This window comes from Natator depressus, chromosome 9 (assembly GCF_965152275.1).
Source record: "Natator depressus isolate rNatDep1 chromosome 9, rNatDep2.hap1, whole genome shotgun sequence".
NCBI lineage: Eukaryota > Metazoa > Chordata > Testudines > Cheloniidae > Natator > Natator depressus.
Window position 1 is genome coordinate 99326325 of NC_134242.1, and position 72089 is coordinate 99398413.

The 72089-nt window shown below is 49.3% G+C and overlaps 1 protein-coding gene across 1 annotated transcript; it reads right to left on the reverse strand.

Moving 5' to 3' along the window:
- Positions 1-19694: 19694 nt before the first annotated feature.
- On the reverse strand, positions 19695-47521 carry SLC6A14 (solute carrier family 6 member 14). The gene is made up of 14 exons (XM_074962786.1): positions 47448-47521; positions 46069-46237; positions 39484-39615; positions 36343-36504; positions 34974-35112; positions 33477-33609; positions 31262-31402; positions 29635-29863; positions 28619-28744; positions 27946-28064; positions 26625-26724; positions 26013-26122; positions 24810-24977; positions 19695-20556 (listed from the first exon to the last, which is right to left on the reverse strand). The coding sequence occupies exons 1-14, from the start codon at positions 47493-47495 to the stop codon at positions 20407-20409; spliced, it is 1926 nt and encodes a 641-aa protein (XP_074818887.1). The 5' UTR covers positions 47496-47521; the 3' UTR covers positions 19695-20406.
- Positions 47522-72089: the final 24568 nt, after the last annotated feature.

Sequence of the window (72089 nt, forward strand, 5' to 3'; positions counted from 1 at the left end):
ATTTTCAAATTTGATAAACATTTGGGCAGCCCTATCAAACAGACCATAAAGATGTCTTCCGAGCAGTTGCAATCAGTTAGGTGGGTAAGATGCATTTGGAGAACAACATGTTTACTTTCCCAATTAAGCCTTTATGTGATCAAAAGGACTATCAGGCAAATACAGCTGCCAAGCTACGCTCACTGCACCAAACAAGAGTGCGGAGGGGAACAGAGGGGGGATGGTTTTCTACTGTGTATATCATTGCATGTGTAAGGGGACTGTTGCCCCCTTACTAACATTCAGTGGGGGTGTTTTAGTTGCTAGCTCCCAGTGCTACAAAGGGGGAAGGGTGATGGGGAGTCAGCACCCTGAGACTGACAGTCCCCAGGAACAATGGGGAGAGGCCAATGCTCTAGGTCAGCCTGAATGACAGGGCGGGCAGGCTAATCAGGGAGTCAGGAGCCCAGGGAGGTCCTGTCCTCCGTGTGAGCTGGATTTGCCTGGGTCAGACAGAGTGGGGCCGAGCTGAGGAGCAGAGCTGGGCCAGATCCAGAGGGACCAGAAAAGCAGCCCAGAGAGAGCAGACCTGTCCTGGGAGCAGAGCTGCAGCCCCAGAGCCAGAGGGGCCAGAGCAGCAGCCCAGGGAGCAGGTCCGTGCTGGGAGCAGAGTCACAGAAGCAGCCTGCAGAGCAGACCTGTCCTGGGAGCAGAGCTGCAGCCCCAGAGCGAGCAGACCTGTCCTGGGAGCAGAGCTGCAGCCCCAGAGCCAGAGGGGCCAGAGCAGCAGCCCAGGGAGCAGGTCAGGGCTGGGAGCAGAGTCACAGAAGCAGCCTGCAGAGCAGACCTGTCCTGGGAGCAGAGCTGCAGCCCCAGAGCCAGAGGCCCAGCCCAGAGAGAGCAGACCTGTCCTGGGAGCAGAGCTGCAGGACCCAGAGCCAGAGGGGCCAGAGCAGCAGCCCAGGAAGCAGGTCAGGGCTGGGAGCAGAGTCACAGAAGCAGCCTGCAGAGCAGACCTGTCCTGGGAGCAGAGCTGCAGCCCCAAAGCCAGAGGCCCAGCCCAGAGAGAGCAGACCTGTCCTGGGAGCAGAGCTGCAGGACCCAGAGCCAGAGGGGCCAGAGCAGCAGCCCAGGAAGCAGGTCAGGGCTGGGAGCAGAGTCACAGAAGCAGCCTGCAGAGCAGACCTGTCCTGGGAGCAGAGCTGCAGCCCCAAAGCCAGAGGCCCAGCCCAGAGAGAGCAGACCTGTCCTGGGAGCAGAGCTGCAGGACCCAGAGCCAGAGGGGCCAGAGCAGCAGCCCAGGAAGCAGGTCAGGGCTGGGAGCAGAGTCACAGAAGCAGCCTGCAGAGCAGACCTGTCCTGGGAGCAGAGCTGCAGCCCCAAAGCCAGAGGCCCAGCCCAGAGAGAGCAGACCTGTCCTGGGAGCAGAGCTGCAGGACCCAGAGCCAGAGGGGCCAGAGCAGCAGCCCAGGGAGCGGGAGGCAGAGCAGCAGAGACCAAGTGGTGGGGCTGGCGCAGTCCGGAGCTGGGTGCGGTGAGCAGCTGGGGAGACCGAGGGGGACCCTGGGCAGCGGGCCCAGCACAGGGAGACGCCTCAGCCAAGGGGCTCTGCAGGCCAGGCTTGGATCATAACCCCGACAGGGCGGGGGTGACACTGGGCAGAAGGGTCCTGCCACTGAGAGCCTGAGAGCGTGTGGCCACCGCCAGAGCGAGTGTCCAACCCACAGCATCCCTGCAGCACGGCCAGGGCTGGAGCAGGGGCCTGGGACTTACAAGGAACAGACTGTGAACAGCCCTGACGTTCCAGAGACGCTGTTTGTGATGTTCCCTGCCACAGAGCGGGGTGATGTGTTCCCTTTAACCTTTCCCATTTTCCCTTATTCTTTTTAAAATTAATTGTTGATTAAATAACTTGCATTTGCTTTAACTTGTATGTAATGGTCAGTGGGTCAGAGAAGTGCCCAGTGCAGAGAGAGTACCCCGGAGTGGGGACACCCTAGCCCCTGTCCTAGGTGACCGCAGCAGGGTTGGGGGTCGAGCCCCCCAGGAATCCTGGGCCCAGCCTTGCTGGGATTACGAGGACTCTGCCAGACAGGAGAGAGGAAGGGGAGTCCTCAAGGGCAGGGAGGCCACTGGGTAAAGGAAGTGGGAGCGAGGACTCAGATCCTTTTGCTAGGCCACTTCAGCGGGGTAGTGCAGAAGCCAGGAAAGTTCCCCACAAGAGCGGGACTATTCCCCCGCTTACACATAGGTGACTGGGTGTATTACGGTGTATAGGCTGGGTTTGCTGCACTGCCCATCATGTCGCGTTTGTTTGTAATTTCCCATCTGTCTGTACCTATCAGCTGTCTCTTGTCTGCTTGGATGGTAAGCTTTTGGGGGAAGAGCCTTTGTGCTGTGTTTATACAGCACCTAACACAGGGGGGTCCTGGTCCGTGACTGGGGCCCTTAGATGCTGCAGTGATATAAATAAATAATGATCGTAATAACGTGTGAGGCAGGGAGGTTGTGTTTGACTGAAGCATCAAGTCTTCGCCACACCTGGTTAAAGGTGATCAGACACAGGGCAGTGGTTAGCCCAGGGCATTACCTCCCGAGTACCTACGTAAACCAGCATTTACTCCTCTGACAATAACAATGAGTCCAGTCTAGCAAAATGCGTCCCTGGGCTGCCCAAGTCGTGTAAACACACATATGAAGCCACCGCAAAGGCTGGTTAAATCTAGGGAAAAGCTTGGTCTGTCTGCCGGAAAGTGAAAGACTCAACTTCCTGGACTGGACCCATCTGCCTCTGTTCATCCACCCCAAAGCAATGCAGTGTGCCTTGGAGTAGGTGAGGGGATTTCCCCAGCTATGTCTGCTAAGAGAACAAACATTACAACCCCCCTGGGCAGCCCCCATGCTTTGCCAGCCTCCTGAAGTATTGCTGAGGAGGGCTTTAACTTTTCTTTGCATCTGCATTGTCATCACTGTTTATAAAACAAGTTTCCAAGGGAAGCTAAATTAGGAGCTGAGAAAAATAATAAAGAACAACGTAATCAGATGTAAGAGGGAGATCATTTCATTACCTGAACCAAGGCTCATTATTCACCATTTCTCTGGGAAGAGCTGATAAACTCAAACTAATGAGTCTTAGACCAAAGAACCAAAGAGGGACTATCTACTTCAATACTGTAGCATACCAAGCAGGGAGCAGATTTTGTGGGTAGTGTAGCTTCCCGTACAAAGTGAAACAGCAGTGAAAAAAGCCAAACCAATATTATCTTCTGTTACTAGAGAAATACAGTGAAATTATAGAAGTATCTTACAGATACAGTAGTTGCCCTTACAGAGTCCCCATTCACCAACAGGTAGTAGACATGGGGGTGAGTTGCTATCAGGGCACTTCACCTTTCTGTTTTAAAGTTGTGTAGTGACAAAACCACAAGGAGGGGGATGATTTCATACTTTTTTGGGGAGTCCAGAGCATTTGGTAAGATTACATTTGTATAAATATCCAAAATATAATAGATACACTCACTGTCATATTTTCTATATAACCCTTCTGCCAGGTGTCGGCAGTAGCAATAAGGAGCAGTTTCAAATATTGAGGGGGACCCTCTTCAAACCCACAAACACCTCTAGCCTGAGCCCCACCCAGCATTTCTAGGATGACTAAATACCTTCCCTACGCACCCTGTAGAGACAATACTTCCCCACTCTCAATCATTGTACAAAACACGGCTAACTTCACTGGAGGAATGGTTACTCAATATCAGCTTGGGAAAACACAGCAACAGTCTAAGAGAATGACAAGTAAATCACTCCTCCATGGTAACTTGTACAGTCATTGGTTAACTCTGTTCCCCATCCACCAGTGCAACCATCCAAGAAGCAAAATGCCCTTTACAGTGTCATTTCCCCTTCCCCATTCCCAGCCCCTTCCCCTTAACTCCACTCATGGTTAGGTGTCAATGATAGCATAGGCCCTGAGATCACTCAGGCAGGCCTATCTCCAGTTTCATAGATAGTGCAGCTTGGTCCTGGCCTGAGGCTTCACCACCTTTCATAGCTATATGGTTGAAGCTTTATTTGGATGCTGGCTAGAAAGGACTCTGGCGTTGTCTCCCATCAAAGAGTCTTCCCAGTGATGCAGGGCCCTTATTAAATGGAAACCAATACCATATAGGACCCTTGTACAAAATCTTTGCCACAAGCTAGGAGCTCTTTTTTCTAACCAATTCTGAGTTTTGTGCACAGTTATGGTGACTCCCAAAGCGTCAATGGAGGAATTCTGGGTGGGAGGCTTATGCAAATGAAGCTCTCTCTGTAGCTGTACTTCTCCCTTTTCACCAATAGATGGAGGCAGAGCACGCCTTTCCCTCTGGAGCTTCTGTCCCTCTGGAGTTCTGGGTAAATAGCTTATGCAGATGAACCAGCTCTGTGGCCATCCTTACCCCTGTTCAGCAACAGATGGGAGCAGAGAGCTCCTGTCCTTCTAGAGCTTCTGGCTCCAGGGCTTACCCCTACACTGTTCCCATTCTCATTTTCACTGAAGACAGCAGTGTACAATCCCCAACATCACTTAATTAGCCCCCAGAATGTTTGCAGAAGTTGCAGAATGTCAGGCCCCTTTCAGCTGCACTGGTGTGCACCGAAGAAATACAAAGAGTGCTTAAGGCTTTACTCTACTGATCCACTCACCCTTATTTTTTTCCTTCTCCAAAGCATTTGCTCATGCAGGATATTCTCCGGTGACAGATTCCCAGGAATCCCTCAGAAAGTTCACACCGTATTTCCCCACTGGATTAGAATGAAATGAGAAACCCTAGAATCATAGAATGCCAGGGTTGGAAGGGACCTCAGGAGGTCATCTAGTCCAACCCCCTGCTCAAAGCAGGACCAATCCCCAACTAAATCATCCCAGCCAGGATGTCAAGCAAGCCTTTAAAACCTCTAAGGAAGGAGATTCCCCCACCTCCCTAGGTAACACATTCCAGTGTTTCAACACCCTCCTAGTGAAAAAGTTTTTCCTAATATCCAACCTAAACCTCTCCCACGACAACTTGAGACCATTGCTCCTCGTTCTGTCATCTGCTACCACTGAGAACCGTCTAGATCCATCCTCTTTGGAACCCCCTTTCAGGTAGTTGAAAGCAGCTATCAAATCCCCCCTCATTCTTCTCTTCCGCAGACTAAACAATCCCAGTTCCCTCAGCCTCTCCTCATAAGTCATGTGCTCCAGCCCCCTGATCATTTTTGTTGCCCTCTGCTGGACTCTTTCCAATTTTTCCACATCCTTCTTGTAGTGTGGGGCCCAAAACTGGACACAGTACTCCAGATGAGGCCTCACCAATGTCGAATAGAGGGGAACGATCACATCCCTCGATCTGCTGGCAATGCTCCGACTTACACAGCCCTAAATGCTCTTAGCCTTCTTGGCAACAAGGACACACTGTTGACTCATATCCAGCTTCTCGTTCACTGTAACCCCTAGGTCCTTTTCTGCAGAACAGCTGTCTAGCCACTCGGTCCCTAGTCTGTAGCGGTGCATGGGATTCTTCCGTCCTAAGAATAGAGTAGAGGAAAAACTTAGTGGATTCCACAGCCCAGCAAAGGTTTCAGTAGCATTAGCAGGAGGTAGCACTGCCAAATGCATAGTCTGCATGAAATTCTCTGCTCGTGCAAATGGAGGCAGTTTCACTGGCTTCCGTGGCGTTTTGCACACCGGCTCTGGCATGGCAGTCTTCTTTGCACTGACCCACTGGCGAAATCCCATTGTTCTCAATGGAAGGGCTGAAAAACAGAGCCCAAAATGTCTGAATTCTCAAAGTGGAATTTAACATTAGAAATGTCTTGATTGATTAAAAAAAGGGAAACTGAATGAGCAGATGGTGGTTTAGCCCAGATGGAAATGATGGTATATTCTACTAAACTAAACTCGTAAATTAATTTAGAAAATAAAGACAATATAAGGGAGACAAAAAATCTTAACCTCCAGGATAGCGAGAGTGGAACTCAGCAGCTGGAACTGTGGAGACAGCCTGGACGTAGACTGACTTCCAAGCACGAGAGCTGGGAACCAAGAAGTTCAGTTCAAGCCACCGTCTTCATGTGAGTAGTTCTATTGTCGTCAGGGGCTCTGTTTGCATGATTAAAGTTGGGCAGAGTTCAACCCTGTTTCCTGGCTCCTTTCTTGACAGGGACCAGGATTCTGTCCTGGTAGAATTCCAATACCAGGGGGAGTGAAGGCAAATGTTTGACGTCTAGGATGAAAAAAGGAGAAATAAAGGTACAGCCATTTCACTAAAAATAGGCTTTCCAAGTGAAAACGTTACAGTGAGTTGAGAACGTAGACTGTTTGCAGATGTAACCCTTCTGCCAGCTGGAGCCGGCAGCAACCAGGGCGGGTTCAATATCTAGGGGTTCCTTTTCAACAACACAACACAGAACCGGCTCAAGCCCCCGTCCAGTCACCTGGAAAAATTACACCCCATCCCTGGGAACCTCTGAGAGGCAATACTTCCCTACTCACAAGCGCAGAGTCTGAGTGTAGAACAGAAACTTTTAATGAAAGGAGGGAAGTCGCCCAACATTAATTAGGGAAAATGCCACAAGCGGGATTCATAATCATAGAACTGTGATCAGGACACCCACCCCCGAGGGCGTGGGGCAGAGCCTTCTGCCCCCTGTTCTTGAGTTCTACAACCGAAAATTCCTTTTCTGTGCCCCTCTGCTCCCTCTCCACACCCCACTCACAGGGGTTATCCTGGGTCAGAGAGGATCCAGGGTTCAGAGGCGCGTCTGTGTGAGTTCCCCTCCCACCCGGGGAAGAAGACCACTTGCTTGCTTTGCCATCTGAGTGCTTGTTTTGGCTGGGTGCCCCGCCAGCTGCTGCCCCTCACCACCCGGCCGTCTTGCCAGACGCTGCTCCTCCCTGCCCGGCCGCGCTGCCAGCCGCTGCTCCTCCCTGCCCTTCCGCGCTGCCAGCCGCTGCTCCTCCCTGCCCGGCCACGCTGCCAGCCGCTGCTCCTCGCTGCCCGGCCGCGCTGCCAGCCGCTGCTCCTCCCTGCCCTTCCGCGCTGCCAGCCGCTGCTCCTCGCTGCCCGGCCGCGCTGCCAGCCGCTGCTCCTCCCTGCCCGGCCGTGCTGCCAGCCGCTGCTCCTCGCTGCCCGGCCGCTGCTCCTCCCTGCCCTTCTGCGCTGCCAGCCGCTGCTCCTCCCTGCCCGGCCGCGCTGCCAGCCGCTGCTCCTCCCTGCCCGGCCGTGCTGCCAGCCGCTGCTCCTCGCTGCCCGGCCGCGCTGCCAGCCGCTGCTCCTCCTTGCCCTTCCGCGCTGCCAGCCGCTGCTCCTCCCTGCCCGGCCACGCTGCCAGCCGCTGCTCCTCGCTGCCCAGCCGCGCTGCCAGCCGCTGCTCCTCCCTGCCCTTCCGCGCTGCCAGCCGCTGCTCCTCGCTGCCCGGCCGCGCTGCCAGCCGCTGCTCCTCGCTGCCCGGCCGCGCTGCCAGCCGCTGCTCCTCCCTGCCCGGCCGCGCTGCCAGCCGCTGCTCCTCCCTGCCCGGCCGCGCTGCCAGCCGCTGCTCCTCCCTGCCCTTCCGCGCTGCCAACCGCTGCTCCTCCCTGCCCGGCCGCGCTGCCAGCCGCTGCTCCTCGCTGCCCGGCCGCGCTGCCAGCCGCTGCTCCTCCCTGCCCTTCCGCGCTGCCAGCCGCTGCTCCTCGCTGCCCGGCCGCGCTGCCAGCCGCTGCTCCTCGCTGCCCGGCCGCGCTGCCAGCCGCTGCTCCTCCCTGCCCTTCCGCGCTGCCAGCCGCTGCTCCTCCCTGCCCGGCCGCGCTGCCAGCCGCTGCTCCTCGCTGCCCGGCCGCGCTGCCAGCCGCTGCTCCTCGCTGCCCGGCCACGCTGCCAACCGCTGCTCCTCGCTGCCCTTCCGCGCTGCCAGCCGCTGCTCCTCGCTTGTCTTGTCTTATACTGTGTCAAACTAGCACACTGGAGACTCTAGACAAGGGTTTAGAACATGCTTTGGCTTTAGGGTACAGACCTGTCCCCTGGGGGAAAGTGGAAGGATGTATTCTGCTCCCCGCCAGCTGATGGCATTTGCCCGTCTTGCTAGATGGGTCACTATTGGCCAGTCACCACCCAGCTTCATTAGGAGCAGGGACTGGCCAAGATGGCCTGCACCCTGACCTGCTTGCGGGCTGATTAGCTAATGTCTCCTCCACCTGCTACCTAGAAACCTCTACTTCTCCCCACCGTATCACAAGTCACCTAGCGTCATAGGGTTGTGGCCACTATCTTAGTACAACTGCTACATCACCCCCTAGCTCTGACCCCAGAGTGCTGGCAATAGCTGTTACTTCTTCCCACACTTGGACAAAACTCAAACAGGAGCTGCAGGCTTTGACCCACAGGAAATCCTGCTAATTGGGAGTTTGTCCCATCCGTCCAGTAGTCCCATGATACCAGGACCTAGAACCTTGGTGACGGGCCAGGACTATGGCTCTGGGGCTAATGGTAGGTCCTAGCAGCATCCTGCCCAGCACAGAAACTCCTGGGGGCCAACCTACTGCTCTCAGACAGCTGCACTTAGCCGCTGCCATTCTAGGCACATGCCCTATCTTAACCACTGTATGAAGGAAAGAAAGAAAGAAAGATGTCACTTCCAACTTGTTGACAGAAACAAATAAAAGATTCCACCAATAAAACTGAATATTCATGGAAATTCTCCATAGTGAATAAAATACCCATTTCCTGAGCGGCTCTGAATAGGGGAGAGTTTCTATGACTGATGCCAGGAGCCCAGTTGGACTAGTTTAGTCACCGTTGCCACATCTAATATCGACACCTTCCTTTTCAGCTGATCCTGTGACCTTCCCAGTGTCATGTCTCCACCCTCGTTTTTCCAGTTCACGTGCTCTTGAGTCTGATCCATACCCCAATAATCACCGCAAGGCCCTTCTGCATGATTTTTTAATTTGTTTAATCATTTCACACTCTAGTCGTTCACTTTAGTCAGGTGCATTACAACAGATTCCTCTAATTAGTTTAGTCTTCGTAATAACTCCGTAATATTCTACATAGTTACTAATTTCTCCCCAAACAACTCCTTCTTTGCCAATATTGCTATATCTTCCCCTTCTATATTTCTGTCTTCCCTACATAATCCATAGCTGTGACTATTTGTCCCTGACTAGCCTTTTCATTTCTTTATGTTTGTTGTTAAAGCCTTTGAATGAAATTTGACTAAAGAAGAACACTGTAGACTAAAATTCACAAGCAAGGTAGTTAAAAGAGCTGTAGTTAGCTGCAGAGCTCTGGGTGGCTGGCGAGCTTGTCTCTCTCAGCAACAGAAGTTGGTCCAATAAAAGATATTACCTCCCCCACCTTGTCTCTCTAATGAGCAAGGTAGTAATTCACCCACGTCTAATCATGCTAGTCGTTTAACAGATGGAGGAAATCTTTCTTTTTCATGTTCTTAATGTTTTATTTCTACCTTTTTAATAAGCACCAGATACAAGTTAGCTTGCAGGGCTTTGAATATTCATGAGTGCAATAAGATATCAGCTTTTTCTGCGCACTGCAAATGGGTGTGCATAGTATGGTGCATACTATGGCACATGCCATATTCAAAGTTGAATTCCAACTCCCATTGTAAATGTTTTCCCAGTCTTCCAGCAAGCAATATCATATGGGGCTCAAGTGTTGTCCAGACGTGAATTGTTTTTGCAAATGTTGAGCAATATTAGTTCAGCCATTTGCCCGTGGGTGTGCGCAGACACATATATATTCGTTGGGCATGTGTAATTTGAACTGCTGGACTGATTTTTGTTCAAACTTGGCTTACTTTGTAGATCTCATTCACACAATTTGAGTTAAACGCTGGCATTGGTGTCGTACATCTGAAATCTACACGACACGTGGAACTGATGAGAATCAGACATTTCCCTGGGAACAGAATTGCGCTATCCTGTTAAGTGCTTTTATGAGCAAAAGAATGTCTCCACTTTGCCCACCCAGCAGAATCCTTGCCCTGCTCACCCAGAATTCTGAGTATCCCAGAGGCTGAACGCAGGGGGAACCTGGACTAATATTTTAAAAAATAATCTATAAATATGTCTGTGGTTTTAGCTTGGTGTAACCAGCATGGGAGAGGCCTGAGAAATCTGGGAGTTTGAAGGGGAATCTCAGGAGAAATCATGAGCTAAGGAAAGGTATAATATAAAAAAATACCAGTGCCCCAAAATAGACTGCATGTTTGGGCTCAAACCTATGCTGTCTGCTGCTGTCCAAATGCAGGCGGTCAAAAATATGACTGATTGAAATTCCCAGGTTTGGTTATGCTCCTTTTCCCCGCCACTTCCCAGACCATCTGGTGGCTTGCTGCGGATCCGATCCCAGGAGTGAATGTCAACAGAGCAAAGAAACAGACAAGGAAATCAATTATCAGGTCCCTTCTCCCTGCTAGGCCTGATTGCTTTTCGCCATGCACAGCCTCCAGTGCAGAAAGACAGCAGCATCTGCCTATCACCTTTTATTAGCCAGCAACCTTTAGCAGCCATTGTTGCATGGCAATATCATATATAGTGCACCCTTTCCCTTTCTGAAGCATTGATCTTTTGGGCCGTGCTTTAAGCTTCCTGTACTCGTATTTCCCCTGGAATGTTTAATACCCTTTTTAAAAAAATGCCCATGTTTACTTCCCCCTGCCTTTTGTCTCATTACTTAGAGATCATAGAATCATAGAAGAGTAGGGTTGGAAGAGACCTCAGGAGGTCATCTAGTCCAACGCCCTGCTCAAAGCAGGACCAACCCCAACTAAATCATCCCAGTCAGGGCTTTGTCAAGCCGGGCCTTCAAAACCTCGAAGGATGGAGATTCCACCATCTCCCTAGGTAACCCATTCCAGGGCTTCACCACCCTCCTTGTGAAATAGTGTTTTCTAATATCCAACCTAGACCTTCCCCACTGCAGCTTGGGACCATTGCTCCTTGTTCTGTCATCTGCCACCACTGAGAACAGCCGAGCTCCATCCTCATTTGAACCCCCCTTGAGGTAGTTGAAGGCTGCTATCAAATCTCCCTCACTCTTCTCTTCTGCAGACTAAGTAAGCCCAGTTCCCTCAGCCTCTCCTCATAAGTCATGTGCCGCAGCCCCCTGATCATTTTTGTTGCCCTCCACTGAACTCTCCCCAATATGTCCACATCTTTTCTGTAGTCGGGGGCCCAAAACGGGACACAATAGTCCAGATGTGGCCTCACCAGAGCTGAATAGAGGGGATTAATCACTTCCCTCGATCTGCTGGCAATGCTCCTACTAATACAGCCCAATATGACGTTAGCTTTCGTGGCAACAAGGGCACACTGTTGACTCATATCCAGCTTCTTGTCCACTGTAACCCCTAGGTCCTTTTCTGCAGAACTGCTGTCTAGCCACTCGGTCCCTAATCTGTAGCGGTGCATGGGATTCTTCCGTCCCAAGTGCAGGACTCTGCACTTGTCCATGTTGAACCTCATCAGATTTCTTTTGGCCCAATCCTCCAATTTGTCTAGGTCACTCTGGACACTATCTCTACCCTCCTTCATATCTACCTCTCCCCCCAGCTTAGTGTCATCCGCGAACTTGCTGAGGGTGCAATCCAGCCCCTCATCCAGATCATTACTGAAGATGTGGAACAAAACAGGCCACAGGACAGACCCCTGGGGCATCCGCTTGATACCAGCTGCCAACTAGACATTGAGCCATTGATCACTACCCCCTGAGCCCGACGATCTAGCCAGTTTTCTATCCACCTTATAGTCCGTTCATGCAATCCATATTTCTTTAACTTGCTGGCAAGAATACTGTGGGAGACTGTATCAAAAGCTTTGCTAAAGTCAAGATATATCACATCCACCGCTTTCCCCATACCACAGAGCCAGTTATCTCATCATAGAAGGCAATCATGTTGGTCAGGCATGACTTGCCCTTGGTGAATCCATGTTGACTGTTCCTGATCACCTTCCTCTCCTCCAAGTGCTTCAAAATGGATTCCTTAAGGACCCACTCCATGATTTTTCCAGGGACTGAGGTGAGGCTGACTGGTCTGTAGTTCCCCAGATTCTTCTTCTTCCCTCTTTTAAAGATGGGCACTATATTTGCCTTTTTGCAATTACCTGGGACCTCCCCCAATTGCCATGAGTTTTCAGAGATAATGGCCAATGGCTCTGCAATTACATCAGCCAACTCCCTCAGCACCCTCGGATGTGTTAAATCCAGCCCCAAGGACTCGTGCATGTCCAGCTTTTCTAAATAGTCCTTAACCTGTTCTTTCACCACTGAGGGCTGCTCACCTCCAGGGCAGCAGTCTGGGAGCTAATCTTGCCTGTGAAGACCAAGACAAAAAAAGCATTGAGTACTTCAGCTTTTTCCACAACATCTGTCACTAGGTTGCCTCCCCCAATAAGTAGGGGTCCCACACTTTCACTGACCTTCTACTTGTTGCTAACATACTTGTAGAAACCTTTCTTGTTACCCTTCACATTTCTTGCTAGCTACAACTCCAATTATGCTTTGGCCTTCCTGATTACACCCCTGCATGCTCGAGCAATATTTTTTTACTCCTCCCTTGTCATCTGTCCAACTTTCCGCTTGGATTCCCCTCTTTCAATTTCTTGTTTTCTCTTTACCTTCCCTTCCCGGTGCTGTTATTTTATTTTGGTAGAGAGTCCCACTATATAAATCCATGATATGCCCACACCTTGAGTACTGTGTGCAGTCCCGGTTGCCCCGTCTCAAAAAAAGATGTATTAGAAATGGAAAAAATACAGAGAAGGGCCACAGAAATGATGAGGGGTCTGGAACAGCTTCCACATGAGGCGAGATTAGAAAGACTGGGCCTGTTCAGCTTGGAAAAGAGACGACGAAGGGGGATTGAGAGAGGTCTATACAATCATGCCGGGTGTGGAGAATGTGAATCAGGAAGTGTTATTTACTCCTTCTCATAACACATGAAGCAGGGGTCACCCACTGAAAGTAATTGGCAGCAGGTTTAAAACAAACAGAAGGAAGTCCTTCACACAACACAGTCAACCTGTGGACCTCATTGCCAGCCGAAGCTGTGAAGGCCAAAAGTATAACTGGGTTCAAAAAAGAATTAGATAAGTTCCTAGAGGACAGGTTCATCAATGGCTATTAGCCAGGGGTCAGGGCTCTGGGTGTCCCTAAACCTCTGACTGCCAGAAGCTGGGAGTGGAAGACAGGGGATGGATCACTTGAAAATTGCCCTGATCCATTCACTCCCTTTGCAGCGCCTGGCACCGGCCACTGTTGGAAGACAGGATACTGGGCTAGATGGACCATTGGTCTGACCCAGTCTGGCTGTTCTTAATCCACAGGGGGGGAAGTGAAAACCTCACAAGCTGGCAGTCCCTGACGCTACGTCTATCCTGCAATCATTGGTTCAAATGGTGCTCAAGTGGCTTTATAGATTCATATACACTAAGGTCAGAAGGGACCATTATGATCATCTAGTCTGACCTCCTGCACAACTCAGGCCACAGAATCCCACCCACCACTCCTGCGAAAAACCTCTCACCTATGTCTGAACTATTGAAGTCCTCAACTCGTGGTTTAAAGACTTCAAGGAGCAGAGAATCCTCCAGCAAGTGACCCGTGCCCCATGCTACAGAGGAAGGCGAAAAACCTCCAGGGCCTCTTCTAATCTGCCCTGGAGGAAAATTCCTTCCCGACCCCAAATATGGCGATCAGCTAAACCCTGAGCATATGGGCATATTTCACCAGCCAGATACTACAGAAAATTCTTTCCTGGGTAACTCAGATCCCACCCCATCTAACATCTCATCACAAGCCATTAGGCCTATTTACCATGAATATTTAAAGATCAATTAATTACCAAAATATGTTATCCCATCATACCATCTCCTCCATACACTTATCGAGCTTAATCTTAAAGCCAGATAGGTCTTTTGCCCCCCACTGCTTCCCTTGGAGGGCTGTTCCAGAACTTCACTTCTCCAATGGTTAGAAACCTTCGTCTAATTTCAAGTCTAAACTGCCTTTACTCTAGCTAGCTTGGGCAGGGGAGCAGCGAAGCTCATGGCAGCGCAGAATTCAGCGTGGGCTCGCACCGCAAGAGCTCCCTGGGGCTCCAGACAGACCTGTACCGCCTGAACTTACGTGCCAGCTGCCACGGCTTCACTGCTCTGGGACCTGAGCTGGCTGGATTCACTGCAATCACAGCCCACATTTCAGGCTAGACATACCCTGTATTCTCCTGATTCGTCCTTTGCAGAAGGGGTTGGAGACACCTCTTACCTGCTCTCAGGACATCCACTGGAGGCCAGGGTTATCTATATGGGGCCTCCTTGTTTCCATATGCCGACCCTGGTCCTTGGCTCCCCTGGGCACTATGGTTTCTGCAGGATTTTGTTGGGTGTCCCCAAGCTGAAAGTACTATCGGTGACCCCCTCCTTGCATTCCCCTCCCCAGCTCTCTCATGCCAGCAGGTCAGGCAACGTATCCTGGGACAACAATGGCAGCTGCCCAAGGAACTCCCTGAGAGGCGGTTGCAAAGCAAGAGGGGAAAGTGACGAAGGTCCCTGCAGACCCTGGGGCTGATGCCCTGCTCCCTGTGTAGGCCCGTCACAGTGGCGAACGTGTGTTCCCTGTTCCCACCAGCCTGGCTCGGCCGTGGCAGGAGAACGCTGCTCGGGATACAGCACTGATACTCATACCGCGTGATCTGGAGCTGGCCCCTCAGGGGCCTCACAGGCAGAGGTGCCTCTTGGGTAGAGCTGGTCAAAACCATGGAAAGACACCAGTTGGCCATCAGACAACGCAGGGATGGCCAAGCTGAAGTGTTCGGCGGGCGCATTGACTTCGACAAAAGTTTATACAGAAAAAAGCTGAAATGAAACATTGCAACTTTCTGGTTTTGTTGCCAAAATGTCTCCTTTTGACAGGGCAAAACCCTCTTGTTTTGCCTTGAGCATTTCAGTTTATTTTGTTTTAACTTTCTTATGCTATTGACCTATTCACTTAAATATCACATCACACTTAGATGGCTGTTATACAGTAGATGGCTTCACATTGCGTTACGCTGTCACGACACGAACAAAATGAAGAATACAAAACATTTCAGCGTTCCTGACTCAAAGCTGGGGGCGGAGGGAGCGGGGGATTGGCACTCCGCAGGACACCGCAGCTTCTCACTCAGGTTCAGATGGAAACCAGAGCTCAAACTGGAGGAATTCCTCACTGAACGGCTAATCCATTTTCTGAGCAGCCCTGCTCCTGGGCACCTGGTGTCCACACTCCCAGGGCTTTAGTACTCCTCATGTGGCTGTGAGCTCTGCTGAGCAGTGTGTGTGGGGCTGGGGGGGGAGCCAGTCCCATTGGCAAGAGGAATGAGCTGTCCCCTTACTCCCAGGAGTGCTTAGCTCTGACCCACGCTGCACAAGGAGCAGGGCAAAGGGCTCTGCACACTCGCTCCCCCCTGCTCCCCACTGCATACTTGTGCAAAGGCCGGGGGTGGGGGGGGGGATTCCAGCCCTTCTGGTGCAGGCTGGAGAACAGCAGCGACCATTGGGACTGTACCGTTGCAACCAGATACTGGTTTCTTGCCGCAAAAGCCGCAGACAAAACTAATGTGTTCCAGCCCGAGCTGCTGAAGAGCCCATTTGCCTGCACCAGGTTGATAAATGCAGTGCAGGGACGACAGAGCCCCAGTGCAAAGAGGCTCATGGACATCAATGCATTCTGCATGGCAGTGCATGCAGCTCCCATCACCTTGTCTCCATGTGCCGAACTACACAGCTTCCCTGCAACGGCCTTTAAGCTGCCAGGAGTGTTGTGGTAGGAGACACCCCCCGCCCCCCAGAAATGGATGAGACAACTGGGGAGCTGAACACGTATTTGCTTGAATCGCTCTGCCACAAAAATGCGGCAGTTGGTGCCAGCCCCTTAGGAATGCACAGGGGCCACGCTGCCAGGTGTAGCAGCTAAAGCAAAAGCAAATGTCTGTCCATTGATCACAAGGGAAAATACCTTTGTGCCTCGGTGTATCCGGAGGGGTGGTCGGGGGCCTGCCAGCTGAGCGGAGTGCAGGGGAAGCCATTGTTTTTCGATGGCATGTTTTGCGGTAATTGCTGCCTCGTTTGCACTGAGCATTCTGCAAGGCCAGCGGGAGGGGGGCATTGCTTCGGTTTCCCTTTATTCATTGCTCCTTCCTTCTGCCTATGACTGTGTTGGGGCAGTGGGTCTCATGGCCCGGGAAGCAACGCCCCCACACACCCGTAGTAAGGTTACGTTCTAGTCACGGGCATTTTTAGTAAAAGTCAGGGACAGGTCACGGGCAGCAAACAAAAATTCACAGCCGGTGACCTGCCCATGACTTTTACTAAAAACACCTGTGACTAAAACTTGGGCGGGGAGGATCATGGCGAATTTTCATGCATCACCCAAGTGTGAAGAAGAGCAATAGATACCATGAATCAGATTCCGGTCTCAGTGACACGAATGTAAATCGGGAGTAATGGCAGTGAGGTAAAACTGCTGTGAAATGGGTGTGAGGCCAGAATCAGACCAAGAAATTTAGCTACAAGCATTTCTGCTTTCAAATGAAATCCTTAGTGAAGCCTCTTATGAACACAGAGAAGAGCGTAAGCTAGGGGCCATGTCTGAGTCTAACAGTCCATATTAGGCGTGGCAGCAGACTCTGGAATACAACAAACAGCTTGTGTACCTTGCCATCTCTTCCCCAGCGCTGTGCCATGATACTGCATCTTAGGAGTGCACCTGAGCGAGAGAGGAAAGAGAAAAAGCAGCAAACCCACACTGTCCCCTACTGGCCAAACACCAACATGCACTGTGACTAGAGAGTAAAACACCCCACCCCAGGGCATTCCGTAGACATTAATTAGGGAAGGAAGGAAGAGGGTTTGGTCAAAAGAGGGGGGAGGGGATTTGACAAAAAATAGCTATTGACATTATGAAAGCATTCACATCAGTCAAAAGCTTCTCACTCTACTGCCAACAATCAAAACTCACATTTTCATTTGGATTCAAACCGAATGGAATCGAAGTGATGGTTCTGTTTGGTTTTTCTGCCCTTTCCCTCTCCCCCCGCCCCCAAGGGAGAGAAAGAGGGGAAAGGAATTTAAAAAAAACCCATAAAAGTATTTGGTTCAGTTCAATTCAGTTTGCATCAAGATTAAATTGTTTGTTTTCAATGATTTCTTCCAAAAGGGGAAAAAAAGATTTTGAACAAAACAAACCATTTCCTTTGTTTGAAATATTTTGCAAAGGAGAATTCCCATTGTTTGACCAGCCCTGATGCGAGCAGGGTGCTGAGCTCAGCTTTAATGGACTGTGCCCTCCCCCAGGAGCTGTGCTGGAGATCAGCTCAATCGACTCCCGAAGAACAAGGACTGAATGGGTGAGGAGACAGCACAGGTCTCAGCTGTTAGGCCAAGGGCTGTGGTGGGGGAATCTTGGCTCCTAAAGACATGGAAGGAATTGTGCCCCACCAGGAGTGGCAGCCAGGGGCCATGCCAGCCACCAGGGCTCTGTAGTCTCGGGAGTGATTTCCCAAGAGTCCTACCTGTGAGTGGGTTTGGCCCATATGGCTTGGCCTGATTCCCCAGGCTCTAGGGAAGCTGCTTGCTGTCTCGTTTATGGGCCGCACATGGGAGGCCGAGCTGGGATAGGATCATGAAAGTGATTCAGGGAGTTCCAGCCAGGGAAGCGCTGCACGAAGAGAATGAGGAGAGATGTCCTGGCTGCTGCAGCTGGTGGAGCTCCCAGCAGCATGGCACGTTTGGGGTACACGGAGAGGGGTGTATTATCCACTTTCTCCAAAGCCCCTGTTTACCCTCTGCTGAGCCTCTGGGTCATGTTTTGGGTTGGATTCACTTTCCCCCCATTTGGGGTATGAAATTCTATTTATAGCTTAACCTCTGGATTCTTTCTCCGCTCCTTCCCTTGCCCTCCCTTTGCCAGGCACAGATCACTGCCCCTCCTCACACCTTGCTAGTTCTTCTGCTTGGTGCAAGGCAAGCTGGAGCCAGGGAGATTCTCACTCCCAGCCTCTCTCTCTGTCCCCAGCCTCCCACTGGAGAGCAGCTCCCGGATCATGGGGTTGGGGCCATGAAAACCCTGGCCCCAGAGCCTAGAGGCTGCTCTAACATATTCAAGCTAATAGCTTCCAAGGGGGCTGTTTGCCAGCCCAGGAGCAACAGTGCACTCCAGCCAAGCCTCCAGCTTGCCCCATCTCCCCAGGGCAGCTGGGATCAGGTGACACAGGACCTGACTACATGGGCTCAGTGATAGCCCTACACTTCTCCATGCTGGAGGAATTGCCAGCTAGGGAAACCAGGCTGCTATCTGGGCCCTCTGCACTGGGTCTGGATTGCAGCTCATGACCAGGTCTGTTATGTCTGTTCTGGCTTCCACAGTAAAACACCTCCAGGATGGGGCTTCCCTCATCCCCACTTCAGGACACCCCAGTCTTGCTGCACTACAAAGCTGCTCTGACAATCTCAGGTAAGAACCGCTGGTGCTTTCTTCAGGTGATTTTCTACCCAGTGGGAGACAAGAGAGACCAGTTGGATCATCTGGTTCCAAAAGTTGTAAAAACTCTACATTTTATTTGCTAAAAACAGTAACACGATCGTTAATTTATCATAAAAATGCCAGTTCAAAATGTAGGTCTGTGTATACAGCACAGCCAGCCCTCAGCTCTCCGGCCCCCCTCCAGCCCAGAATTAGTAAGATACCACTGAGCGGAACCGGTACTTGATCACCCTGCCATGTTGTTTAAAAAAAAACCCCACAATTAACATGCGGGAAAAATAAATCCCACCCAACTTTTTAAATAATGCAAAATAGAAATCCTCTATTCTACAGGCACAAGTTTCAATTGTTCATTTAATATGATTTCTGTGTGGGGCTGGGCTTTCCAGGCAATGTCTGCATGGTCAGCACCCCTTAGCCAGACCACCCATTCCATATTTGGCAGCAAATGAATGAACAAATTCAATGCTCCGAAATCTCACGAGATTTGGTGTTTGTTCTTAAAGATACAGCTCCTGGAGTCATGTGATTATGTGCAAACCTCAGCTTTCATTTAAAAAGCAAAGTAAGTTTCTAGCCCCATCAATGCCAAGAAGAGCTGAAAACTGTGAACCCTAAACCCACAAACACCAGAAGGCAAATAAAAGAACCCAACTCTCATGGTTTTTAAGCCAATCCCATGATTTTGGGGGTCCCCACTCATGATTTTGGAGTGGTTGAGGCTGGTATCATTGCAAATGCTGAATGGCAATTATAACCTACACTCAGGGTGAAATTCTGCTCTCCTGTGCAGATCACCAGCACAAGGTCTGGGCAACACTTAAGTCCCACCTGTGCTCTATGTTGAAGGCTTAAGTAGCATGCAGGCCTGGTGCGTCGCTTCTGCCCAGGCAGAGCTTTGCCTTGAGTGTGGGCTCCAGAGAAGGGAAGGATGGGTAAAGCTGTGCGTGGTGCAGGAAAAATAGAAGGACCAAAAGCTGCAGGGTGAAAGTTTCTACTGCAGGGTCAGTGCTAAGGAAGCTGGGGTTGCGAGGACCAGACAAGTGAATGCTGACTGTATTTACACCATACCAAAAGGTGACCCCGGAGGAATTCCCGTGGAAACAATGATAACTCTATGGGAACTTGCCTCGCCACATTCTATCCTCATCAGCAAGGCAGCTTGTCACCCCTGAATGTCGAGAGACACAAATGACACAGGCGCACGTTTTTCTCAGCACCAATAGGGGGGAGGGATAGCTCAGTGGTTTGAGCATTGGCCTGCTAAACCCAGGGTTGTGAGTTCAGTCCTTGAGGGGGCCATTTAGGGATGTGGGGCAAAAATTGGGGATTAGTCCTGCTTTGAGCAGGGGGTTGGACTAGATGACCTCCTGAGGTCCCTTCCAACCCTGATATTCTATGAAAAGCCCTGAGAAGCCTGAGCAAGGCCCAGACAGCAGCAATTATTCACTTCCCCTGGGCTGCTGAGCCAGAGAGCAGCAACCCATCCGCCCTTCTGCGTGCCGTCAGCCTGAGCTGTGTGCCAGCTCCGGAAAACAGAGCGTGCGGGGAGGTGCCTTGGGATCCTGGCTTGTTGGTACGTGCCCAGCAGAGAGCCCCGCGGCTCAAGCCCTGTGCAACACATCCTCCCATAGCAGCATCTGCAGGCCAGCTGCACTACAGACTGCTCCCGGTCCCTACGCTCTGAGAGGCTGGAGTGTATTTTCCTGCCCTCCCAGCCCGTGGGCTTGGGCTTTCCTCTCTACTTCATGACCTGCTCCTCCCTGTACAGGCAGAGCTAACAATAAATAGTATGGCTTTCAATATTTTGAATCACTATTTTCCAACATTAAACAAAAAGAAAATACATTTGTGTTAAAAAATAATGCAGCCCAGGGCAGGCGTCTCATTCCAGCTTGTGCACGAAGCCATCCACGGTGGGGATCTCCTGGTCTCTTTCCTTGTGGGGATCTACCATGTGGCTGTACCTTTCCCCTCGGTGACATTCCAGGAAGGGACCCCAGTTAGCAGCTGGCCGGCAGCAGCTCACAATACGCTGGGAAGCAAAAAATACAGTCCCCAAAGGGGATTTAATTTCTTTGTTGTTTCTGCTGATATTTCCTTGCATGTTTTTATTCTCTGCACCATGCTTTATTTGGTACTTTTTTGCTGAACAGTGGGGAGAACTCTAAACACTGACCTCCCCGCTGCCCCAAACCCCCGCCTCAGGTACAAAATCAAAGCGATCCAAACATTTGGTTACAAATCACAAGTGCCCAGTAAGTTCAGCTGCATTTAAAGCTCGTTCTGCAAAAGTGCCTGGGCTGATGGACTTGTGCTAGTGTAATGCCGACAGACCCCGGTCGTCAGCGGTGGGGGGGGTCCTCTGGAGCTTAGTGCATGAGCCTCTACCGCATGAGCTAAAAGCCAGCCGGCTGCTAGCTAAGGCTACAGAGAGAGAAAATGAGTCTGCTCTAAGTGGTCTCGGTGCCACTACCAAACACCACAGCCAGGAGGTGCGTGGGTTACACTAGCAGAGGTCCCTCCCATACACATCTTGTTTGTTCTCCGCTGCTTCCCTTGCAGCTGCCCCGTGCTCACTCCATGGTGAAAGGTGACATCCGAAATAGGTGACCGTTTCCCCGTTCCTCCTCTTCCCTGTCTCCATCTTTTGTCCTGCAGCTCAATTCATCTGCACACTGCAGTCCAATTTGCTGAAATTAAATGAGCTGAAGAACAAAGGGATATAAACTGGCCATCGACAAGTTTAGGCTTGAAATTAGACGAAGGTTTCTACCATCAGAGGAGTGAAGTTCTGGAGCAGCCTTCCAAGGGAAGCAGTGGGGGCAAAAAACCTAACCAGCTTCAAGCCCGAGCTCGATAAATTTGTGGAGGGATGGTATGATGAGACTGCTCGCAATGGCATGTAGCCAACCTGCTACACACAGCAAATCTCCCCAATGGCTGGTGATGGGACACTAGATGGGGAGGGCTCCGAGTTACTCCAGAGAATTCGTTCCCAGGTATCTTGCTGCTGGGTCTCACCCACATGCGCATGGTCTCACTGATCGCCATATTTGAGATCGGGAAGGAATTTTCCCCCGGGTCAGATTGTCAGAGACGCTGGGGGCAGAGTTCCCTCTAATTTTTCCCCACCCATGTGCGGAATGAATTTTATGTGCACCAATATGGAGGCGATGTGTGACACATCACCTTCATATCGATGTGCACAGAACAAAATTCACGGGGTGGGGGTGGGGCCACGGGGTTCGGAGAGTGGCGGGGGCTCAGGCCTGGGGCAGAGGGTTGGGGTGCGGCGGTGTGAGGGCTCCAGCTGGGGGTGCGGGCTCTGGGCTGGGGCCAGGAATGAGGGGCTCAGGCGTGGGGCCAGGGACGAGGGATTTGGGGTGCAGGAGGGTGCTCTGGGGCTACAGTGGGGAGAGAGGATTCCCCCCCCCCGCAGCTCTCTCTCCCCGCAGCAGCACCTGGGTTGAGGGGGGAGAGGCGCCTCTTCCCGCAGAAGTAGTTCTGGGGTTGGGCTGCAGGATAGGCACCCCTTCCCCGGCCCCAGCAGGTCCGGGCCGGGGGAGGGCTGCCCTGGCCGCACCTGGGACTGGGCCACCCCGGCTGCACCTGGGGCCGCTCTGGCCACGCCTGGGTCCGGGCCAGGCGCCCCGACCGCCAGTCTGGGCCGCAGCAGAGTTGGGGCTGGGGGAGGGGCACCGCAGCAGGTTGAGGGCCGGGCTAGGTGGGGGCCAAGGGAGGGGTACCCCTCGCCCAGCCGTGGCAGGTCCCCAGGAGGGTTCCCTGAGCACCTGTGTGGCACTAGGTAGGCTGCTCTGTGGCCCCGCAGCTTACAGGGAACTTAGCCGGGGCGGGGGTGAGGGTTCGCCTTCCTCTGCAGCCTGGGGCACAGGGTCTCTTGCAGGCTTAAACTCGTGTAAATGGTGGGTTCTCTGTCCCTTGACGTCTTTAAACCATGCTTTGAGGATGTCAGTTACTCAGCCCGAGGCTAGGGGGTCGATTACAGGAGTGGGTGGGTGAAGCTCTGTGGCCTGCAAGATGATCATGATGGTCCCTTCTGGCCTTAGAGTCTAGGAGCTGGCAAATACGCCCGGGCCTGGGCACACTGCCAGCCGGACCAGACTATTATCCAGGCACTATCCGATATATGAGAGGTACATCGATGATATTTTCATCCTCTGCACAGATGACTTAAACTCCCTCATCAATTTTCACCACAACTTCAACCACCACCAGCCGTCCATTGAACTCTTTCCGGAGACTTCCACATTGGCATCAACTTCCTGAACACCGTGATCAGCTTCAACAATGGAACCCTTCAGACAAGTGTATACAAGACACCCACAGGTCACCACACCTACTTTCGCAGATCCAGTAACCACTCCAAACACACCAAGAGATCTGTTATCTACAGCCAGGCACTCAGATACCACAGAATATTCTTCCAGGAGAAAGTCTGGAATATACACCTTAACACATTTAAAACTGCCTTCACCATACAAGGACACTCTACCTGAGAAGTGGATCACATCATGGAACAGGCCACCAAAATCCCCCGAAAGAAACTGTTTCAATACAGAAATAAGACCCCCCTCCAACCGCACACCCCTAGTTGTCCCCTACCATCTCACACTGGAACCCATATGGGGTAACATCAAACAATTACACCCCCACTCAATGGGGACCCTATTTGGAAAGAAATATTTCCTGAACCCCCTCTTCTGGCCATCAAACCACCCCCCAGCCTCTCCAAGCTCATCATCACAAGCAAGCTCCTCGCAGACCAGAACACACCAACTAGTTGGAGCTTGGTCCTGCTTTGAGCAGGGGGTTGGACTAGGTGACCTCCTGAGGTCCCTTCCAGCCCTGATAGTCTATGAAAGCAGCACCAGACCCTGCCAGAACAATTCATGCAAAACCTGCAGACATAGCTCCACTGATACGATGATCATCACCCCCACAACACACCTTTCAAGATCCATGGTCCTACACAAGCCTATCGCAACGGGTGGCGTACCTCATCCAGTGCATTAAATGCCCAATTACACCTGTGTGAGTGAAACCCGACAATCACTATGCTCTTGAATGAGCTCACACAGGAAAATGATAAAAGGCAAAAACACTCTGTCACCTGTGGGTGAGCACTTTTCCCAAAGCGATCACTCTACATCTGACCTCTTGGTCCTAGTCCTCCAGGGAAATCTGCACAACACCTTCAAAAGACGAGCCTGGGAGCTTAAATTAATCACTTTGCTAGACACTAAAAACCATGGTCTTAATAAAGACGCTGGATTTATGGCTTATTACAACAATCCATACCCACTACTCCCCTCCCCTTTTTGTCCTGTGACTACAGGGGTGTTAATGGGCCATTTTACCTTGAATGGTCCCTCAGAATATGTGCTAATTACTTATGCTAAACTATCGGTTTGACCCTGAGTTTGTATGTGTGTCTGTGGGGGGGGGGAAGGGGGGAAGGGTGAGAAAACCTGGATTTGGGCTGGAAATGGCCCTCCCTGATGATCACTTTAGATAAGCTGTTACCAGCAGGACAGTGGGGTGGGAGGAAGTTTTGTTTCATGGTCTCTGTGTGTATATAATGTCTTCTGCAGTTTCCACGATATGCTATGCATCCGATGAAGTGAGCTGTAGCTCACGAAAGCTCATGCTCAAATAAACTGGTTAGTCTCTAAGGTGCCACAAGTACTCCTTTTCTTTTTTCTTTTTACGAATACAGACTAACACGGCTGTTACTCTGAAACCTGTATTTAGCTGTGACACTCTCAGAACCTTTCCCAGGCCTGAAGAGCTCTGTGTATTTTGAAAGCTTGTCTCTCTCACCAAGAGAAGTTGGTCACCCACTTTGTCTCTTCCTCAATCCAAACCCTCATTAACTACAGTGGGATGGGGCCAGAGTGAAGATGCGAGCCTGACTGTAGATTCGAAATTGCATAGTTCAGCACTGGGATAACAATGGAAACAGTAAATGAGACCATGAAAATCAGGACAGACTGCATGTCTTTACCACAGGGAAACACTGACCACTGCCAAATGACTATGAAATTCCAAGGGAATTACTGATTGCCTTCGTGTGACAACCAGTCGGGCCAAATTCATCTCTGCCAATGCCAGGGATTTGTTTTGATCCAACAAGTTTATCTGATTAATGTGAGAAGTCAGGGTCTGATCCTGCCCCCCAGTGAAGTCACTGTAAGTGTCCCCATTAACTTCCACCAGGGCATCTGACCCTGTGGCCCTATTGCAGATGTTCTCTTAGGCCCTTACCTGCCACAGGTTTCCTTGAGCTTTCACTATTTTTACAATTGCAACAATGGGAATCCAGATGATGCAGAAGACAATCATACACCAGCCCACAGCAGTTCCCCATGCAGGGTATTCGACTGAGCCATACTTGGGAGGTGAAAATGCGACCAAAGACCAGCATAAAATCACCTGTTAAAAAAAAAGAAGAGGGAGAAAACTTGACTAAAGCTTAGACTGATTTGTACTGATTACAGAACACACAATTTACCAGTTTATCTCCAAGTGAACCTCTGCTGCTTTGAGAGCGATCTAAGGTGCTTTCTGTAGACAGTCTCTGGCTTGCAGTTCAGGGTTTTGTTTCCAAATGTGGTCAGGCAATAAGCATCATCATGCATCGCCCCCTACTGACCTATAAGTATCCATTGACATGCATGCACACGCTTTCCGTACTTTTTTATATCTAAACACCCGTGTTGCTCGGAAATCCGCATAGCTCGGCAGGCACATTTCTCACACATTCGGTTTGCATGCACAGCCATGCTCTGAGGATGTGCAAGGGATGGCTCACTATACCTCTATGCGCTAGTCGAATGTTTACAGGATTGGGGCAAAGAATGCTGAGTTAAGTTCTGGAGAACATTCCTGCACAGGTAAGATATTTATATTAGGCATTTCCTCACGGGTATCCTAGAGAGATTAGAGATAATGTTGTTGCTAGAAAGGGATATGCAACAGTTGCAGGTGTGGGTTTTTGTTGTTTTTTTTTTTTTACATAGTGCACATATTAAAGATGAGAAGCACACGAGAGCACAAAGTAGCAATGATCTGAAAGAACCTGAAGAGTAAGGGATGTGCCGAATCTGCATTCCTTAACTCTTGAGTTGCTAGGCACTGGCCCAGTGCAGAGGAGCAACCCCAGGCTGTTTTAAATTTCAGCCCCAGTTGCAATGGCCCGGCACTGCCAGAGCACAAGGGCACCAGTCATGTGTCCTGTGCCCAGGGGAGGGATGCTTGGCAGGGATGGCGTCTGAGTTGCCACAATGGCTCACCACCACCCACGTTTCTTCCACGTGTGGAGACTCCTCAGCTGGCCTGTTACGCTGGCTTTAAAACAGGCTCAAAGGGGCCAAAGATGCAGCCCCAAATCTCTACATGGAAACTGTTCAACATGGAATGAATATGTTCTTGGCCAAAAACTCAAAGTAGTTCAACCGTGGTACTTACACATAAGAGAACAGGGGTAATGAAGAACCAGCATGCTCTCCACCACAGCCAGAACCACCAGCTCTTCTTTCCAATCATCATTTCAATGTCTTGGATAAATCTGTTTCCTCCTATTAAAAGATGGCCAAAGAGTGCACTGTAAGATTGGGGTCTAGAACATGGGTTTTATGATGTACAGAAAGCAAGTATAAGGAGCTTTACAAAGCATGGATGCATTGCTCCTTATAATTATCAGTTCATGGAGGATAGGTCCAGAAATGGCTATTTGCCAGGATGGGCAGGGATGAAACCCCATGCTCTGAGCGTCTCTAGCCTCTGACTGCCAGAAGCCGGGAGTGGACAACAGGGTATGGATCACTCAGCGATTGCCCTGTTCTGTTCATTCCCTTTGAAGCATCTGGCATTAGCCACTTCAGAAGACAGGATACTGGATGGACCTTTGATCTGACCCAGTATGGCTGTTCTTATGCTCTAATGATTTGGAACAGGAGATATTTTTAACCATTGAGATATTATGCAAATTTTTCTGTAGCATGTTTTGTTTTTATGACTGTGATATGACCAGGATTATTTGCATTGCCACAGCTTGATTTTCTAGTGTCAGTGGTTTACCATAAATCCAGCTAATGCCTATTATTTCCAGGACCGCTGCAAAAAGGATCCCCCATCCAGCACAGAAATGATCCACTAGGTTAACCCAGTAAATTCCTGCCTGCAAAACAAACAATAAAGAGCTAGCTTTTCACCCAGTGCTAGTAACCTTTTGCATGGCAATACGAGGAACTCATGCCAGCTGAATTCAACCTCAGTCTGGGTTTTTGTTTAAAAGCCCCGTTTTCCAGGGGTGGATCTCATTCATTGCACATTACTTCATTTCAATATTTATATTTAACACAGACAAGTGCATTTTATGGCATACTACTGATCACTATTGTAATAACAAAGCACATGTAAAAACACACATGAGGGGACAGCAGGGTTTGAACCTGAGACCCTGAGTGCCATAACATCAGCTTTTGAGGACTGAGCTAAAGGAGTAACACTAGCAATATGCTGAATATGCTGCTGAAGTTGACTTTTATCCTCTGTTATGCACCAGCCACTAGAGGGGGACAAAGACCCAGAAGTTCCTCGTGTGGGCTACACACAAATATGAACACACCTATCAAATAGTATGATAGGAAATAAATGGAGGGGGAATTACTGAATATTATCCCATAACTCTTGCCATGGGTTCATTAGGGCTAACTTCTTTTGGGGCAGCAACTTTCTCATTGTAATTACATATGTAAAACTATCTTTTTGGATATGGCCCTTAAAAATCACTCTTGACATCTTAAAAAGCAATCGTCCCAAGGAAGTACATTCAGTGAACTGAAAAAATACAATCACTATATTTTAGGGGCTAACCTGACTAGCTGAAGAAGCTTTTTAGCTACTGATTTTCTGTGAGCTGAGTATACCAGTTCTAGAGAGCTGCCGTCTTCGGTAATCAATTCTGAATGATAAAACTATCAATATCCACTTGCAGTTCGTACACTGCTGCAGGCATGGTGGATAAATGTTCAAGATTACACAAATTAATCTCCTGAACTGAAGAAAAAAATTAAATCAATGGCTCAGACACTAAAAGAACAGCTCACAAATTATCAGCTGACAAAGACTCCCATTTAAAAAATTATAGTCATTTCAGAGGACTGGATTCTGCAAATACTGCCATTAGGACTTCTTGTATGCATAAATTAAGCATGTCCATAGGTGTTTGCAGAACTGGGGGCATGGAGGTCACCTCTCTCAGAACAAACACACACAGGACTATGCTGCTAGCAGGGATTTTCTTGTCACACGGGGAAATGGTGTATTGTCTTGTACAAATCCTCCCACCAGCTGAATCATAATTAAACCCATTGCCAACAAAGAGTTAATGTTATACCTGAGTGACACAGAGGAGACCAAGAAAAAACAGAAGCATGCACAATCCCAGGGTTATAGGAACCCTCATCTTTTTCATCACCTTGGGGTACATATCTTGTATGGTGGTTGTCACTGTTTCTGCAGAGGAAGAAAGAATTTTACTTGTTGGACATGGGCAGCAAAATGAAGAAATGCAGCTAACTCTATCCAGGAAGCATTTTGTTATTTTAAGAGGAACGGTGTGGATACCTGATTTTTTCGTTCACTGGCTGTTCTGAAAATAAATAAATAGCTAAATAAATTAAAAATTGTCAACTTGAATCCACTTGAAATGAAAATTTTTCAACATGTTCAGCAAACTGAAAAGTTGGAAAAAATCATTCTGCATTGAACAAAACATTTTGTTCAACCTGAAATGTTCAAGCATTTTTTAAATTTCTTCAAAATAAAATTGAAGGAAATTTCTAAAAAACATGTCACTGAAAACTGAAAAATTAAAATGTTTCATCTGGAAAATGTCAAAGTGAAATATTTGATTTTTGGAAGGGTTTGTGTGGGGGTGTCACTGAAACAATTCGATTAAATTAACACAAATTCTTTAAATGTTTTGGTTAATCCAAATCTGTGGGGTTTTTTGGGTGGAAAAATCAGCTGACAAATTTGACTCAGCTCTAATGTCACGTCTTACTCACCTATGGAAGCAAACTGAGAGTCAAGCCCCAACAGTAAAAGCATGAAGAAAAATAAAAAGGACCAAAGAGGGGCAACTGGTAACTTGGAGAGAGCCGATGGATAGGCCACAAATGCCAAATCAAACCCTGAAATAGGGGAGGAGAAGATATGTTATCATCGTGACCCGCTCAATGCAAAATTGACTCATTTCTCTTAAACTTAAATAATGGGAAATTATATCAGAATTTGGAATACAAAAAGTGAGGTGTTAAAGTCAATGGAAGTTTTGCTATTGGCTATAACCAAAGCAGGATGTAGCCTGAAATTGTTGAACCAAACTTCGCCAAAGCTTTTAGCTGTGGCTGAATAGGATTGCGGAAATACGAACCACATTTCATTACTTTCATTCAGATTTGAATAGGCTAATATTTCAGGCAGATCCAGAACGAGAAAGAATTCAAATAGCAAAATGGGAAGGTTTAGGTTCTTAAATAGATGAGAGGTGAAATTCCCCCTGGTGAGAAGGTCTGGTCTTCCCAAAGACCTGTGTGCTACTTTAGAACCACTGAAGCCCTATTTTGAGCGTTAAACTGTGCAAAGGCCTTGTGTATGGGGTGAATTTCACCTATAATTTGGAAGATTTACTAACATGTTTGATGCAATAGGACAAATAGAATCAATATCAAGCCTGTATTTTCATTTTTTAAAATGTCCTCTTCTATTACCTTACGTATCAATCTGTGACTGCTCCTGCCTGTCAGCTGAGATACACTTGATACATAGGGTGGGATTTTCAATAGCACCTTAGTGACTTAGGAGCAGAAGTTCCATTGACTTATGGTGGACAGCATGAAGTCAATTAGTGATGGAAAACCAGGACAAAATGTCCTCCTTCTTTCAAGCCTCTATACGCTGAAAGTGCTTGGCACCAATAAACTACGGTCAGAGCAGCTGAGATTAAACAGGTTTAGAAAACAACTCAAGAGTGTGACAGACAAGAAGTCTTTGTGATGAATACTGAGACTATCAAACAAACCTGAGTCTACAACTTCAGAGACGGGTCTGTCTGCCAGGAAAGCCATATGTCCCAAAACGGAGAATATCGCAAATCCCGCAAACACGCTGGTGATGCAGTTTACTAAACAAACAGCAATGGCATCGGAATAGCAGTTGTTATGGAACTTATTGTAAGAGGAGAGAGCGACCAGGCCCCCCCAGGCCACTGACAGGGAGAAGAATATCTGAGTAGCTGCATCTTTCCAAACCTAAACCAGAAATAATTTGCGGTAGGTTATTTTATTATTTACCCCCCAAATACTTGTTCTAACCCATTAGGAGTGTCCTGTAAGGGATGCTGCATTTTTTAAAAAAATGTTATGAGAATTTTAGTGAGAAGTGCCATATATCAATGAACCCAGGGAGTGAAGTTTCCTATCCAAAGGGCATGAAGGCTGGTCTTGTGCTTAAGGCACTGGACCAGAACCCAGGAGATCTTGATTCAATTCTTACCTCAGCCATTGACCTCCTGTGTGACCTTGGGCAAAGTCACCTAAATGTTCTGCATCTCAGTTTCCCAATAGGTAAGACCGGTGGGGATAGTACTTTCCTACTGCACAGGAGCGAGGAGAGATGAAATTCACTGAGGTGTCTGGGAGGCGCTGAGATATGAACGCCATAGAAATGCCAATGTAGAAATAAAACAGACAGCAGAGGCTGGCAACGGTGGAAGCTCCCACACACGTTGTCCCACCCATGCTCCTCAGACTGGGACCTGGGAGAATTGCCTCTATGACTGGGGAGGTAGTCCCTGGTTACACCAACGTTTCAGGTGATGTGCAGCAGACACCCATCCACTGAGAACCAAACTGCACCGGACACCAACCCGCAATAACATGGCAACAGCCACCACTGTGACAGAGGTGAGATCTGAATGGACAGCCAAGTGTGAAAGGCTCTAAGTGCTGTTCCCAGCCCCTGGCCAGCCTTTATTATAGCACGCTAGGAAGAACCACACCTGAGCTTTGGTCTTAAAATAGGAGCTGAGGTTGGAGAGAACCTCACAGAAGATCCATGCTAGGAGCAAGTCTCCTCCCTTGCTCCCCACCCCCAATTCTGCCCTGATCTAACTTCCAGTGGAAGGCATAGTTTTAGGTGACCAGTCTAAAACTGAAGCTCAAACACTCATGAAACCTGCAGATAAAATGCCCTGAAATTCATGCCAACCAAAGCAGGCGGTCCTAATACTCACTCTCATGGTGAGACCTTTATCACCAGGCCACAGGGTATGTCCATGTTTAGCGAGTAAAGTTACACACTCCAGAAAAACAGAGGATGGTAACACAGAAACCTCAGCTGTAGCTGTGATAGCAGGCAACCCTACCCAGACCCCTCTTTATTCAAATGACGCAGTGGACTTGCCCTTCTTCTGGATATGTGAGTTCTAGGTGGGGATAGAGGGTTTCACTGTAATTGTGGGTTTCTGGAAGGCATGATCCAATTTTAGATAATCCCTGGAAGGGAGGGATAAGAGGAGTCTGGCTGGTTAAGAAGGAAGCTATTGTATTCTGGAAACCAAGTCACATGCAAGCCTTTATAGGCTTTGAGATTGTGTAATTACCCGCAAGCAAATATTCTATGCATTCAGAACCACCCCTGAGCCTCACCTCTCCCTCCATCAGCTTTGTGATATTGGACTGTGTTCCAATGTAATACTCAATGCCGTCCCGAGCCCCTTCCAAGGTGGCACCTCTGACAAGCAGGATAACGAGGACCACATAGGGAAAGACAGCTGTAAAATAAACCACCTGCCAAGAGAAACGGAGGGAGAGGCATTAGGCTTGTGGGGAAATGCTACGTAAAAATGACCTGGGCCTGAGCCAAACAAACCATTTACTGGATTCAGCTTGGGGCTGGGAAAGTCGGGATTCAAGTCTGGACGTGACCCTTCCCTCATTCTTCTCTACAAATTACCAGTCTGGATTCACAAACTGGGCACAACAGTGGCAAACAAACCTCGTCCAACCTGTCCCAGTGAGCACCTCAGGACCTGCCCAAGCCAGCTGGCTGGCAGCGGCGTATTTACTGAAAACGTTGAACAAAACCATGGGAGCAGATTCAGTTACTGAGCAAAGGGAGCTGTACGCTCTTTGGGGCAGGGACTATCTTTTTTCCGGCAGTTGTACAGCGCATGGCACAATGGGGTCACAGGCTGTAAACTGGGGCTCCTATGCGCTACCATAGTACAAATAAACAAACAACAACAACTCTGGAGGTGGTGCTCATTGCAGGTTTCACTGTCGTTTACCTCTGTAATTGAGCCAGATCAGCTGGTTATGCCTTGCTCTAGCATTGCATCATGCTGTCGGATTGCACCCCAACACACTGGCTGCACTAGCGCCAAGAGCCTCTTTCTAATGGCCCAAGGGACACTCCTGTTCTCCTGCTGGGAGAGAAGGGCCTATAGGCCAAAAGACCCCTAGGAATAGGGAGGAACTAGAGTCTGGAACGGACGCCGCTGCGGCCTAAAGAGACAGGAGAAGGGGACAGAAATTGTGTTGCGGAGAAGAGTTAGAGGCAGAGAAAAGTGATGGGGGAGCAAGGAGAGAAGGAGACAGACATCATGGGAGGAAAGGAAAGAAAATCGAGTTAGCTAGGTGCAGGAAGACAGAGATCCAGGGGGGCAGACGGAAACAGATATGGGGGCAAGGAACCTGAGGAGCCAGGGAGACGAAGAAACATATGGGAGCAAAGAGAAGAATGAGAGCAGAACCGGGAGTTAAGAAACCGGGCAAGGGGGCCAGGCCTCACGTAGGAAAATGAGTTAACAGTCGCCCCCTGCCTGAAAGTGGGAGAGGAGCTCTCTTTAGCTGCAGCGGATCTGCCGGCGATCCTGGCCTTGGGAGAGGGGGATTTTCAGGCTGGTCAGGGAGCCTGGCTGGATGGGAGGACTTGGGGTTATGAAGCAAAGATCTGTGTGCACTGGTCAGAGGAATGCCTGCAGCATGCCCCACGCTAGCTTTCAGCGAGCCTGCTCTAATAATACCGGCAGAGACGCTGTGGCAGGCCGGGCTAGCCGCTTGAGTGCATACCCACGGCCATGGGGGGGCTTGTACAGCCCAGGCTGCTGCGGCTTCTCTGTTATGTTACAGGAGCGAGCTAGCTCAAAGCCAGCATCTGCAGGTATTGCAGTCACACCTCTAACTACAGTGTAGACATCGCCTGAGGACTAACGAGGCCAATCCAGCAGGCTTTTCCCCTCCAGCTGGAGCACTGCTGTGCGGTGACGTGTCTCTGTCCAGAAGAGCTGCAGGGCCTGGACTCAGAGCCCGAGTCACAAGAGACTGGGGGCTTTCCCAGGACTTCAGTGGGCCTCACGCCTAGTCCCTGACTACAACATGGGGGGTTCCCACTGACAGAGACAGGACTTTATAGTGCAGCAGCAAGCGGCGTGTGCATAACTATCCACAGGATCGGGCCCATGCTTTCAGGCTAAACATCATGCATGTGCATACTGTGTGTGTGTGTGTGTGTGTGTGTGCGCAGTGTGTGTGTTCGCGTGCGCATGCTTCACAAGAGACCAGGCTATAACAGGAACTCAACCGATGTCTCTCACATGATCATAAAAAGCCCCAATAGCATCATTCCTGGTGGAATAAGGGACCACTGAGCTTAGGTCAGGGTGGCAGAATCGGGCCCCATGTGCTTTATATGTGTCATGTAAAATATGAGCAAACAGCAGCAGAAAAGTCAGAAATTGCCTGTGTTCTGGGCTAGAGAATCAGGGCCTAACCCCACCAGGTGCTGAGCTGCCATTGAAGTTGGGATCATCTCCTGGCAGGATCAGTCCCAGAAATCTAGCATGGGTTCCTCCTGACTTACCTTTCCTGAAGATTTTATCCCTTTAAATAATGCAGCTCCGACTATCACCCAGGACAGGAGCAGGCAGAGGGCCAAGTACCAGACAATTTCACCCGTCTCATCCAGCCCGCTGGAGCGGCGAAGGGCCACTTTACTGAAAGCACAGAACACCGTGATCAGCATCGCGTCCCTTGCAACAGGGCGTGGCAGCTGCTAGCATGAAGAGTCCCACCGATTATCCAGAGCCACTCTGGAGAGGGGATGCTCATGTCTGTCTAGCTGGTGATGTCACACCCATGCGTCAACTTCCATTGGTGCACAGCCTGTCAGCCCCACTCCGCCCCCGCCTCCTAGCAGGGCTCTTAAATGTATCCTTTTAAACATCTGCTGATTTCAAGCAAGTACTTAAATTCCATTGACTTCCTGGGTAGCAGGCCAGGCTGGGAGTGATGGGAAAGCTGGTTTCTTTGCAGGCTTCAAAGAGAAACCAGTGCTTTCCTTTCAACCCTGCCTCGGATTGACGCTCAGTAGGTGTATAGACACGGCTGTGCTGTTTTTAAAACGATAACTTCACTGCACAGAGCCAGCTCGGGCTATGAACTAAAAGGACGAGCCCAGCACTGGCTGACAGGAGTTGGAGGAAAACACCTCTCCAATGAACTGACTAGTCTTTCCACCCATTGCCAGCTCAAATACCATCATAAAAGTGGAAGTAGGTAGATTCCAATTTAGGGCCAGATTTTCTTCATTGGAGTTACTGTCCTTAGCTGGTATAAATAACTGTAAAGAAAGTGAAGGTGCAAGTGGCCAGTGGGGTAGTGCTAGGAGAAAAACACTTTTGTGTTATGGGCTTTTAGTACAGCTCCAGGTGCCTGGTTGACAGACACCATAGAAAAACCTGAAATAGTGAAGGCAAGAGTGGTTCTGAAAGATCTGTATTGTAACATCAACAAACCATGCTAAGGTGAGCACTGATTCACTAGTGATACTCTTCCAGGGTGTCTGGAGCCGTACAGCTTCTGCCCCCACCCACACACAAGGCATGAACTGAAGGCATGCTAATGCATACTCCGGCAAGGCTTATTACTCTATTAATCATCAGACAGCAGTGAATCATACACCTAAGTGTGTGGTATGCAGGTGAAACACCTGCACATTATGAACACTAACCTGCCTTGGAAAGTGTTCTGTAATGACAGGTATATGAAAGGATGAATATTTTCAACATCGTAAAGAACATGCCTTATGTTTGGGAGTTTAAGGGGAGAAAACTTCCTTAATTTTATTATTTATTTCTTAGTTATAAATTTGTTCTTATGCTTCTCTGTGACTTGTGTTACGTTTGTCACCCTGATTCAGTATTTCATGTTTTCCTGGACAGAACTGCTCACTTCAGTTTGCAGTCCCATGAGCTTGGCCCAAAGCAGTTTCTGGAAAGTGGTGCGAGTTCCACAGAGGGCTCCTCCAAACCCCATCCTGTCCATACGGATTTTAGCAATATGAAGGTGGTATACTTACTTCCAGTACTGCTCACTGGGAGGCTGCACGTCTTTATACGTTGAGGTGCCATTGAGACAGGTTAGATTGTTGCTGGAGACAAACGAGTAGTTTGTGTGAATGACTGTCCCGTCTGCTAAGGTCGTATTGCAATCACGCACTAAAAGAGAAAGGGTTGTTAATGTTCAGTGGTGAGATTAGAAACAGACTTTGATTACAGTGAGTGCCTTTTTCGTGCTGTTATCGCTACAGTTTGTATTCTTGTGGTAACTACAAACAGGCCCCCGCCACCACTTTCAGATGTGGATTTGGCTCCATATCCAAACACTCCCAGGTCTGATGTGTTCAGCTCTGGGAACCTGGCTGGCCTAATGTAAAGATAGGAAATGTTTGCAAAAATCAGATCTAGGTACAGTTAGGATTTCAAACTCTTTGATAATCTAAGGGCCAGATCCAGTATTTCAGTTCACACTCATCTATAGCAATCCCATATCATACTGATGGGGACAGACTGGCATTATTCCTAATTCTCTTTAAAATGTACTGCAAATCTCTTGGCTACAATTTAAGCCAAACAAGAGTTGATCAAAGCATTAAAGATCACTATCAGCATGAGGATTTATTTGACATGAAACCCTGGTGAAATTTTAGTGCAGTACTTTGGGGCAATTTGTCTGACTTTTATACCAATCCAGCACACTTTTAATATGGGGTGAAACATTTTTATTGGTCTTTTAAATGAGTATCTCCTTGAAATTTATAAATGTAAAATTGTTAAATAACACGTCAGAACTGCAGTCTATGATAAACTATTAAACTTAACTGTGGGGTGGGAAATCACAATGTTAAAATATAATTACAGTTTTTAAATCATGCATGCACACAGCCAATCAATAGCCTGGAAATATTATCTAAAGACATGATGAAACATGAAGCCAATGCCCATCCAACACATGGTGTTAACAAAGCCACACATATAGGATAAAGGATTTTGGAAGAACCTCAGGTGAATGCACTAGGTAGGCATTTCTTTTGCATTAGGAAGGCCATTTCTTTGTCATGAAGCACTAATGAAATTGCAGTGTGGTATTTTTGGTGATTTTATACTAGTCTAGAAATCTGTTATTCTAGGGAAGAAGGAAAGATGGGCAGAAAGGCAGAGAGGAAGATTCATTCTAGTTCCCAACAGATCATATGGGCAAATGCTACAGGCAGATAGAAAGAAGATCAGTCCAGGTGTCAACAGGTTGTCAAGGTAAAGTAGACGGCAGCAGCATGGCCAACTAACTATCCCACTACTGCCCTTTTTAATGTATTTTGTTTATTACTGGGAAACAGAAGCAATGGAATTATTCCTAGTAATAGTGTGGATTATTTAAAAGTACCATACCTACAGGTGTTTTGCTGCAATTTTCATCTGCCCACGCAAAGCAGTCTGACCACGGCAGTACACTTTGGAAGGAGGCAAACAAATAGTAGAGGGCATATGCAATGATAACATTGTAATAGACCGTCACCAAGGCGGTGATGACCACCATCGTGATTCCCACTCCTAGAAAAGAGAGAGTGAAAGTTTCATCATCCAACCCAAACAGAGGATAAAGAAAATGTGAATCATCAACTTCAGTGAACTCCACATTTCTCTACTCTTCCTCCACATTGCCTAGAAATTATTTTACTATCCACTGGATTGCATAGTATTGCTGGGTATATACACCAGGCAAAGACAATTCCCTGTGAATAAACCCTGGGCATATCTCAATTCCCTGCACATGTACAATGAACATGGTTCATTTCAAAGCACTCTTCATTCACTGCCAGGTTTTGAGAGGAGTTCCACACATGCACAGAGAGGAAGCAGTGAAGCCTGGTGTGACATCAGAAAGTGACATGCAAACACAAGGTAGAGCGAGTGTACTGCAGAGCAAAGTTCACGATGGATCTTATACCATGTGGTGTAGGCAGAGCTCTCTTGAGGAGATCCCATGACGGAGTGTGGTACTTGACCTTCAAACTCAAAGTGGTAGAACTTTGTAATGTTTAAAAACCCAGATACCTATTTGTATTGTCCCTGTTGCATCTTGATCTATTGGAATCGGGCTAGTGAAGAGACAGAATTAGAGGACACAAATATATATACATGTTCCATTTCAATGTTGAAAAAAGCTGCCTGTCTACCCAGAAGGAGGGTGCACCTTGGGATTTACAGGTTGCAGGTTGCAATAAACAAAAAAAGCCTCAGCCTTGCTGCAGAGCTGGCGGGGGAGACACACTACGTTTTAGTAGCTGTAGGGAACGTAGTCACCCAATCCCGATGCTACATACCTCCTTGAAAATGTAGGGGAGGAAGGGTCAGCGCAGTGCAGCAGCAGGAAGAAAGTAACTCAGCCCACAGTTAGGGGTCTAGTACAGGACTGGGTGGGTGAGGTTCTGTGGCCTGCGAGGTGCAGGAGGTCAGACCAGAAAATCACAAGGATCCCTTCTGGCCTTAAAGTCTACGAGCCTGTAATGTTAGTGTGTGGAGTGGCCAAACGGAGGACGAAGATGCTATCATGAAGAGGGCAGAGTAAGAACAGAACAGAATACAACATCCGCGCCAAGGCAGTCCAGGCCAAAGAGAGGAGACCAGATTTCACTGGTTCAGATACCAAGGGGAGTCCAGTGCTGAAGAGAAAATTCGGACATGGCTGATTTCTATAGGCACAGTATGGCTAAAGTCTGCAAAGACGTGCCACTTCTGTGTGTAAATAAACTAACAACTTAACCTTACTGACCTTTCTTAGCGGTAAGATTAAGATCGTTAAGGCTAATCTATTAGGTTATTTACATCATTTTAAAGATAAATATAAACTTGATAAAGTAAGGGAGAGTCTTCTGCATTCCACACTGAGTTAGGGGGAAAATGCACTGTGCTAGTCCAAGAGTACACATTAGTGTTAAAGAACCAGGGCAGCCCAGTTAGGGAGGGGAGGAGATCAGATCCCAGACTACCAGGAAAGAAGGGAACAGTGGCAATAGACTGTGAGCGGGGGGAAAGGGGGATGTACTACATGATTCCCTGTAGCCAATACAAGGAGCAATGAATCATGTGCTGAAGGGAACCATGTCCAGCTCTTTGCAGCTGAAGAAAGGAGTGGTGAAGAAGACAGAAAGGAGGGAAAAGGGAGGGTGCATCGCTAAAAGAAACGTGTTAAATATAGGGGTGGAAAATATCTGTGCTAGTTAAATGAAAAAGCATAACATCAGTGGGAAGAATTACCTTCATTCCTTTTATCCTGGACAGTAACAAACTTAGAGATGGGCAGAAGCCACAAAATTAGGGACTGGATCCAGATTTTGAATATCCCAAATGAGGGTTTGAATCCAGGGTTTGGGCCAGCCATGTAGGAAAATCAGAGCCATTTGTGAATTCTGGGTGAGGTTTTAGATTTTCTGTATCCCTGAAGTTCAATGGATTTTGGTCTGGGTGTCTCGAAAAAAAATGAATGGAAACTTATACAAAACTGGGGCTGATTGCATCATTTGTAGAGATCTCATTGCAATTGCTAGTTGCATCAGTGAATGAAAGACAGCATAAACTAGTGGTTTGCAAGGACATTGCAGCTTTCTCTTTGTCAAAAGGAACTTTGTGAGTTTGAGGTCAACCTACCAAACCTTTTCCAATGATCTTGGAGAGTATATATGACATACGCGTTTACACACACACAGCCCTGGCTATCTCCATAGACCCAACTGCCTTTGGGTTGGATCCATCCTTCTTTTCATTTAGTGCAGATTTTGGAAGCTTGTGTGCAGCGCCTTGTTGTTTCTGGTGAGTTTTGAGGCAGAAATTGGTAAGGAACAGTAAATGCCTGGATATAATCGCTTTTTGTTGTCTACTAATATACAGGATCAGTAAAGGCAAATAAAGCTCTTACTACAATTAAAAATGTAATTTCCTTTCCTATCTTAATGCAGCTGGGTGGTGAGGAGGGCATGCAGGCCCAATGATGCCCTCGTTGATGACTATCCTTGTTGGAGAATAGATGCAAATACGGGCAGAATTTGCCCCGTGATCCTGATTCCCATAGGTGTGGCATGTCTCTGATTGCAGCAGGCTCAGTCCCCCACAGACCACACTGCTGGAATAGAGGCCCAGGTGCATAGGTGCATAAAATGGTTCTTTACACGTGCAGGAGCCAATATGAGCAGCTAAATGCAGTATTTGCATGTCCCATGCAGACCCCTATTTAGCATATAGAGTGAGAAGACATAGCCAGTAAATGAAAAACAATAAACTTACATTGGCGCTCTGGAAAATTGCTGCTTCTGATGTATCACATATAGTGCCATGAATTCAATTTCCTCTCCTACAGTACATACAAGCCCTCTTAGTTTGGCCATCCATGAAATGGCATGACACACCGTGTACAGTACTCTAGAGTCTAATTTATGACACTAGCCAGAAGCATTATGGGGAAATTATTAATCCACTTTTGACTATTAGCAGCAACAAAAGAAGATCTATACATAAGAAACTAATGTCACTGACCTTGTAAAATTGGTAATATTCTCCACACAGAAACCGGCCCCAAACTGGCAAACTGCCCCAAGGAACATTCCAAAAAAAATAAAGGTAAACCAGCTAACGCCAGCATAGCTGTGTAGGGTATTAGAAAGGCACCTGGGGAAAACAGAAAAACCTATTATACCTGCACAATTCTACTCCTTTCTGTATAGCCATATACGCAAATATACCAAAGTGGTTTTCATTTTGTACAGAATATACAGATTGCTTTTTTTAAAGGACGGTGTTCCATAAAATCAAATAATATTTGCAGAGGAAAGGGATAATTACTCATTGGAGGTCTGATCCAGGTTCCATTAAAGGTAACTTTAGTAACATAAGCACGGCTGTTTTGTAAAATAGAGTTCTCATGTATTTCTTTTTCTTTCTTTCTTTCACAATGATAGATTCTTACCAACAACAGGATGCACTATTGTCTATCCAGAGATGTTTGCTTGTGTCACATAGATCCCAGATATACCTTCAGGCATGACTATGAATTGTGCCTATGGCCACAACTGAAAATATGTTTCACAGGAAAACATCAGTAGGTCAGAAAGATGCTGAAGTGGCTCTATCTCTGAATAACTTATTTAAAAGTCTAAGATTCAAGGCACAGTACGAAAGCCCTACCTCAGGGCTGAAATGGTGGGCCCTTAATATTTTGAATAAAAGGGAATAAATGTACTTGCATAACATATATATGAAAGTTTTAAAATTATCTAGTTTCCCCCACCTGCTTTTTACTTTCAGTAATTGCTTACAGGAACACTGGAACATAGTTCGGCCCAAGATTTAGATTTTATAATTTAAAAATAAACATTTTACAAAACCAAATATTAATAAAAATTTATTTTAATCTTAATCATTTAAGCAAAATAAAACGTGCACCACATTGCACTCACAAATCAGGTACTTAGACTTCCACATTACGTCAGTTGTACCTGCAAATCAATGTAGGCACAAAACTGCATCCACAGGTATTTGCACCGTGGGTTTGCACACACACATAGAAAGGTTGAATTATCAAAAAACTGACCTCATCTCTTTTTTATTTCTGTAGGTGCCAAGCAAATGTATAGTGATATATAAATACTGGTGATTAGAGTCTGCTGCCTCTACGTACTTGGCTGGGGCTGCTCGGCATGAATCAGACACTACCCATGTGAGTAGAAATAGCCGAGTCTGGCCCATAATATATAAACAACAGGAATTCAGAACAAATCTTTACCACTCATTTTAGACCCTGCACAATACCACCAGCTGCTTCTCCTCTTCATCGATGCCGCAGAATGTATCGTTCTAGACTGCCACAGGCACAAAGCGCTGAGCCAGCCTGCTAGGCTCTGGAACTTAGAACGGACACATTTTTATGGCACAACTTTCCTTTTGTGAAAAGAAGGATGAAAAAAACCCTGTCCAACACATACTGCTGCCAGGAAGCCAGAGACGATATTTGGCTGCATATACTCTTGATTTTGTTTGCATTCTACAGTAGCTTATGTTTTTTAATTTACAACAGAAATGAGCTGTTTCTTCTTTGTACGTAGTGGTGATTTGCAACTCCCTGTTAGAATGGCTAGAACATGGAAATGTTAGTAATTTGTTTCATATGGTTGGCTGACTCTTTTCTGATACAGAGCCTCAGCTGGTCGCTTGCATGAATGCTTTCCTAAATTCCACATTAAACTGGGGTCAGGGACACAGGTACTGGAAATAGGGGTGTTGGGGGTACTGCCGCAACCCCTGGCTTGAAGTGCTTTCCATCATATACAGGGTTTAAAGTTTGGTTCAATGGCTCTCAGCACCCGCACTGTACAAATTGTTCCAGCACCCCTCATTACTGAGATCTATTGTACTATGAGAAGGACCAGCATTTCATATTTGCTGTACTGCATAAGTGTGAGAGAGAATCAGCACCCAGGAAGTGATCTGATATTCATGCATGTGCAGCTGTTCATCTATTTTTTCTCTTCACCCACAGAGGGGTTTAAGATAAACTAGGGACCCAGTTTGGCAAGATATTTAAGCTCATGCTTAACCTTAAGCATGTAACCCCACTGAATTCAAGCAAACTACTCATGTTTAAAGTTAAGCAAATGCATACATGCCTTGCTGAAGGCAGCTTGCCTTACAGGCAGAAGGATACAAAAAATAGTCCCAATGAAATATTTTTAAATTCTAAAATATTCCTCAAATAACTGTTTTGTTCCATATACAAAAATACATGATGGTGCAGTGTGATAAACTGATTTTATTAGCATTCATTTTGGATTAGAATTCTCCTTCATCACTCATGAGGAATGCAACCAGGCCAAACACATGCCAATAAAAGATGTATGCCAAGAATGCCACTGTGTATTCCATACATCTCTCTCTCAAATGTATGTATGTAAAATTACATACTCGGGCCGTGTTGCACTTACACAACAACACCCGTTGACCTTAAATGGGAGTTGGACTTGGCCCTAAGGCCTTTAGGGCTTTTCCCACCTGAAATAGAATCTCTGACCACCAAAATCACAAGACAGGCCAAAGTTTGTCTATCCTGCCTCTGCATTCAGCCAAGTGATTCACCAGAGATTTGTCAGGTAAAGCCAGCCACATGGTTCTGTGAAGGAGCTGCCAAGGCACCCATGGAATGTAACCTTCTGTTGAACAGATTAGAGACCTTTACCCCCAAACAAAGACTAAAAATAAACTATTTTTAATCCAAGTAAAAAAGCGGATGCCACTTTAAAATAGGCCCTTTTAAATAAATAGGCATTGAGCATCATTTAGTGTGGGACAGTTTCTAATTGGAGTGCAGCATTGTGAAGTCTAGATAAGTGTAACCTTCAACATTTACACCAGAAACAGCCATTAACAACAAACAGAACAGGCTCTAAGTTAGGGGTTCTCAAACTTCACTGCACCGTGACCCCTTCTGAGAACAAAAATTATTACACAACCCCAGGAGGGGGGAACAAATCCCCCCACTCACTGCCCTGGGTGGGGGGGTGGGGAGGGGAGAGTCAAAGCCAAAGCCCAGGGGCTTCAGCCTCAGGCAAGGGGCCTGTAACGTGAGGCCTGCCACCTGGGCCTGAAACTCTTGGGCTTTGGCCCTGAGCGTTGGGGTTCAGGCTTCAACCCTGGGCTCCAGCAAGACTAAGCCAGCCCTGGCGATCCCATTAAAACAGGGTCCTGACCCACGTTGGGGTCCTGACCCACAGTTTGAGAGACCCATAGTTTCAGAATTGTTGCTCTAAGTAGTTGTTTCTACAATCACAAAAAGTTGTGTCATTTATTTCAGGTCACATCACAATTACTTTTCTCTGTGTACTTCAGTCTAATGATTTCAGCTTTAAAGTCTGTCCTGCAACTCTTACTCACATGAGTAACCCTTTCTCAAATGACTAGTCCCATTGCACTGACAATAGTGAAGCAGGGGTGTCTCAAGGCCCCAAAGCACTTAGATAGATGCAGAAGCAGTGATGAGCTGCCAAAATCTTAACAACAGGTTCCCTCCTTACCCCACGAGGGGGTCGTTGCCCACCCCCGCCCCCCAGGGCCTTCTGCCCCATCCAACTCCCCCGCGTTCCTTGATGCCCCCCCCAGGACCCCTGACCCATCCACCCCCCCCCTCCTGTCCCCTGACTGCCCCCAGAACCAGGCAGGAAGGTCTCGTGGCCCACCGTTGTGGGTGCCCACCCCACCCCTAAGAGCCAGAGGCACCTGCCGGGGGGCGAGGTGGGGAGTCCTGGAGGTGCTTACCTGGGGCAGCTCCCAGGAAGCATCCGGCAGGTCCCTCTGGCTCCTAGGGGCGGAGGAGTGTAGCTGGGGGAGGAGCGGCCGCTCCCCCACTGATCACATCAAAAGTGGTGCCTTAGGCGTCGACTCCCTGGGTGCTCCGGGCCTGGAGCACCCATGAGGAAAATTGATGGGTGCAGAGCCCCCACCGGCAGCTCCCCGCCCCACCCCCGGCCCCAGCTCACCTCCGCTCCGCTCCTCCTCCTCCCCTGAACCCGCCGCCCCGCTCTGCTTCTCCACCGCCCCGGCTGATGGCTTCCAGCGAATCAGCTGTTCGGCGGGAAGCCGGGGAGGGCTGAGAAGCAGGCCACGGCTTCCTGCTCAGGCCGAGGGTGGCGGAGGTGAGCTGGGGCGGGGAGCGGTTCCCCTGCGTGTACCCCCCCCACCCCCCCGCCCGGGTTACCTGCTGCGGCGCAGGCGGCCCTCCTCGTGCCCCCCCGCCCCAGCTCACCTCTGCCTCCCTGGGCCTGGGCGCGAAGCCGCCGCCTTCTTCTCAGCCCGCCCCAGCTTCCCGCGCGAACGGCTGATTCGCGGGAAGCCGGGGGGCGGGGCGGGGAAGCAGAGCCGGGCGGCGCGTTCAGGGGAGGAGGCGGAGCGGAGGTGACCTGGGGCCGGGGGTGGGGCGGGGAGCTGCCGGTGGGTGCTCTGCACCCACCCGATTTTCCCCTGGGGGCTCCAGGGCTGGAGCACCCGTGGAGTCAGCGCCTAAGGCGCCACTTTGGGCCGGTTCAATTTAGAAGCCCTGTTAGAACCGGTTCTCCCCCGCGGAACAACCGGCTCTAAAAGGGCTTCTAAATTTAACAACTGGCTCCAGCTCCCCGCTGTGTAGAAGCACATGAGCATTCAAACTAACTTGAATCTTTACACACGTGGCCCCACCGCTCAGGGCCAAAGCCCAAGAGTTTCAGGCCCAGGCGGCAGGGCTCAGGTTACAGGCCCCCTTACACACGTGCTTAAGTACTTTGCTGGATTGAGGCCTCAGGAATTACCAAATGCTGAAAATGTTGCTGTCTGGTTGGTTACCCATCCCTGGCAGTAGATTAGGTCCCCAGAGCACTGGAATGGGAGACCTGGATTCTGGTTTGGGTTCTGCCACCGGCTCATTGAATAAGTCTGAACCAGTTACAGCCTCTCTGTACCTCGTTTTCCCATCTGTCTGATTCCCATCTTATTCTCCTGGCTTGGAGAGCCTCAGATGGACGTTGCTAATTAAGTGCTAACTAGGTTTAAAATTTTATTAAAGCTAATGTTAAAATTATATAATACACAGGTTGAGAAAAGTGTCTGTCTATCTGGGCATAGTGCAGGGGTGGGCAAACTACAGCCCTCCAGGAGTTTTAATCTGGCTCTCGAGCTCCCACTGGGGAGTGGGGTCTGGGGCTTGCCCCACTCTGTGTGGCTCCCAGAAGCAGCGGGATGTTCTCCCTCCGGCTCCTACGTGTAGAGGCAGCCACGGGGCTCCGCATGCTGCCCCAGCTCCAAGTGCCGGCCCCGCAGCTCCCATTGGCCGAGAACTGCAGCCAGTAGGAGCTGCAGAGGCAGCGCCTCCGGACAGGGCAGCAGGGCAGTACGCAGAGCTGCCTGGCTGCACCTCTGCTTAGGAGCTGTAGCGGAGACATGCCACTGCTTGAGGTAAGTGCCACACGGAGCCTGCACCTCTGACCCCCTCCCGTGCCCCAACCCCCTACCCCAGCCCTGATTCTCCTTTCTGCCCTCTGAACCCCTTGGCCCCAGCCCAGAGCAGCCTCCTGCACCCTTCATTCCCAGCCCCACCCCAGAGCCCACACCCCCAGCTAGAGCCCTCACCCACCCATGAACCCCAACCCCCTGCCCCAACCTGGAGCCCCTTCCTGCACCCTGAACTCCTCATTTCTGGCTCTACCCCAGAGCCCTCACCCACCCCTGCACTCCAACCCCCAATTTCATGAGCATTCATGGCCTGCCATACAATTCCCATACCCAGATGTATCGTTAAATTTAGATATTAGAATCCAAATACTCAGGTACATCACTCATGAAAAGTTATACAGAGAGTTGGTTGTAGACAGCAAATATAGAAATGAGTGTAGATGGTCCCTCAGTCATTGAGCATTTAGGATGGGTTGTCCCTTAGTAGATATAATCCATCTGAGAAGTATTTCGAAAGGTTTCAGAGTAGCAGCCGTGTTAGTCTGTATTCGCAAAAAGAACAGGAGGACTTGTGGCACCTTAGAGACTAACCAATTTATTTGAACATAAGCTTTCGTGAGCTACAGGATGCATCCAATGAAGTCAGCTGTAGCTCATCAAAGCTTATGCTCAAATAAATTGGTTAGTCTCTAAGGTGCCACAAGTCCTCCTTTTCTTTTTAGAAGTATTTCAGTTACTTTCCTGATAGGGAAGGAGTTTGGAACAGATACTTCACATTTCCCGTCCACTCCTAATACCCTCATCCACTGCTAACTCGAGATGGGCCGGGCCCACCCCACCTTTCCCGGGGTTCGGGTTTTGGTTTAGCCGATTATAAAGGCTGGTGCCAGCTGTAACATTCATTCAAACGGGAATCCCAACTTCTCCAAAAGCTCGGGGATGTTTGGCTCGGAGATTCGGGGTTGAGACTGCTGTCTAACACACAGCATCTGACCCGAGCTGAAGGACGGGGCTTGGGGACAGCCGAGGGGCTGCAGGAGAATGAAAAGGTAATTCCAGGAATTCTGCGTCCGTGCCCGGCAGGGAACCAGAGAGGACGCTGCTGCCTTCCCTGGGGTGTGCAGCACCCCGCCTAGACGGGGCAAAACTTACCCCCTCCGTTCTGGTAAGTCAGGTAGGGGAACCGCCACACGTTCCCCAGCCCCACGGCGTAGCCCACCATGGAGAGCAGATAGTCCGTTTTGCTCGACCAGTTACCGCGCTCCGAGTTCTCGTCGCTCTGCGCCGCGGCGGCATCTTTCCCCTTCGACAGCGTGAAGTCCTGCGGGGGGAGAGGGGGCCGCCGCGGCCCGCGGGGAGTCTGATCACCCGCGCCCAGGGCCCCCGCGGCTCCCGCCGGGCGCCGGAGAATCTGACCCGGAACGGGGCGCCCAGGGGGGAGAGATGGAGCCCGGCCCCGGGCAGCAGCCGGGGTTTCGGGGGGACACCCGGCTCTCCGGAGCCGCTGGCTGGCTCGGGGCTCCTGCCTAGAGGTCCCGGCCCCCGGCTGCGCCTGCCCAGGGGCCCCGAGCGCCCCCCCCGCGCCCTCCTGCACCTGCCCAGGGGCCCCGAGCGTCCCCAGCCCCCCGCCCCCCTGCACCTGCCCAGGGGCCCCGAGCGCCCCCCATCCCACCTGCCCAGGGACCCCGAGCGCCCCCCCGCGCCCCCCTGCACCTGCCCAGGGGCCCCGAGCGTCCCCAGCCCCCCGCCCCCCTGCACCTGCCCAGGGGCCCCGAGCGCCCCCCGTCCCACCTGCCCAGGGACCCCGAGCGCCCCCCCGCATCCCCCTGCACCTGCCCAGGGGCCCCGAGCGTCCCCAGCCCCCCGCCCCCCTGCACCTGCCCAGGGGCCCCGAGCGTCCCCAGCCCCCCGCCCCCCTGCACCTGCCCAGGGGCCCCGAGCGCCCCCCATCCCACCTGCCCAGGGACCCCGAGCGCCCCCCCGCGCCCCCCTGCACCTGCCCAGGGGCCCCGAGCGTCCCCAGCCCCCCGCCCCCCTGCACCTGCCCAGGGGCCCCGAGCGCCCCCCGTCCCACCTGCCCAGGGACCCCGAGCGCCCCCCCGCATCCCCCTGCACCTGCCCAGGGGCCCCGAGCGTCCCCAGCCCCCCGCCCCCCTGCACCTGCCCAGGGGCCCCGAGCGCCCCCCGTCCCACCTGCCCAGGGACCCCGAGCGCCCCCCCGCATCCCCCTGCACCTGCCCAGGGGCCCCGAGCGTCCCCAGCCCCCCGCCCCCCTGCACCTGCCCAGGGGCCCCGAGCGCCCCCCGTCCCACCTGCCCAGGGACCCCGAGCGCCCCCCCGCATCCCCCTGCACCTGCCCAGGGGCCCCGAGCGTCCCCAGCCCCCCGCCCCCCTGCACCTGCCCAGGGGCCCCGAGCGCCCCCCGTCCCACCTGCCAAGGGGCCCCGAGCGCCCCCCACCCCGCGCCCCCCTGCACCTGCCCAGGGGCCCCGAGCACCCCCAGCCCCCCGCCGCGCCTGCCCGGCCCCCACCTTCTTTGTCCCGCAGCAGAGGCAGGCGGGCGGCGTCAGTCTCCCCATGAGCCCGGCTCCCTGCGCGCCCCTGCCCGAGTGAGCGGCGGCCGCGGGGCCGGGCCCTTTATCCGCCCCCCGCCCCCGTGGGGCTGCCCGGCAGTGACGAGCGCGGCGGGACCCGGGCGGGGCCGCGGCAGGTTGGACACCTCCCGGGCCGGCTCCAGGCGCCAGGGCGGGGCCGTGTCTTCGGCAGGTAAATCACCTGCCAGCCCCCCCCCCCCCCCCCGCTAATCATCCATCCACGCCTCCCCCCATCCTGCCCCCCCATCCTCCCACCTGCCAGCCCCCCCCGCACATCCTCCCACCTGCTAGACCCCCCCATCCTCCCACCTGCTAGACCCCCCCATCCAGCCCCCGATCCTCCCACCTGCAGACCCCCCCGCACATCCTCCCCGGTACATCTGCCCCCCCCCGCTAATCATCCATCCGCGCCTCCCCCCATCCTGCCCCCCCATCCTCCCACCTGCAGACCCCCCCGCACATCCTCCCACCTGCAGACCCCCCCTGCACATCCTCCCCGGTACATCTGCCCCCCCCCCCCCCGCTAATCATCCATCCGCGCCTCCCCCCCATCCTCCCACCTGCAGACCCCCCTGCACATCCTCCCCGGTACATCTGCCCACCCCCCACCCGCTAATCATCCATCCGCGCCTCCCCCCATCCTCCCACCTGCCAGCCCCCCCGCACATCCTCCCACGTGCAGACCCTCCCATCCAGCCCCCCATCCTCCCACCTGCAGACCCCCCCTGCACATCCTCCCACCTGCCAGCCTCCCCGGTACATCTGCCCACCCACCCCCCGCTAATCATCCATCTGCGCCTCCCCCCATTCTCCTACCTGCCAGACCTCCCCATCCAGCCCCCCCATTCTCCTACCTGCAGACCCCCCCATGCTCCTACCTGCCAGCCCCCCCGCACATCCTCCCACGTGCCAGCCTCCCTGGTACATCTGTCCACCCCCCCCCGCTAATCATCCATCCGCGCCTCCCCCCATCCAGCCCCCCCATCCTCCCACCTGCCAGACCCCCCCGCCCATCCTCCCACCTGCCAGCCCCCCTCCCGCTGATCCTCCCACCTGCAGACCCCCCCTGCACATCCTCCCACCTGCCAGCCTCCCCAGTACATCCACCCACCCCCCCGCTAATCATCCATCCACGCCTCCCCCCCATCCTCCCACCTGCCAGACCCCCCATCCAGCTCCCCCATCCTCCCACCTGCAGACTCCTCCATCCAGCCCCCCCATCCTCCCACCTGCCAGCCTCCCCGGTACATTGGCCCACCCCCGCTAATCATCCATCCGCGCCTCCCCCCACATCCTCCCACCTGCCAGCCCCCCCATCCTCCTACCTGCCAGACCCCCCCACACATCCAGCCCCCCCACATCCTCCTACCTGCCAGACCCCCCATCCAGCTCCCCCATCCTCCCACCTGCAGACCCCTCCATCCAGCCCCCCCATCCTCCCACCTGCCAGCCTCCCCGGTACATTGGCCCACCCCCGCTAATCATCCATCCGCGCCTCCCCCCACATCCTCCCACCTGCCAGCCCCCCCATCCTCCTACCTGCCAGACCCCCCCACACATCCAGCCCCCCCACATCCTCCTACCTGCCAGACCCCCCCACACACATCCATCGCTCCCCGCTAATCATCCATCCACTCCCCACACACACATCCTCCTACCTGCCAGCCCCCCCGCACATCTATCCGCCCCCCCTGACACATCCAGCCAGCCCCCCCACAATCATCCTCCCCCTGGCCAGACACCTCCCCAATAATCCCCCCACTTACCTACCCCTCACCACACACACATCCTCCTACCCTCCAAGTGGCATCATTTCAGATTGGGGGGGATGCAACTTTAACCATGATTCCAGAGACTACTTGGGCACCTGATAACTCTTCGGGTTATTTTTGTTTGTTTTGGGGCAGGGGTCTTTGTTTTTTGCAAACAACAACTGGGGTGCTCCTGTCAGATAATTTCTAATTCCTATACAAAAAAAGAAAATGAAATAAATATTAGACCCACGCAGCGCTAAACCTAACGCGTTCGGACATCTTGTGTCAGTCCACGGAAGGGACACTGGTCAGGTTTAACAGTGTTATGTATCGTCTCACTTTGTCACTAACGCTGAACACGACTGTTGGAACAATTGTAGAAAAATCTAGATGACTTTCTGGCACGTGTTTGCAATTCATCCAGCTTGGAATAGAGCCTTTAACTTTTTGAAACATCCAACTAGGGCAAGGCCCCATGTGTTTACTTATCCTGCACCTGCCTGGGGGGGTGTTACCCCACTACAAATAACAGACTAGAAACTGGCTTTAAACAGGAGTGAAATGGACACTTTCAAGTCACTCTCATAGTGTTGCCAACCCCCAGTGTTCAAAAATCATGACTCAGGCGCACCAGAAATCACGAGACTGGCTCTAAACTCATGAAATTATGTAAAAATAACAGATTGGGGGCTCTTTTTATTTGCCTTCTGCTTTTTGAGCCTTTAGGGTGCACTGGGGTCATATTTTGAAGCTTTCTCCACAGCCACAAGGGCTGGAAACTTCATTTTTCTTTAAGACGAAGGCTGAAATCATCACAGATGATGCGACTCCAGGAGCTAGGGCTTTAAGGAAAACAATAATTATCATGAGACTCATGACAAAATCATCAGGGTTGGCAACACTGCATGAGTTTCACTTCTGTTTAAAGGCTCGTTACTTTCCAGAAGGGTCTTAAACACAACCCTACAGAGACTGAGTTTCAGTTTTCACAGGAGAACATTTTAAACCAACCACCAAGAAAATTCAACGACATCCACCCTGCACATCCATCCTCCTAACTAACCCCCATCCGACACATTCATCCTCCTAACTACGCCCCCACTTGACACATCCATCCTTCTCCCGAAACATCCATCTTCCCACCTACTTGCTTGCCATCCCCCACACATCCTCCCCACCTGCAAATCCATCCTCCTACCCATGTACCTACCTACCCCTAGACACCACCCCACATCCATCCTCCTACCTGCCATCCATCCTACCCTCGCACATCCATCCTCCTAACTACCCTCCCCCCTGCACATCCATCCTCCCCCCCCGCACATCCATCTTCCTTACTCCCACCCCCAGCACATCCCCTGTACCCCCTGCAATCCATTCTCCTAATTACCCCTCCCCAGCACATCCACCCTCCCCCCGACACATCCATCCTCTGAACTACCTCCCTCGACACACCCATTCACCCTCCGCCCTCCCACACATCCATCCTCCTAACTACCCCCACCTGACACATCCATCCTCCCCCCGCACATCCATCCTCCTCCCGCACATCCATCCTCCTAACTACCCACCACCTGACACATCCATCCTCCCCATTCCTGCAAATCTATCCTCCTAACTACCCCCACCCCAACACATCCCCCCTGCCCCCTGCAAATCCATCCTCCTAATTACCCCTCATCTGACACATCCATCCTCCTAACTACCCCCTCCCCCAGCACATCCATCCTCCCCCCAACACATCCATCCTCCCTCCCTCCGCCCCGCACATCCATCCTCCCAACTACCCCCCACCCGGACACATCCATCCTCCTAACTACCCCCCTCGACACACCCATTCACCCTCCGCCTTCCCGCACATCCATCCCCCACAATACACATCCATCCTCCTAACCCCTACCCCCAACACATCTCCCCCTCCCCCCCTGCACATCCATCCTCCTAATTACCCCCCACCCGACACATCCATCCTGCACATCCATCCTCCTAACTACCCCCTCGCCCAGCACATCCACCCTCCCCCCACGACACATCCATCCTCCGAACTACCCCCCCCACACACACACACCACATCCACCTAACCTGCCGGCCTGCTGCCCCTGCTCTTCGTGCTCCCAAACCATTGACCAGATATGGAAATTCCAACGCCTAAACTAAACTTCCCAGGAGCCCTTTGTAATTTCCTCACTGAGGGAATCACCAGCCAGAGAGGCATGGTGGGGTGTGGCCTTTTCCGAGAGGGCCAGGTGGGCATCACTTATCAACCTTGCTAGAGAACAGACCATAAAAGCAGAGTCACCTGTAGGCCAGGAATCCGAGGGGCAATGGGTGGGAAAGGGCTCTCGCTTTACATGAGGTGAGTGCGGATTTCACAACGAGCCGTTTCTGGACAAGAAATAGCAAACTGGCCAAAGCACCTCCACACTTCCTGCAGGAGAGAACCCGTCCCTGGCAAGGGGACTCGGGTGGGGACTGACTGATGGCTTCATTGCTTCCATTTCCGACTACTGGCCCAACTCTATGGCCCATTCTCTTTTGCAGTGCCAGTTTGTGCCACCCATATTCACGGTGAGCAGCACCCTTCTTCACAGGTCTGTGTGGCTCCTTATGGGGCGAGGAGCTGCTTGGCCCAAGCAAGCAGGGCACAATCCAGCCATTCGTCAAAGGCGTATTTGGTACATTGCGGGGAGGGGGAGGATAGTGTGTGAAAGGTAACAGGATTGTATTGGGTTCTGTTGGATCATCCTGTAAAGTAGGATCCCTATGAGGCATGTGTGTTAGCTTGCTGGAAAAATGCCAATCTACAGTACCTGCTGAAAGAGATGCAACCAGAGCTGTCGGGCTGCGTGACACGCTGGCTTTGGTGAAGGCATTTCTTTGGGCTTCCATCTTCCCTCTGAATTCTGAGTTCGAACAAATTCAGCCTGAAAGAAAATGCAAATCTCACCTATGCGCTAGAGAAACCCATACATCAGCCCAGATTCTTTGGCCCCACGTTTGTTGGGATCGAACATGAACTTTAGTGGAGCTTTTGACAAACTGGATTCCGAGCTGTGAGTGTGAAATTACCTATGAAACAAGGGGAGCTGGCCTGGCTTATGCGGGATTTCTTGACCATTTGCATAGTCCGAGTCATCAGTTCTTCACAGCCAGGGTGAAAACTGTTTGTTTGAACAACATTATAGTAGTGCCAAGTTTTCTTCGGAACTACAGTTTAATGATTTAGAAGACAGCTCCTGTTCCTGGGGATGTGCTTAGTTTGAACCGAAACTAGAAAAAAAAACAACCCAACCTGTTAGCCGCAACCTCTCCCTTCTCATTAAGATTAAGTGCATGTTGTAATGTTGTGAAGTCACTTACTGGGGTATTTTCTTTCCATGTAACTAGAGACAACTAAAGTACAGTGACCCTTAATGTACCACACCTGGGACGTAGTCTCTTCCTGACACTTGACTGTTCATTTTTATGCACTTCCAGTATTTAAAAGAATCAGTACTTAGTACAAATATATTGCAGGGCCTATCGAAGGAGAGCTTCCAAGCGCGTGGCTTTGCTCTACCTTGTGATGACATACATTGCTGAGAGGCACAGCTGTTTGATTTGCATTTCCTATAGTCGGACTCCTCCAACATTGGGGGGGGTGGGGGGATTTTCCCCGCACACTTGAGCTAACCATTGACTTCATTACAGTGTAATAATTACCCGTTGATTGCTAAGCCAGTTACCAGTGGAATTCCTCATTCAGCAACACAACAGTAATGAGCAGCTTGACCCCACCTGCACAAAGTGGGGTTTTCAGAAGCACCTCAGTGAGTCGGGGCACAAGCCCCATTGAGTTTGCTAAGTACATCAAAGAGTTCAAATTCTCCTTTCAGATACTTGAGTGATTTCACTGGGAGTCCAGTGCGGCTGTGGGTTGACACCAGCACATCTGCAGGAGTGGGGGAGAGACACATTCAATGTGTGTTAAAGAAACTGGTGAGACAAAGTCAACTGCTTCCTCTCCTGTACGAAGCTGTGGGTCACCTGGGACACCAACACATACCCAATGCACTCAACGCACACAACACTGTGACCAAATATGCATTTCCCACAAGGGGACGAGACAAAATGAGGTGCAGCGGAGCAAGGCAGGGCTCTGCGTCTGCTGCTGCCAGTGGGTAGGACCTAAAGGAGACCTGAGGAAGTTCTTCTTCCCTCAGCGCAAAGTCAACCTGTGGAACTCCTTGCCTGAGGAGGTTTTGAAGGCTGGGACTATAACAGGGTTTAAAAGAGAACTGGATACATTCATGGAGGTTAAGACCATTAATGGCTATTAGCCAGGATGGGTAAGGAATGGTGTCCCTAGCCTCTGTTTGTCAGAGGGTGGAGATGGATGGCAGGAGAGAGATCACTTGGTCATGAACTGTTAGCTTCACTCCCTCTGGGGCACCTGGCATTGGCCACTGTCGGTAGACAGGATATAGGGCTGGATGGACCTTTGGTCTGACCCAGTCTGGCCGTGCTTATGTTAGGAGTGACAGATCTGGCATAGCCTTTACCCAGAGGCAGGTGGAAGGAGCCATTTCAAGGCTATGCACACCACGGGAGGGAATCCAGATGAGGACTATGTAATCCGGAGGAACAATAGGCATTTGGCGACCAACACAGAGTGAATGCAGAAAGACACGAGCTGCCTCCATGCCAACAGACATGGCTGAGAAATGGGAGTAAGCCATACACATCTATGCCCCCGTGCGAGCAGCCAGACAAGAGTGCACGCTCGCACGAGCAGAACACTGCTGCTCTTGGAAAGGGGTGACAACACATGCACATGCCCAGCCTTTGTGTACAGGCAGTTGGCTGGACCAGGCAATGACCAAACAGAAGCCTGCAGGATAACCCAGCCCAGGATGTCATCCCCGCTGCAAAATGCAAGGGCCTTGGAAAAACTTCAGGGCTCCAAAAGAAAATGAACATTGCACTCCCACTCACAAAGTAGCCAGTTACACCTACTGGCAAAGGCCCAGGCATAGGAACCAGACCCATAGCTGGTATCCGGCCGCTGCAGGAGCCCTAAGTGCAGCCTGGCAGAACACAGCCCACACTGCACACAGAGGAGCAGGGGCCCCCACTCGGGATACCCTGCTCCGCCCCGGGAACGACACGATCCATGCACTCAGCGCGTACGAATGGTCATGAACAGGATGTCGCCGTCGTCACGCGAAAAGCACAAAGAGCCTTGGACAGAGCTTGCTGGGTCAGCCGGTCCAGAACGGTCTGTGGGGAGAGAGGTGTAGCCTGTCCTCCCGCGGACAGAGGGACTGACCACAACAATACTGGCACCGCCATTGTTCCCACTTCAGCACAATACTTCTACAATGGCTGCCCCATCACTGGATGTGCCCACTGGCAAAACTGGCGGCAGCCGCAATCTCGGTGTGAAAAGCCATACTGATCCCAAGGAAGGGAGCATGAGTCATCCGATCGGTCATCAGCAGCACCAGGCTAGTGCTGCTCCGAGGTCGCAGACTATCACTCGCGCTACACTTCCAGATTAATAGAGCGGAAGGGACCACCAGGGTCAGCTAGCGTGACCTCCTGCATCACGCAGGCCAGAGAAGGTCACCCAGTATTTCCTGCACTAGAGGGAACATGAACGTTATCGGTCCCAATTGTGTGTGTTTGAACTAGAGCATGTTGTTTAGAAAGACAGCCAGTCTTGAGTTAAAGATCCCAAACGATGAGACATTAGCCACACCCCTTGGTAGGGCCTCGTGATGGTTGGTTCCCCTTCTGGTTAAAAAGTTGGGTGTCATATGGCACCCGCAGTGGTACAATCCAAGCACCCCGCAAACATTCATGATCTAACCACCCAGCACCCCAGCAAGACAGGGGAATATTTTATCCTCATTTTACAGACAGGGAATGGAGACACAGAGAGACCAAGGGCTAGTTTTCCAAGGTGTTTAGGCACCCAGAGATGCTGAGAGGCACCTAGTGAGAGTTTCAAAAGCTCCTAGGTGCCAAACTGTTATTGGTTTCTGTGGACATTTGGTTCTTAGGGGCATCTGAAAATTTCACTAGGCACCTACCTGCTCCTTTCCCCACCTAGCCTGAAGGGACCTGCCAAGTCTCAGGGTGTCCGTGGCACAGCCTGGAATTGACCTCAGGAACCGATGCCTAGATGATTTGCATGTGGAGTGGGGTCTGATCCACTCTCTGGTGAACGGTGCCAGCCTGACACCCAGTCTGTGACCACGGTAACAGCCGACATGCCTGCCAGCTCTACTACTATGGATGGTATGGGGGTATCCGAACTATGCGATCCCAGCCTCGCCCCTTAATCACACCACCAGCCCGTCCCTTGCCACGTGTGCATGTTCCCTGATTTCCATGAATGGCATTGACCTCCTTGACGTCCTCCACAGTGGGCGAAGTGGCCACATCCTGCGGCCCTCCTGGGTGAGGTCATTCCAGCAGACTCAGCCGGAGGCTGAATGACATGATCGTAGAGGCAGGGAACTTGCGGGAGCCATTCACTGGTGAGTGCATTTCAGGGGGAACCGACTGCAGGGAGGCAGTTGGGGATTCCGTGTTTGCTTTCAGTGCTCCAGGAGCGACCACCGCCCTGCTCAGCCTGCTCACATGGATCCTAGCAATGCTGTGTGTTGGGAGGTACACAATGCAATGCCTGGCAAGGCTGTAATGGCCATCGCTGAGTCCCAATTAACTGTGGCACTAAGAGATGCTCTGTATTTTTCATGAGTTCATGGCCATTCTCTGTCCTTAGGTAGTAGGAGGTGTCTGGAATAGAGCCAGAGCCTTCACCACCTACTTAAAACCAACCTGACACTTCCCAGGCAACCCATGGAGAGTAACACAGGGTGGGTGTCATGTAAACCCGGTTACTCCACCCTGTGAGCAACTATTGCATTCCGGACCAGCTGCAAGCAGCAGGGAAGCACATCTGGAAGAGCTGGCAAGAGGGGATGATACCAAGGGTCTGTCTACACTGCAATTAGATGCACAGGGCTGGCCCATGCCAGCTGACTCAGGCTTGCAGTACTCGGGCGAAGGGGCTGTTTCATTGCAGTGTAGACATCTGGACTTGGGCTGGAGCCTGGGCTCTAGGACCCTGCAAGGTGGGCGGGTCCCAGCGCTTAGGCAACAGCCCGAGCCTGACCATCTACATTGCAATTAAAAAGTCCCTTAGCCAGAGCCCCATGAGCCCAAGTCAGCTGGCATGGGCTATCCAGGGGTGTCTAATTGCAGTGTAGAAATGCCCTAACTGGACTTCATGTTCAGAGGACATGTGTTATTGTGGAGAGGTCATCATAGGATAAACAAGGGCACAGCCTATGCAAATTGCACAACTGAGGCATAAAAACAATGAGCTCTCACTGCAGGAGGAAACAGGGAGAAGGAAGCAGCTTCTTAGGGGGTTGTAATAAACTATAGTGAGGGTGAGAAATGATCATGAGAAAATCCTGCTGCCTACATCCTGCAGTTTCTACAGGACTGCTCCCATGAGTAAACAAGTGGGCTTTGGGTCTGATCATGCTCCCAATGTTGTCATTCACTTCAAGAAGACGAGTTCCTGCTTGCAATCTAAGCCTCTGCCAATGCAAGGCTAGGGAGACTGGAAGGGTTATAACTGACCAACTGCCCCCCTTCCTGCCCCAGGATTTCTGCAGCTTTCCCCCCATGGCCACATTTATTGTTTGTGCACTGGAGCTGGTCAGAAAATGGAATTTCCATCCTTGGGGAAATCCCAGCATTTGGAAAGTTGTTTTTGTCCTAAACTGGGACTTTGAAATTTTTGTGGAATAGAAATTCACAAAAAGTTTGATTCAGAAAGTTCAGAAGAACTTTATCAAAGCATTTCATTTTTCTAATACGGTACATGAAAACAAGAAGGTTGGAATGAAATGAACTGAGCAAGTCAAAGCAAAATACTCCATTTCTATTTTGAATCTTTATGACACATTCCAGCAAAACCCGTAGCGTAAGATGAAATGGCATTGTCCAATGGAAAACTGCTCCAACAACTTAATTTATTTTTTACCAGCTCTACTGTACATTGTAGGCAGAGGAGGTCCTGAAACATAAGACCTTGTATCAGAGGCCCAGTATGAGGCCTAAGGCCTAAGCTAAAGTAACGGTCAAGACTTTGCTGATATAAAACAAAGTTAAGCTGTGAGCAAGAGGGAGGCCCTGCTCACAGAATCTGGCATGAAGAGGGCTGATGCTGCAAACACACACATACCTAAAAGGTCCCGGACACAAGTGATGTAAACATGTGCCAGGATGGTACCACAACACCCCAGCACAAGCACATTCCCCGTCAGATAACAGGAACATGCTGACTCATCCCAAAGATAGGGTTAAAAGGATAATACGATGGATAAGGTTGTTTTAATTGAACCAACATGTACAAGGTAATAGGTGGCACCTTGACATATAGAGGGGCTGTACCTCAATACATCAGGAGTGATGTGTAACTTGTTTGTACCTGTGTATAAGAACGCATCCCTGGGGAGTTGTCTTGGTCTGGCCTAGGGGGCAGTGGTAAATCACTCCACTGACCAAGCCGGTCCATTGTCAAGGAGCACATATGTACTAGCAGAACTGTAGACATCTGATCCGGGGAGCTGGAGACTGTGTTTCGTTTGGCAACAAACCTGGCCTGGTGCCTTCGTACCTTATCGGAGTCTGTGGTCATTGTGGGTTCTCTCGGGGTCTGCTGTGTCAGCTATCCGCGGAGAGCCGGGGCAGCTCACAAGGGGAACACGTGCATGCAGCCGACTGTTATCAATATGGAACAGAGCAGAGCACCACACCAGTGATGCCTGACAACATGCATTATCTGCAATATAGTTTTCTAGGCAGCTGTCTTGACTTAACCCCCAGTACTAGTTCTCCAGCGAGATCTTTCTTCATTGTAACGTTCTCTGGGGCTATGTTTACACTAGGAGCTAGGGGGGGTGATTCCCCTGCTCCTGTGCAAATACTTGCACTAGTTCTCATCAAGCTAGCGTGTGTCTAAACAGGAGTGTAGCCACGGTCGTCCGATATCTTCCTTAGGCATTAGAGACAGACCCTGGGCCCTGGTCTTCTCTCAGGTATTTCAGAGTTGGCCCTGTGTAACTGAGGTAGAACTGTCTCCATCACTCTCAGAAGCTGGATGAAATAGCTCTGGTCTAACTGTCAAACATACAAACTTCTCTACCAAAAGAGTCTCTCTCAGGGTTTTCGAGGAATAAACACACTTTTTCCCCTTCCTGAAACAAAATTTCACTATCAACTTTTAAAGAATTGAAATAAACTTTAAAAAAAGCCTCAAGCCCCCTCTTCCTGACCTTTTATTTATATAAGCCACCAAGTATGTTCCACCTGTTTTTCCTTGAGCAAGTGAAACGTTCTGTGCAAACGTGCAGCTCAGGAGCGTCTCATTAACCCAACATAACAAGTTCGACTAATACAAGGGAGGAGTTAAAATTGCATGAAAAATACAAACTGGGCATTACAAACCTAAACTCTGTGGCAATGCACACAATTCGTGACTAGCCTAATGGGAGTGGAAATGTTTCAGAGCTGCGAATAATGGAAACAAGGGAGTCATTCTTCACAGAAATATAACAGAGTATGAATATTCAGTCATATAATGACTGGAGTGTCAATTATTGAGAGGGCCCAGATGAGTCCCCCAGCCCTTGCTAACAGTGACATATTTCAATTATTAGCAAATTCTTCCCCATTGAATCAGTCTCATGTCGTTTTCCTCAGTAAAATTTGAGTGCTACTGCATATGGAAACCACCCATATCCCCATTAGTTACATGAAAACTGCTTTGAAAAGAAGGCAGATGTGAACAACAAGCCTTGTGGACAAGAGGGAGGAGCAATAGATGTGAGATAGCTCAGTTTTAGTAAGGCTTTCAGTACTGTCTCACATGACCTCATGAGCAAACTAGGGAAATACAGTCTAGACAAACTATAAGATGGATGCACAATTGATTGAAAAATCATATTCAGAGAGTAGTTATCAATGGTTCACAGACTAGCTGGAAGGGCCTCGAATGGGGTTCTGCAGGGATCTGTCCTGGGTCTGGTTTTATCCAATATCTTCATCAATGGTTTGGATAATGGCATACAGAGTACACTTATAAAATTTGCAGATGATACCAAGCTGGGAGGGGTTGCAAGTGCTTTGGAGGACAGGATTAGAATTCAAAATGATCTTGAGAAACTGGAGAAATGATCTGAAGTAAATAGGATGAAATTCAATAAGGACATGCAAAGTACTCCACTGAAGAAGGAACAATCAGTTGCAAGCATACAGAATGGGAAATGACTGTCTAGGAAGGAGTACTGCAGAAAAGGATCTGGGGGCTGTGAGTGGATCACAAGCTAAATATGAGTCAACAGTGTAACACAGTTGCAAAAAAAAAGCAAACATCATTCTGGAATGTATTAACAGGAGTGTTGTAAGCAAGGCACGAGTAGTAATTCTTGCGCTCTATTCGTCACTGATAAGGCCTCAACTGGAGTATTGTGTCCAGTTCCAGGCAACACACTTTGGGAAAAGTGTGGACAAATTGTAAAAAGTCCAGAGGAGAGCAACAAAAATGACTAAAGGTCTAGAAAACCTGGCCTACAAGGAAAGATTAAAAAAATTAGGTTTGCTTAGTCTGGAGAAGAGAAGACTGACGGGACGATTACAGTCTTCAAGTACTTAAAAGGTTGTTAGAAAGAGTACGGTGATAAATAGTTCTCTTTATCTATGAGGATAGGACAAGAACTAATGGGCTTAAATTGTAGCAAGGGAGGCTTAGGTTAGACATTAGGAAAATCTTCCTATCAGGGTAGTTAAGCACTGGAACAAACTACCTGGAGAGGTTATGGAATCTGTGTCTTTTGAGGGTTTTAAGAGCAGCTTGGACAAACACCTGCCAAGGATGGTCTTGAAAATCCTTGGTCCTGCCTCAGTGCAGGAGACTGGACTAGATGACCTGTTGAGGTATCTTCCAGTCCTACATTACTATGGAAAGAGAAGGGCTGTCTATCACATAGCAAGTGTTTCAGCTGATCTGACATACTAAAACACCCTCATTACATGATCTTACAGGGCACTATATTCATGCTTGTTCTCCACCAACAGCATAAAAACCAGGCTGTAACCAATAGCCTGTATTGCCTTGGCTAGTCTTTATGCTTTTATCTTATGTAACTGACAGCAACTTCTGTCCACGCTTCTCTTTGTGTGATACCTACTCACGTTTGGGAGCAATTACTTACAAAATATTCCCATCCAAGTCAACGGCACTGCTCATCTGAGCAAGTGTTGATCAAGGTGAGTAAGGATTGCACAATCTAGCTCTTCAATAAAATAAAATTCAGAAATAAAATGTCAGAGGCAGGAATCAGCCATTAATACCCACTGCATGGTACAATATTTATCCCTTTCTCACCCCTCAGTCACCAGGATTATGGACAAGTCTGTGAAAAAAAATCATTCAGATAGACCTCCAGAGGTGCCTAAGCCTCACGGTACCCCTCTCTACACAGGTGAATATCCAATCCTAGGTGCAAAAATTCCCATTGCCCCCAGCAGTGTCGGAGGTGCAAGGGACCTGCCGGAGGAGAGAAGTTTGTTGTTCTCCCTCCCACCCCTGCATTCCATCACAAGCAATCAGAACGGTGTTTAAAAAACAGGGGGAACCATCTTTCCCCAAACTCTGAAACCATCAGCATGTCTAACACAAGCACCTGCGTTCTGTACCATGGTCCGGATTCACCCAGAGAAACGGCAGGGCACGCCCCAGTGACTCCTGAGGACAGAATTTGGCTGACTGTGGCAGTGATCACGGGGGAAGAACTAAAAGTAGCACAATGGCATTTTGTAATTGCAAAGATGAGGTAGATGTGCCATCCGAAATAAGGGTTTGTACTTCCCTTCCTGTAGGCTCCTGTTATCTAATCTATCTAGCGAGGGGACTTAATCCTCCAACACAGTAGAATCCGAGTGCCTTCCACACAAAGTCCCTAGTAGACTTCATGGAGTCGCGGTATAGAAAAGGTGAGGGGATAAATACATCCTTGATGTATCATCCCTTTCTCTCCAGTGGAGTTAAATCGGAGATGAATTTGCCAGAAGCTGTTTGTAATTCATCACCACAATTAATAGTGTCTATGCCTCTTCTTAAATATAATTTTATTTTCTGCACTTTCTGTGGGACAAACAAGTGGGCAGACCTTTATTGCATGCTCTGTCTGTGAGGAATTACACACATCCGTGTACACAGATAAATGACAACTTTGTTTTTATTTGACTGCTGATAAGAAAAGAGATTAATACACATAATTCCGCTACAATTGGCAGAAAAAAATGTGAAAATACTGGAATAAATTCTCTGGTATGCTGGGCTTCTTTGCACTGTTCTAGCGACACAGGCCAGCAATAACTCTGGTGTGAATGGCTAATTAACTGGGTTACAGCTGCTTTGCATTGCCAGCCTTCAGTAAAACAGCTGGATATGTAATCTGACCCATTATTGTTACTCCACAGGATCGGACTACAGATGCCCCCATGCCCCAGTTGAAGAGATTTTATTTGCTTGTTGAAGTTGTGTTTGCTTTGCATTGCGACATTGCCTCAAATCAGTCATTGTTACATTTGGGTTGTCCAAGTGGTTTCCACTGTCAAGGGACACATCTTCAGAAATTCAGGTCCTTTCACATTCCTGGGGGTGATTATCCAAATCTTCTGACACCAATCCAAACCCAGAACATTTTGGATCCATCAGCCTTTGTGCAATAATTAATTTGTCCATATTATCTCAACCCAATAATCCTGTCATTTGCTACCTCTCCACATTGGGGATGACATCTGGCCCTTCCTTGGCTGACATGCCCAGAAGAAACATTTGCAAGATAGTATTGTAATGCAGCTTGATGGAGTGTGGACATCGTCCTGGAATGACGTAGCCAGGGAACACATGAAGCTACTGCCACATACGTCATGGAGGGGCCACCCAGACCACAGCAACATGGTTCAGTAAAAGGGGGCTTTGACAGTGCCCAGGCCAATCAGCACATCAACTGAAACATTGGCCAACAGAAGACCAGCCACACACGATTCTCCAACTCATCATAGACATCCATTAGTCGTAAATGGGGGGGCGGGAGCGGAAATTCCCTACTCTTGGTGATGCGGGCATTCTTCATGCCTGGATTCTTCTTTAAAGAACTGCTTTAAACCTGGGTTAAAGTACGAGGTTTGGCCCCTGTAGTTCAAGGTCTTGGGTACAAGTCTGCTGACCTAGGGCACCTGAAACTGGTTTTTGTTGCCATGTGGACAGGGCTTTACAAAAGGTGTCTGAGTTCTGGTAGACCCTGCTAGGCCATCTCAGTACACAGTACGCAGTCCCAACATGGCAAGCGTCTGCAGAGTGGTTACTTCCAAAACAGAAACTTGACAGCAAGATTGGGCTTGCTAACATTCAACTGACCCCTGTCAATGTGCAGTCTGCATTCCAAATCAGCGCTGGTAGGCATGTCTGTGGTATTGTAACCTTCCAGAATATGCACCTTTTAAAAATGTATTCAACCAAGGGAAACCCAGCCACTTGCACTGATTTAAGTGTCTGATCATTTACAATGCTCAGCTTCCACTAGAAAGATGTAGATTCAGAAGTCATAAGACATCTACTTGATATAGCCCATCCCTTGCAAAGCACATATGAACTGGTTTCTGGAAGCATAGTGCAAAAACACTGCACCACTGCTATTTAATCAGTTCCATGTACCATGATTATGAAGGTTTAATGGTGTACAGACAGCACCGTGTTTAACTGAACCTTGTATACACAGAGCATTCCAGTCTGAAGGACACTGCAAAGATGTGTGGGATTTCTTGCAAACAGAGACAGGAGGCTTTGAAACATGTCATCTCAAGGTGGAAGAATAATGTTAGATATCTTCACTTAGAATTATAGATAATCATACATGGCAAATGATATTGCTGGAAATCCTTCAGGAAGAGCTACTATGTGTTACAAGACATCTGACAAGAGGCTGTAGATCAATTTGACACAAACATTTGATGGTTAATTTTCATTTTAACCCTGTAAATGGTTCAGGTCCAAAGTTCTGAGTTCATTAATTGTACCTTTGCAGAATTAGATCAATTAACCTCAGACCATTTGGCTCTGTTACGGTATTTTGCATTAGCATCTCATTTGAACTTGCCATTATTTAATTGTTTGTATTACTGAAGTACCTAGTAGCTCTAGTCATGACCCAGGACCCCATTGTGTTAGGTGCCATACATGGGTACACACTGTCTCAAGTTATTTTTTCTTATGGCGTATAGTAGGAAGAGAGCTTGAGACATAAGCCCTTGTATCAGAGGCCTGGTATGAGGCAGGACCTGCTCACAGAAACTGGCAAGAACAGGGCTGGTATTGCAGAAATATACATTCCTAAGAAGTGCTAGGCACAGAGTACTCACGCAAACACATCCTGATATCAAGTGGTACCAGAACATCCCACTATCAAGGATGGTACAAAAAACATTCCCCAAGAATAACAGGAACACACTGACCGCTCCTAAAAGATAAGGTCAGGATGACAGTACGTAACTTGTTCGTATCAGGGTATAAAGACGGATCTCAGAGGGAGCATCTTCGTCCAGCCGAGGGGGAAATGGAAAGTCCCGCCATTCACTGAGCTGTGTCCAGTGTCATGGGCATACATGTCTTAGTACTCTCATAGAGTCTGCCAGGTGCTATTGCCATGCTTTGTCAACAGTTAACCTGGCCGGGTGCCTTCGTACCTTAAAGGATCTTGTGGTCATTGGGCAGTTGCTCGAGGTCTGCTGTGCCGGCTGTCTGTGCAGAGCTGGGGCAGCACGCAGCACGAACATACGCATGCAGCTGAACATCGAACCACACTGGTGACCCCGACAACTGATCTGGTAAGTAAATCAGCTGTCCTCTGTAGGAATCTCGATCTAACATGACAGAAAACCACGAGCTAGAAACCCCCTTAACCCCGCCCTGCAAATCCTCACAGAGTGTAATAAAGTATGGACATGCTGGGTTGCTAGCAAAAAAGGTCCACATGAATTTTAAAGATATAGTGGGGAAGGAATGTGGAAAGAAATCTGTAAGGCTAAGGCAAAACATTTTAGCCTTAAAAGTAATATACTGCAAACTATAACCACAGCTGTTAAATGGTTAACACAACATGCCACAAAATTCACAAATGCTGTTGGGAAGACATGACGTTGCTGTTAGCTTTTGTTATGCAATGTTCTGTGCAGAGGAAGCTGTTTGAGAAGCAGGAGAGATTCTGTTCAGTGTCTTGGTCTCTGATTTGAGTCAGTGCTCAGGCTGGAGTTACTCACTGGGAACTAGAAAAGGAGGACTTGTGGCACCTTAGAGACTAACCAATTTATTTGAGCATAAGCTTTCGTGAGCTACAGCTCACCTCATCGTAGCTCACGAAAGCTTATGCTCAAATAAATTGGTTAGTCTCTAAGGTGCCACAAGTCCTCCTTTTCTTTTTGCAAATACAGACTAGCACGGATGTTACTCTGAAACCTGTCACTGGGAACTGGTGCTGGGCTGAAATTCTGGAGAGAAGAGATTACTCTACAGGCTGTTTGTTCCCCACTGGGCTGGTGTATGTGTGTAAAGAAAACAAGTGACACTTAGAAATACCCAGACTTCACATCACTGATACCTCCTCCACTGGAAAGCCAACCTGCAAGGGTACCAATATCTGCTCAGCAGAGGGTCACACTAGTTCCAGAAATGGACACTTGTGTCAGAAGAAAAGACAACACTACAGCGTGACTATTTCTAGCAAGGGGTTAATTTTGATTGGCTGACATTTCTCTTTTATATGCCTAAGTGCTTCCAATTAGCTGGCTGTATCCCACACACAAAATTGTTTTGCTGGCTAAGTTGCAATTTTTGTGTCCGAGCAAACTTGCTAACTAGTATTATGATGTGCTGAGCAAATAGAGCGGGGAAAAAAATCTGATCTTGGTATAAAGACAATGGGACTGATTAACAGACAGCGTCAGGTTTGCCTTTGCATTAGAATGGCTTGTTCATGCTGCACACCATGAACTGATGGAAACAAAGACATTTTCACATTTGCAATCTTACTGGGAATTGCAAAGAGGGCGACTTCATTCCTGGACAGATATTTGCCAATTGAAGACTAGAGGAATAGTGATGGCAACAATCTCATCAGCAACTTGGCTACGTTTGTCTTGTTGGTTTTTTAGTAAGTTAGGCATTTCCAGGTACAGGGTACATGGGCGCTACTGGCAGTGAATGTGCTGCTACACACATGTGTAGGCGTGTAAAGAAGATGCAGATTTCGGAAAGGAAATTTGCAGAGACATCCAGTGTGTAACTCCTGAGATGTTTGCATTCAGGTTTCAGTTCTAGCCCACCTCCATTCAACACCTAGGTAACATGTTACCCAAACCAGGACTAGGTAACATCGCAGGGAGCTTGAATATTTGAAGAGCATTATTCAAATGAGTAGCATTGCCTGATCTATTCATTGTGCATTAATTATTCTGATCACTTAAGAGTTTCCAACAACACTCTGAGGTTTGAGAGGTTGCCGTCCAAAGGTCAGGTATTGTTAGAATTACTGTTCCGTTGGGAACCCCGACATGTGCGGTTGCAACTAGAGAACGCTTCTGAGTCTGCAATAGTTTTATTAACACAGTTAAGCAAGATCACAAACAAGCCAACCCAACAAAGTTGGTAGAGGCAATACCCATATACTCACACCATCCCGTGCAAAAGGACCCAAAGTGTCAGTCACCCTCAGCGTCCCAGTGGTGGTCATCCTGGCATCTGCCAAGGCACGCGGGCCGGAAGACAGCTTTTATGATATGTAATACTGGCGCTCACGATATCTCTGCCTATTCAGTAGGCCTTTTTCTGATCTGTATTTCCTCAAGCTAATGTCCGGGCACCTCTCTCCCATAGGTTTCGAATCCTTCTATCTCAGGTTCATTAGCATATACATCCATTAGTTACCATAGCAATCTTGTGGTCAGACATCTACTGATGTTCCTAATTTAAAAATACCTCAAAGTGATATAAACTGACATTTTGTGGTTACAGGTCAGTAGTTTAGTCATCACGGCATTCTAATTGGAATATCTTATGAGCTAGGGTTATTTCTGGTTAGCTGCTTATGCTAAGACTTCTTCGGCCTGGTTTAGCTAACCTATTGTTGCCCAGGCCTGAGGCCTGTAAGCTCTTTGCTTTACTGGCTTAATTTACACCTGTGCCTTATCTAGCAAATACCTATGCACATAGGCTAGAGTATGGACCTCTAGTTTAGTCTTTTTTGCTTAACAAGACAACAGACTGATAGCACAAGAATACAAATGCCATATCACATACCAAACAAGATAGGCTAACACTCAGACATAAAATGAACATGCAAAGGACAATGGCAGGAGACGGCAAAAATTACTAATTCCCCACAATTGCTCCATAACCAGCATGAGATTTGGACTCCACCCATGACTGCCAACAACCTGCTCTGCTGGATGGAATATCAGGAGTTCTGAGCTGCAAATTCATCAAGATTTTAAACAGATTCAGGAAGCTTTGGTGGACTGGATGCCTGCAGAAGGGTTTATTCCGGTCAGCGGGATCTCAGTAAGGTGGTGAGAAGAACTAAAGCCGTACAGACACAAGAGAGTAGAGGAGGACATGCCTCGGAGATAATCTGAGGATTAAGTTTACATGGAGGTCCCAAACGGAGTAAGGACAATGTGTGTAGTGTATAAACCACTTCATACACATCAAGTTGTATTCAATGGTTTGAAAAACCTCTGTTCCTCTCAGCGTGATGAAGCGGGGCTGGTAAGTCTAAAGTTTTGACATTGCCGATGTATTAAGGTAAATTCTTTTGAGTAATCGCTAAGGGTGATTTTCCCATTAGAAAGAAAATGAGGTAAAATGTATTTCAGAAAAACTGAGTTACGTGCAGGTTCTCTTCCTTGTTCTAGTCTATGGCTCGTTTGTGGTGAGAAGGGAATGTGGTACAGTACGTGAAGCTGTGATTATTTTGCTTTTAAGAGCTCAAATTTACGTAAATCCACATTTCTCAGGTTTCCCTGGGCTGAGATATTAATAGGGATTCTGGCGGTTTTTGTGCTCCTATCGATTTCCTGGAATCCGGTCTCTCTTGATATAACCCTGAGCCGTGAGCTAGGCTTTCAGTCCATTCTGGGTATGCTGCAGATGCTGTGAGCATGGCTGGTTTGTTTCTCGCTAAGAAACAGAATTTTAAAAAATGAAAGTAATTTTGCGTGGATGTTATTTGTCCTCTTGGGTTTTTTATTTTGATTCTTTCGAGACTATGTGCGAAGGCAAACACTAACCCAAGTTTCAGCGTTAATGAGAGACACCAGAGAGAATAGGATAAGGACATTCTAGAAGGACCAGAACGGTTCTAGAGGGAGCAGAATATTCTAGAAGCTCGTGGAATGGCATTTCAGCCAAAGGACTTTACCTCCACATTGGGTTAGAAAAGTGAAAAGACGACACTCGTTCCTTCATTAATGGGTGAGTCGTCTCAGCTTACACAGCAGTGAGATCGCCCATGACCTGGGCTCTGCCTTCTGTCCTGTTTGTGGGTCATGAGCAGTCAGGCACGAAGCCCAGACGTGCTGGTTAGGGACAGAGCAGTGGCCTCTACATTCTGGCCTTGCTCCCGCATAGAGCAGGTATGGAGTATGGCTTGTAGCGCACACGCAGTTCCTGAATGCCCGGGAGGAATAAAGCTCCTTCACTGGCCTCAGAGCAGCCCTCGAGCCAGGTCCCGCTGAACTTTCCCAGAGTGTAAACCAGCCTGTCAGTGCAGAACACCAGCTCCCAGGGTCATATCCCAGCCCAGCCTGCTGTGAACAACTGTTAGCGGGGTCTGTGAGCAAGACCTGCCAAACCCAGGGTTCAATCCCTCTATTGCTCCCAGGCATTGGAAGCTCCACACACAGGGTCCCTTCCTCAGATACTGCCCCATTCACACAGCTACAAGACCTTAAAGCACTGAAGGAAACCTCAACACATCACATGTGCTTTGGATCCACAGGGAAAGACACTGGACTCTTTGCTAGCCTGTATAGCAGCGCCTCCTCTGAGGAGGCAGTCTCAAAAGTACAGTTTCTTCAGCACTACGGAAGACATCACTCAGTCTACCTGACCTCGTCAGCTCCAGCTCAGTGGCTGAGCTCCATTCCCTGAACACAGCGACTGAGAACCTGGTGAAGAACCATCTCTCAACAGCTCATCACCTCCTCCTGTGTCGTGGACCTTTCCCATTTCGGTTGCAGACCAGGATGCAAGGCTGGTGGCACCTAATGCTGATCTTCATGCTCCTGGATCATTCCAACACATTTAATATTGCCAACCATGAGATGGTGCTGGTGCACCCCAGGGACCTGGCAGGGAGGAAGGTAAGCGCATGGAGCTTGTTCACACTTTTCCTCTCAGAACAGTCCCTGAGCAGGATAAAGGGCATAAGGGCACCTCCACCCATAGATTCCTCAAGACTTGGGGTTCTGTGGGGCTCTGTCCTCTCTCCCATACACTCTAACACAGGCCGCGTTCCTGTAACTCAAACATTCACCTGCAATTTCTTTTGCATTTTGCCAAAAAGTTTATTTTTGGACTTCCATTCAATAGGCAATTTGTGGGACCATCCATGTACTGGGCAGGGCATCTCCCAGGTGGTGGAGGGGCAGGAAAACCCACAGAGGCTACTTCTCTGAATGGCTGCAGCAGCCCTCCACAGTCCCAACAGAGCCCTGTCATGAGGGAGAACCAGATGGTCCATGCCACAGCCAGGCTTCCAGCCTTGCTCCAACCCCAGCTGCAAAAGTTGCAATTTCTCATGTCCTGGGAGCCAGTGCAGAACTGGGCTTGAGCCCCATAGGGGGCTGCACTTCATGTGCAGTCCCTAAATCCATCCCCTAGTTTGTGCAGTCGTGTTGCATTGGTTCCACTGTGGGAGCAGGCTATGGGAACAGGGAGATGGGGCCCTCTGGGCCCATAGAGAGAGGGGCAAGACTTGTCCATAAATTACTAGCCTGATGTGGTTTGAATGGGAAGCTGTTTGGAGCTGAGCAACTCACTCTGAGGAGAGACGACTGCAAGAGCGTCTTGTCTCTTCTAGGTTAGGCCTTTAACATCCACTTAGAATAGTGCAGCTGGATTTGTGGCGCATTACCGTGGAAATCTCAGTGCTCCATAGGGCCCGGCCGAGTGAATGAGCCCTACCCCAAAAATATGTGAACTGAAGTCCAGCATAAAACCCTACAATCAGTAACAAACCCTCAGTTATTTCAATCACTTTCAGTTAGAGATGCCACATCCCTGGGAGGGAACATGGCCTAGTGGATGGAACTCAGGAGACCTGGATTCTATGCCTGCCTCTACCACTGGCTTGCTGGATGACATTTTACCTCCCTGTCTCAGTTTCCCCAGCTATATAACAACAATACTGACCTCCCTTGTAAAGTGCCTTGAGAGCTACTGATGAAACGTGCTATGTAAGAGCTAGGGGTTATTACATGCAGAGAGCTTACTGTCTGATACTGCACTCCAGTGCTGTATGCCAGCAACAGGCCAACCCAAACACACCCCCACACTCACCTGGGTTTGTGATGACAGCCCCACAAGGGTGAAACTGGAGTGAATTGTGATGTCATCCAAACCCTGAGGCGCTCTCTCTCTCTCTCTCTCTCTCTCTCTCTCTCTCTCGGAGAGCAGTTCTACAGTTTTCCTTTGTTGTGTTAAATACACTTGAAGGTTATTACAATAGAATCTTATATTAAACTCCCCACTGCTCCTTATGTGATATTTATGGACAAACATTTTTGCATCTTGTGAAAATATATATGTCCTTAAAAGGGGATAGCTTTTCATTCTATTCTCTGTCTAATTTTTAAGAGGCAGGATTTGCACAAACAGGCTTTTAAACTACCCCCTGTTTAACCAATACATGTTCTAGACCATCACTGCCACAACTGATGGTTCATATTAGGATGGAGAGAGAGAGAAAGCCACACTACAACACTTGCTTGAGGGAGGAGGATAACACGTGTAACTCGTTTGTCCGGCTAAGATGTAGAATGCCTTACCTGCTCCCCACCCTCTTAATGAGATGCCAAACTTAGCTTGTGCACATACAATGTAAGATCAGGATCTGCATGGGTATTGGCTACAGTGGTGTCAAGAATGCAGATTAAAGACACCCAGATATTAATTTCCAAGCCCAGCATTAAACAATTAGAAAGGTATCAAATTAATATGGCACATATTACATGGGTTAAAAGCTGGCCGACTGATCAATCTCAAAATGTAATTGTAAACAGGGATTCGTCGAGTGGGTGTTTTCCAGTGGGGTTCCATAGGGATAGTTCTTGGCTCTACACTATTTAGCATTTTTATTAATGACCCAAGCAAAAAACATAAAATCATCACAGATAAAGTTTGCAGATGACACACAAATTGAGAGAGCGGTAAATAAAGAAGAGGACAGGTCACTGATGAGTGATCTGGATGACTCAGTAAACTTGGGGAAAGCAAACAATATACATTGTAATATGGCTAAATGTAAATATATACATCTAGGAACAAAGACTGCAGGCCACACTTACACCGTGGGGGACTCTATCCTGGGAAGCAGGGACCCTGAAAGAGATGTGGGGGTACTGGTGGATAATCAACTAAACATGAGCACCTGGTAGAGTGCTGTGGCCCGAAGGGTTAACGTGGTCCTTAGATGTATAAACAGGGAAACTCAAGTAGGAGTAGAGAGGTTATTTTACCTCTGTATTTGGCACTGGTGAACCGCTGCTGGAATCCTGGGTCCATCTCTGGTGTCCACAGTTCAAGAAAGAGGTTGATAAATTGGAGGGGGTTCAGAGAGGAGCCATGCGAATGATGAAAGGATTAAAAAACCTGCTTTATATGATAGACTCAAGGAGCTCAACTTACTTTGCTTAACAAAGACTTAGAGCAATTTGATTACAGTCCATAAGTATCTACCTGGGGAACAAATATTTAATAATGGGTTCTTCGGGGTAGCAGAGAAAGATCTAATATGACCCAACAGGTGGAAGTTGAAGCTAGACAGATTCAGAATGGAAATAAGATGTAAATGTTTAACAGTGAGGGCAATTAAGCATTGGGACAGCTTACCAAGGGTCCTGGCGGATTCTGCATCACTGACCATGTTTAAATCAAGACTGGATGTTGTTCTAAAAGCTTTGCGTGAGGAATGATTTCAGGGCAATTCTCTGGCCCGTGCTATACGGGGCTGGAGGGGTGGGGGGTCAGACTAGCTGAGCACAATGGGCCCTTCTGGCCTTGGAATCTGAGACTCTCTCTAAACAGACACCTACTTTCTTCCATTCCTGAGTCTCTGCTCCTAGCTTCCTCATGCTGAACCAGCCTCTGATTCTGCCTTCTCCCCATCCTTTATGGTTCGGGCCCCACTGCAAACTGCCTATACCCATCTCCCTTGAGGCGCCCTCTGTGCTGATGAGCACCACACTGACATAAGTTAAGGGGGGGAGACACCTCATGCAAATTACTCATTGTAATCCACATGAATGCCACCATGATGTAGGCCCCTCAGAAGCAGTCTCCTCATCACTGACTTCAGTAAACCTCCCCTCGCCCTCGGATGCCTAAATGCTAAGCTGACTGGCGGTTTTCATGCACACCCTATATTTGCAGATTATAGTTTTTCAACAAGATAGGTTATATCCAGGCTTGAAAATATAC

Coding starts and splice junctions, on each gene's coding strand:
- SLC6A14 (XM_074962786.1), bottom strand. CDS start 47,495: ATGGGGAGACTGACGCCGCCCGCCTGCCTCTGCTGCGGGACAAAGAAG. Junction 39,616..46,068: donor GACTTACCAGAACGGAGGGG/GTAAGTTTTGCC, acceptor TGTTTTCCCCAG/GTGCCTTTCTAATACCCTAC. Junction 36,505..39,483: donor AATATTACCAATTTTACAAG/GTCAGTGACATT, acceptor TCTCTTTTCTAG/GAGTGGGAATCACGATGGTG.